The sequence below is a fragment of the Malus domestica genome, chromosome 16 (genome assembly GCF_042453785.1).
Source record: "Malus domestica chromosome 16, GDT2T_hap1".
In the NCBI taxonomy this organism is placed as follows: domain Eukaryota; kingdom Viridiplantae; phylum Streptophyta; class Magnoliopsida; order Rosales; family Rosaceae; genus Malus; species Malus domestica.
In genome coordinates, this window is record NC_091676.1 from 16,500,862 (window position 1) to 16,572,185 (window position 71,324).

At 36.4% G+C, this 71,324-nt stretch overlaps 6 protein-coding genes and 1 long non-coding RNA gene across 7 annotated transcripts; 4 read left to right on the plus strand and 3 right to left on the minus strand.

The window, feature by feature from the left end:
- The first annotated feature begins 2,780 nt into the window (after positions 1-2,780).
- On the plus strand, positions 2,781-5,100 carry LOC103416850 (protein CDC73 homolog). Its single transcript, XM_008355063.4, has 3 exons — positions 2,781-3,999; positions 4,157-4,239; positions 4,398-5,100. The coding sequence occupies exons 1-3, from the start codon at positions 2,937-2,939 to the stop codon at positions 4,488-4,490; spliced, it is 1,239 nt and encodes a 412-aa protein (XP_008353285.2). The 5' UTR covers positions 2,781-2,936; the 3' UTR covers positions 4,491-5,100.
- A 21-nt stretch (positions 5,101-5,121) lies between these two features.
- LOC103416849 (non-specific lipid transfer protein GPI-anchored 5-like) lies at positions 5,122-6,273 on the minus strand. Its single transcript, XM_008355062.4, has 3 exons — positions 5,854-6,273; positions 5,605-5,664; positions 5,122-5,486 (listed from the first exon to the last, which is right to left on the minus strand). Exons 1-3 carry the CDS (start codon positions 6,167-6,169, stop codon positions 5,359-5,361), a joined length of 504 nt encoding a protein of 167 aa, XP_008353284.1. The 5' UTR covers positions 6,170-6,273; the 3' UTR covers positions 5,122-5,358.
- A 2,420-nt stretch (positions 6,274-8,693) lies between these two features.
- On the plus strand, positions 8,694-10,022 carry LOC139192891 (uncharacterized). Its single transcript, XR_011577430.1, has 2 exons — positions 8,694-9,242; positions 9,966-10,022. It is a non-coding gene; the product is annotated as an uncharacterized lncRNA (long non-coding RNA).
- A 1,352-nt stretch (positions 10,023-11,374) lies between these two features.
- On the plus strand, positions 11,375-12,770 carry LOC103425696 (non-specific lipid transfer protein GPI-anchored 20). The gene is made up of 4 exons (XM_008363785.4): positions 11,375-11,912; positions 12,024-12,050; positions 12,243-12,293; positions 12,405-12,770. The coding sequence occupies exons 1-4, from the start codon at positions 11,576-11,578 to the stop codon at positions 12,614-12,616; spliced, it is 627 nt and encodes a 208-aa protein (XP_008362007.2). The 5' UTR covers positions 11,375-11,575; the 3' UTR covers positions 12,617-12,770.
- Positions 12,771-13,373: 603 nt separating this feature from the next.
- Positions 13,374-14,602, plus strand: LOC103403940 (non-specific lipid transfer protein GPI-anchored 25-like). Its single transcript, XM_008342782.4, has 3 exons — positions 13,374-13,830; positions 13,990-14,055; positions 14,179-14,602. Exons 1-3 carry the CDS (start codon positions 13,446-13,448, stop codon positions 14,391-14,393), a joined length of 666 nt encoding a protein of 221 aa, XP_008341004.4. The 5' UTR covers positions 13,374-13,445; the 3' UTR covers positions 14,394-14,602.
- A 272-nt stretch (positions 14,603-14,874) lies between these two features.
- LOC103403933 (proteasome subunit beta type-2-B) lies at positions 14,875-17,888 on the minus strand. Its single transcript, XM_008342776.4, has 3 exons — positions 17,580-17,888; positions 17,346-17,469; positions 14,875-15,476 (listed from the first exon to the last, which is right to left on the minus strand). The coding sequence occupies exons 1-3, from the start codon at positions 17,735-17,737 to the stop codon at positions 15,144-15,146; spliced, it is 615 nt and encodes a 204-aa protein (XP_008340998.1). The 5' UTR covers positions 17,738-17,888; the 3' UTR covers positions 14,875-15,143.
- A 3,051-nt stretch (positions 17,889-20,939) lies between these two features.
- On the minus strand, positions 20,940-26,322 carry LOC139193021 (vicilin Car i 2.0101-like). Its single transcript, XM_070815980.1, has 7 exons — positions 26,098-26,322; positions 24,615-24,993; positions 23,038-23,213; positions 22,777-22,854; positions 22,320-22,604; positions 21,647-21,977; positions 20,940-21,124 (listed from the first exon to the last, which is right to left on the minus strand). The coding sequence occupies exons 1-7, from the start codon at positions 26,320-26,322 to the stop codon at positions 20,940-20,942; spliced, it is 1,659 nt and encodes a 552-aa protein (XP_070672081.1).
- Between the last annotated feature and the right edge of the window lie 45,002 nt (positions 26,323-71,324).

Here is a 71,324-nt window from a genome sequence, read left to right on the forward strand (position 1 = left end):
TTTGGAGTTTTAAAACATAAATTATAGTAAAAATTTGATATGTGATTTTGAATTTGCAGTGCTCTCTCTGCTTTGAGGAACAAGAAGAAGGACATGCAGGTCTTTCGGTCCAAATCAGGAGCAAAATGCACAAATCCTCTTTTGAGGAAGAAAACTGGGAGAAAACGAGGGAGAGGAGGGAGATGGTCGGCCAGAGAAAAAAAGGAAGAAAATGAAGGAGAGGGGAGTGAGAGAGTGGGAAGAAAGAAGAAAACGATGGGCTGGAGAAAAAAAAGGGAAGAAAATGAGGGAGAGAGGAGTGAGAAAGTGGGAAGGAAGAAGAAAAAAATGGTGGAAGTTTCGAGATAGGGAGAGATTTCCAAAAAGAAAAAAATAAATTAATAATATAATATAATTTTTATGAATTAAACAAATATAATATTAAAATATATTAATTATTTTGCTTCTTAATCCGACACTGCACCAAACGTTTCACTAAATCAGTCCAGATTAGTCTGGTCTAAGCCAGTCCAACTTAATCCTTGAAACTTGTCCAGTCCGAGATAGTTTGGTGCAACAAATGCACCCTAAAGGGCTAAATTTTTTTGCTAAGGTAGATTTCAAGTGGTAAATAAATATTTATTAATTAAAATATTAAGTAACATAAAAAATAAAAATAAAAAAAAGGTAAATTACATAAAACTACCTTAACTATTGGGTCATTAATAGTTTTATACCTCGTCTTTAAAAAGTTTCAATGTCATACATTATCTTCGAATTTTGTTGCAATGTCATACCTTCCGTCAGTTGTCTGTCAATTCTTCTGTTAAATGCTGATGTGGCACACTTTATATTAAAAAACTAATAAAATATTATTAAAAACTAAAAAAAAATCATTTAATATTTTTTAAATATTAAAATAATAATTAATTAAAGAAAAGTTATTTATTTATTAAAAAAAAAAACAACAACAACCAAGTTCGTCTCCCCCCACCCTTGCAACACAGAAAGAAATAAGAAGAAGAAGAAAAAAAAACCAATTTCATCTTCCCCGACCCCTCTTCCCTGCAACCTACCCCTTTCTTCCCTCTCCCGTCTTCCCATTCCCTCCTCCTCCACACCCACCCTCTTCCCTCCTTTACACACCCCATTCCTTAAGGTATCGTTTGGTACGTGGGACGTGACGGAGCGGAATGGGACGAGACGTTCCGTCCTAAGTTTGGTATGCCTAAAACGGGTGGGATGTGCTGTTTCACGGGACGAATTTTCGTTCCGCCTCACTCCCTGGAACGACTCGTTCCACATCTGTGGAACACAAAATTATAACCTCTCCGTCTCATTCTTCTTCCTCCTTGTTTCCATCTGAGGGTATCTTTGCTCCCTCTCCGTTCTATCATGTCCAGTCCCGTCTGCATATCAATCGATACCTAAATCCACACCCATTCCCCCCATTTTCTACGTGCCCAATTTCTCCACCCGGGGAATCGGCGGAAAACAGGATCTGGGTTGCAGGGAAAGGGAGGTCGGGGTTCAGGAAAGATGAAGATGGGGTTTTTTTTTTTTTTGGGTTGCAGGTAGTGGGTGCAGATGAGGAGGGAAGGAGAATACGAGAGGGGGAAGAAAGGGATGGGTTGTAGGGAAGGGGGGTTGGGGAAGATGAAGATGGGTTTTTTTGTTTTTTTCCTCTTCTTCTTCTTCTTCTTCCTTTCTGGGTTCCAGGGGGCGAACTTAGGGGTGTTTTTTTCATCTTTTTCTTCTTCTCATTCTTCTTCCTTTCTGGGTTGAAGGGCGTGTGGGGGGGTTTTTGGAGTGAAGGGGGAGATGGGTGGGAAGGAAGAAGGTGGGTGGGTCCCACCTTCTTTTTATAAAAATATTTAAATAATTGTATTTTAGTTTTTAATAATATTTTATTAGTTTTTTTAATATAAAGTGTACCACGTCACAAGCCATGTCAGCATTTAACGGAGGAATTGACAGATAACTGACGGAAGATATATCATTGCAACAAAATTCGAAGATAAGGTATGACATTGAAACATTTTAAAGATGAGTTATGAAGCTGTTAATGATCCAATAATTGGGGTAGTTTTATGTAATTTACCCAAAATTCTTGATATCTTTCCTTCATCAATCAGTAACCAGTACGTCAACCAACCTTCTCCCTACGACTCCATTTTCCTACTTCATCTATATGAAACTAACAATTTGTGGAGAAACCACCTACAAACTTGACCGAGTCTCAGTTGATCCACAATTTCTAGATCTCCAATCTATAACCTACAAATTTGAATCCAAGGAGAGAGAGAGAGAGAGAGAGAGAGATGTGTATGTGTGTGTGTGTGTTTTTTAGGGGGATGATGTGGCTTAGTTGAAGACTGTGGGGTGGTGGGGTGGGAAGCTGGTGGGAGGAGACCAGAGGGGGAAGGGGTAAGTGCAAGAGCTGCTATTATTATTAGGGTTCTTATTTGTTTATTTTGTTATTCAATGTAAAAAAATAAATTAATTTGATGTAGATTTTATGTTGTCCACATCATCAATTAATGAAAAATTTAACGGTATGTGATACATTGCAACATAGTGCATAATAAAAAGTTTAAAAATTCCAATATTATTAATATTTGAGGGAACTTCTTTTATAAAAAAATAAAATAAAATAGAAAATCATTATTAAAACTCTGATAAAGTATACGGATCAAAAAAGAAAAAGCAAAAGGGGAATGAATTGGTTATTTATGGCCATATTTCCCAATCCATTCCATAATAGGATATAATCCAAGGCCCAATACATAAAATCTCACTCTACACAGAAGCCCCATATACGCGAAGGGAAGCCCAAAACCTCAAAATCCCAAACCAGACAACTAATCGTTTACTCTCCGCAATCGTCAGAGAGTGTTTCAGTGATCACTCATATCACTTTCCACTACAGCTGCAGCAAACAAACTGCATCATCCTCTATGGACCCGCTCTCGGCCCTCCGCGACTTCACAGTCCGCGGTGACCTCGACAAGATCGTCCGGGTCAACGACGAGTTCCGGTTCGGCTCCGACTACAGCTTCCCCTGCCACGCAGAGACCGCCTACCGCTCCAAGCAAGGCAACCTCTACACCCTCGAAACCCTCCTTTATTACGTCAACAACCACCATATCAAGCACACCGACTACATCCAGTGCGCCCGCACCCAGGGAATCCCCTCCGTCACTTTCCCCGACCGCAAGCCCCTCCTCGACTACCTCACCGGAAAGATCTCCTCCTCCGACTCCATAGAGTTCCTCCTCCCTCCCCAAAACGACGCCGTCCACCTCACCAAAATCTCTACCACCCTCGATGCCGCCAGCAACGCCAACCTCATCAGCAGCGACAACGGCCATTACGACGCTTCGGATTCTCGGGTTTTTACTCAAATCGAGACGCCGGTGGACTACATGTCGTTGATTTGCTCCAGCGAGCGCCCGTTGAAGGACCGGGAGGGATTGCTGGAGTGTAAAGGTAGGAACTTTTACGCCGTTTTGACCTCGGCGACGAAGCGAGAAGAGGAACGACAGCGTATTGAGTCCCAGCAGAGGAAGGATGGACTGGTGGCGAAGAGTAGGCTAATGGGTTCCGACGAGAGGGGCATGACCGGGTTCGGAGACGAATCGGGTTACGACCCGAACCCGAAGCCTAAATTGCACCTCAAGGGGGGTAAAATTGGGGAAGGTGTGCCCATAATTTTGGTGCCCAGTGCTTTTCAGACGCTGATCACGATTTACAATGTGAAGGAGTTTTTGGAAGATGGGGTTTATATACCCACTGATGTGAAGGTGAAGCAGATGAAAGGGGCGAAGCCGGACTGCGTGACGGTGCAGAAGAAGTTTAGCAGGGATAGGGATCGGGTGGTGACAGCTTATGAGGTTAGGGATAAGCCCTCGGCGTTGAAGGCGGAGGATTGGGACCGGGTTGTGGCGGTTTTCGTGTTGGGGAAGGAGTGGCAGTTCAAGGATTGGCCCTTCAAGGACCATGTTGAGATTTTCAATAAGAGTAAGTCAAAACTTTCAGTTCTCAGGTTTTAAATGCATTGAGAAATTGTTATCTGGGTCATTGAGATTTTAGCTTTCTGAATTTGTTTTATGTGACTTTTGAAAGTGCATTGTAGCTGATTTCATGTGTTGCTTGTGTATGTTGTGTTGTGATGCAGTTATGGGGTTTTTCATGCGGTTCGAAGATGATAGCGTGGAGTCGGCAAAGATTGTGAAGCAGTGGAATGTGAAGATCATCTCGGTGAGCTATTTTTGCCATCTTGAGCTTCCTTGCTTCTTTGTTTTTAGATAGTTATGCTAGTTAGGGTCTTGCTTTTGTCATTAGAATCGGTGTTCCACCTTCATTCTTGTTTTTGGTTCTGTTGTCGGTCAATATTGAACTGTGTTCTAAATGTGCAGATTAGCAAGAATAAACGACATCAAGATAGAGCTGCGGCATTGGAGGTGTGGGACAGATTAGAAGAATTTGTGCGGTCAAGAGCACATTCTTGATGTGCATCAAGTTGCGGAAGAAAGAGATTATAGCAGTCCTGTTGGTGCAGGTTGCGCTTTTGTGCTCCTTCAACTTTTAAGTTTTGCTATCAAAATTTTGAGGATTTTTTAGGATATGTAACGTTGCATTTTTTTCTGAGGAGTGATGAGACTATATCAATCTAAGAGTACATGGAGATGCTTGACTGAATATCCAGGGTTGGCAAGGAGAATGGCTGAGGATGGATACTTGAAGATGGACTTGTCGTTTAACATATTTGCAATGTTAAGCAAACCTTTGCCCGACCATTGCAGATATGCAGAGGGTTTCCCAGTCCATCTAAAACTGATTGAGAAACAGTGGTCCGGGCCGTTGAACCATCTTTTCCTGAGGTTCTGCAAGACTCTGCGTGACATTCATCGAATGCGGTATCTTCACATATTTGCAAACAAGTCGGAAGGTATACAGGTCCAACATCTCCAGCCATCTAGGGGGACAAACTGCGTTATACAGCAAACGCTCGTAGTGGAAGTGATGTGTGTATCCGCGAGGACGGAGATCGAAAAGCCTATTTGTATATTGTGATTGATGTTTATGATCATAATTCTAATTCAGTTGATTGTGGCAGAAGATCGTCGATGGTGTTACAGGTTTTGTTTTTCACTCAGAAGCCAGAAAACATTTATTATCAAAGAAGGGAAGATCCACCAGTACAAATACCATATCAGCCTCTCTGAGGTTACAATGAATGTATATGGATCTAACAACTGAATTCAAAATAATAATCCAATACGTTAACAATCACAAACAATATTATAACTCAAAAAGTTTGGCCAACAGAAACAAATTATGTGGATAACTCGAAAAGTTTGGCCAACAGAAAGAAAATCAGCACATTGTGAAGGTAGCATATGCTGTAGCCAGGAGAAGAAAGAGTTGAGTCGGAGTGGACATCTTGATGGAGTTTCCGTCTGACGAGCTGCCTTGAGTCGATGGTACAGTTTTTGAACCGGTTCCTGCACGATATCAATACCAATACAAAAATTTAGCGTCAACCTTACAGATGGAGCAGAGGATTAAAATTTCAACAGATTCATTCGCAACTAAAAGAATCATATGAACTGTTTTTTGTACCTGAAGGACCTTCATTAGGAGAGTCTGCTGCTCCTGTTGGAGAGCCAGCCGGAGAAGCAGCTGCGCAAATATAGTGGTATTCAAGTTATTAGAAGAAGATTAAAACCAATCATTAGAATGTGAGCATCCAACCGAAATTAATAGGGTGAGAGGCCCAAGATCATTTATGCTATTAGGGAAAGCTTCAGTTCTCTGACGTGGGATTCACTCTAAACACCGACATAAGACATTGAGCATATGCAGGCTTACCATTGCACTGGCTGAGTGGTGGAGTCTGGACATTGCAAGCACCAGGCAATGCCAGAGCCTGAGTCCGGTTCACATTGATCCCTAGCGACGATCCACCGCCATTAAGGACCTCACACAAACACTGTGGGGAGGAAGAGACAACGCTGGCGAGCTGCGAGCAGCACCCGGAAGAAGGGGTGGAGGAGTTGCCAGTAATGTAACTGAGGCAGGGTGACATGCTGATGATCACGTTTGTGCAACTAGACTGGGCTGCTGCCCTTGCCAAGAACATGGTCACTAGGACAAGGACTAGAGACATCTCAAACTTTTGTGCCATTGGAATATAAGTTTTTTTGGGTTTGTGTGGGAAGTGATTGGGAAGCTGTGGTATATCTGAACTGGGATTTGAGTGTTTTGATTTGTTTGGTGGTTAAGGGGAGAAGTATTGGGGCTTTTTGTAAGAGCGCCGGGGGGGGGGGGGGGGGGGGGGGGGGGGGGGATGGGGGGGGGTGTGGGGTGGGGTGGGGGAGATGAAGAAAGAGGACAAAAATGTTGGCTTAATTGGTAACCTAACTTTTCCTACTTATACTATGTCACAAAGGGTTCTTCATTTAGTTATGAAGCTTTAGATTTAATAATTTGATTCAATTGTTGTATGGCTTAGCTGGCTATGGAATATTATGAAGGTCGGTTATTGGGTTACCAACTTCTACCGTTTTTGGCATAGATTAGATCCCAACTTACAACTTCTAGATATTCAAAGACGAGTCATTTTGTATTTATTGGATAATTCACTGTATTGGTAAAATATGTCGAATTACACATGAAAGAAACTTATACCTCTCATGCAACCAAATTTTAGTTTCAGTGACGTTATCTCCAATAAATACTTACCACGTGTTTGAAAAAATTATATTACCCGTCCAATGAACCATTGACACGTTGTGAGTTGGTGACATGAGAAAACTTTTCCTTCCAATCCTCACAAATGGCACGCTCATAATTTTAGAAGAATAAGTTTATTTTGTGTCTAATCCATTTTGATCCCTTCAAAATAAAAAAAAATATTCATTTACTTCTACGTTCAAATAGATCTTAAATTATAAGTTATTGAATCCAAGTAATAGGCACCAAACGAGCCTCGTAGAAGAACATACCACAAGAGAGATGGCAAACAGCGGAACTCGAAGCCATACTTTATTCTATCTAAGAGAACAATCTTTACCAACTCAATCAATCATTGTTGGCTAAAGTACTTTTATCTTTTATTTTCTCTATACGAGTAATATTAGGAGAGTGAATCGCACAATACATCAAACTTAAAAACTGATATATACTCTTAAGTTAAGATGACAAGCCCATCAAACAAATACTTGTTAACATAATTACTTCGCCCTTGAAAGAGAAACTTGTTAAGATAATTACTCCTTAAATTGCCCAGATGCTATGTTTGAAAGAGATTTTGGAGATAATGGTAATTACATTTATTTTTCTTTTTAGAATATCGCGCATGATTTGTTTGACAATGACGATATTTTTGGTAACTTGTAGAACAAGGAAAGTTGACTTGAGCTTATGATTGTGAACAATGAAGAAAGTTTAACACCTATGCATGAGATGAGGTATGGTGAACTACTCTTATCCTGTATTTGCTCCTGTCCACGAGATGAGGTATGGTGAATTACTCTTATCCTGTATTTGCATGCTTCCCACAACATATCTATGCTCGCATGCTGGTCAGCAAAACGTTACTTGTCATATGATTATTTAGCAAATGTGGAACGAGTTCCCTATTATTGTGGTCTCGTGATACAATAATACATATAAAAGGAAACGTCTTATTGAATGAGGACACTACATTTTGGTGAACCATAAATCATTCTCCTATAACAAGAAAATAATTGTTGAAGTCAATTCTACTCAATTTTTTTTTGTATTTCGTATTTCGGAAAGTTATTATTATTTTTCAATAATTATAGAGTTTCAATTACTTAGTCACAAAGTTTGAATTTTCATGAATAGTCGATAAAAATTTGTAGATCTCTCGGGGTCATTCTTAGTATTTTTGGATAGAGCTCGATCGTACAAATACATATGCGAAAACCATTCGTGAAACGGAGTTGTAACGATAAATTTACAAACGACTAAAGCTAGGGGCAAAAATGGTCATTGAGACCTCTATAAATGGAATTATAGAAGTCCCTGTTGTGAAATCGACTGTGGGTGCAGTGGAATAAATGAAACAAGACACAAAATTTACGAGGTTCCTCTACAGTCAGTGTGACTGGAGTACGTCCTCGGGGCAGCAGTGGTGCTTTCATTATAATTTGAAATAATAGGAGTACAAAGATAACTCTCTTTATATCTCCCCCTCATCTTCCTCTTCTTCCTCTCTTCCTCTTCTTTCCTCTCTCTCTCTCTTCCTTTCTTCCTTTTCCTTCTTTTCTCCCGTGAACCCCTTAATCACTTCATCTCCTCTTCTTCCTTTATATAAACAAAAGAAAGCATTATTCACTTTACAAATTTTCCACAAATGAATAGTGAAAATACTGTGTATAAATAGTAACAAACTATTCATGTGGACCATCCACATAATATTTACAACACTCCCCCTTGGATGGCCACAAGTCTTCGATTGACTCGTTAAAATCTTGATCTGTCTTGGATGCTCCCCCTGATGAGTATCTCCCCCTGATTTCAAATCATTTAGGTTGATCGTTGATCGTTCTGCTTTAGTCTCTTAGTAAGAAGAGTTGCTGAAAGAGTTGCTTTACTTGTTGTTAACTTTCCACAGGCTTTTTCTTGAACTGGGCTGGAGGACCTTCTACTAGACTTGATCCAAAGGTCTATTTGTGGATAATTTTCCTCTTAGTTAGGCTGACTATTTTTGTTTGGGTTCTATTTGTGGATTATTGTCGCCTCTTCAGCTATTGAGGACACCATTTTTGAGGTATTTTTCTAATCTCTCATTTGTTTACCCAATTCTACTTTTGGATTTGATTCTTGACTGACGGGATGTTGTGATGATGTGTAATAATGTTTAGTATTCTTTATTTTTTTTATGAATTTGGGAAATCAAATTATCCAAAGGAAATAAACGGTTACTTTATAGTATGTCATCAAGTTTAGAATGATAACTATGAATGCCCAAGTTATGATTAATGCCTCTATTAGTTCATTTGAATTTGATGTTCTCATTTGGTCAAGAAGTATATACAGTTGTCTTTATACTTAAGAGAAATTAAGTACATTGGACAACATCATTGGTCCTCTTTGTTTTTTTAATTACTTTTTTTCCCCCTCATTTTTTTTGCCATGCCCTTTCATTTGTATTTTTTTTTTAATTTTCCTACAGGTTTTCATTTGAAAGGAAAATATTGCATTCGTATGAATTCTACGTCGCTGCTCAGGTCTATGATTTTTTTCCCCTTGCTCAGGCATTATTGTCTTTTCACTGCATATTGATATTAACTTTCTGTTTGGAAATGCCTCTGTTTTTCTTTCACTTGCTGAAAATGTCCAATTATAAAGCAGTTCTTTGTTTTTGTTGCTATAAAGACCTTTTTTTTGGCCAATTATGCCTAACCCAACTCTTTCTAATTTAAATGCACTCCTTTTGTCGCACATTGTATTTGATGGAGCAAATGAAAAATGGATTATATATGCTCCTTCATTATTATATATAAAAAAACCTCCATCTTACCTTCGGTTGTGTGTCCCCCATTTGTATACTTATATGTTCTATTGTTTCTTCGTCAAATTAATCACAGCAGATTATTACATCATCATCGTAACGGTTATATACCTTCTTTACTATTTTAATTTCTACATACACATTTGTTTTTTTACTGTTTTTGTTGCTATAAGTAATTTATTTGAACTTCTGACTCTGTCTAATTAGTATCGCTGAGATATATTTGATATATGACTGAAGTTCAAAAAATGGGTTGGTTTGAATACACTTATTTTAGTTTTATTGCATCTGATAGAACAGATGAAAATAGAGGGAAACAAAAATTTCATTTGCACCTTCAGGATCACAAATGAACCCTATCTCAGTTTTACTTATATGTCCCCTTTTTGTTTTCTTATATGTCCCGCAATAACAACTCCTTTTTTTTCAAAATTTGTAGGAACTAGCTGAAACTGTAAATCTCAACATAATGAAGATGAAGATGAGCATTTTATCTTTTGATCACTGTAATGTGTTCTTAAAACCCGCAGCGAAGCGCGGGCATTCATGCTTCTTGTTTCCACTAAAACAGAATCTGGAGCCTTCCAGATTCATGGAAAAATGACTATTTTGCCCCTACTTTCGTTCGTTTCTATTTCATTCGTTAATACTCCGTTTGGCGAACGATTTTCGCCTACATTCTCTTGGAATTGAGCTTTATCAAAAAATGTCAAGAAATACGATAAAATATATGAGAATAAAACACGTCATCGTATAATTACGTTAAGCCAACTAGGGGCATTTTCGTCTTTTTCACTTAACGATAATTTATAATAATTTCCTGAAACAAAACTTTAAAAGTTCTCAATTCAATTTTTCATAACTACACATCGATCTATTTTCGATTTGTTTTTTCTCCACATATTCATAATTATGAATATATAATTCATATATTTAAATTTTCAGGATATTACACTAAAGGTTAGTTGTAGCGATGCAATAAAAGGAATTTATTAGTACCACACAATCTAGTTCATAAATTTAGTCACGTCTCGAGATTAAAATTTCGAAATATGACAATTATTTGTTGTATCGCTACGATTATTGTCATTCCATCACGTATCAATCTTTGACTTATATTGGAATCGGGGCGTGAAAAATGATTTCTTTTGCATATCCTTTTTTATAATTAAATGATTCTTCTTTTTTCATGAAAATTTAAAAATCTGCTAAACGAAATAGCAACATGTTCATAGGTAATTCTTTTGCTAATTCCTAATTGTGTACAAGTAGCATAATTGGCTTAGTTTTGGCTCTCAATTTTCGGGAGTCCTTGTATTAATGAGAAGTCAGATAATAACAATGACTGAAATTGAGGCAAATTTTTTTATGTAACTTGTTTATCATTACGTGTCAATCTCTCACACACTACATGATTGAAATTGGAGCAAAATAATTACCATTAATTTAATACCTTATTATGTTCTATCTTCCAAATCACATGATCAGGCTATATAATACGTGAAATAAACACATATTGATAACCGTCTATTACATGAGAGAATCTCTCTTAAAGTGGAAGGTTTGGAATGATTGTTTTGGATGGATCCAATGCACACCTCTTTTCACTTGTTGTTACTTAATTTTGTTCACACTTTCTTTCTTTATGTTCCTATTAGTATGATTCTATTTCTTACAGTTTGAGCTATGAACCAACCATATGAAGCCACATAATAAAACCCGGGCTTGGACGTTTCTTAGTCACCAAGTCTCTGCCCAAATGCAAGTCAAAATATGCTTCATAAATATGCCACATAATACTAATCCCACCTACTAAAAAACCCCATTTTTCCCATATAGTTCGTTAAGGTAGTTGATCTCCAAAAACCAACTCCAAATATTCACGTTTCCTTCTTCCCTCCACTTCTCCTCAATCCCTTATAAATTCTCTCACCCTTCTCACTTACAAACACAACTCACGATTCACAATTCACCATAAAGTTGTACACATTTCCAGCTCCTACGGAACCACAAATTTCCCTCCGATTTCGACACAAAATATCAGATAAAATGGAGATTTTCGTGCGGTTCCCCGGTCTAGTTATGGCAATGGCAGTGGCTCTGGTCCTGGCTCTGCCAGTCTCCGCCCAAGTCAGTTCCCCTTGCACCGCCAACATGATTTCTAGCTTGTCCCCTTGTATGAGTTATCTCACTAATAGCAGCGCCAATGGTACATCACCAACCGCAGCCTGCTGCAATTCGCTAAAATCCGTCACAAGTACTAGCAGGGACTGTGTGTGCCTCCTTGTGACTGGAAGCGTTCCCTTCCAGTTGCCAATCAACCGGACTCTAGCCCTCTCTCTTCCTCGTGCCTGCAACATCCCCGGTGTCCCTCTCCAATGCCAAGGTTAATTTAAAACTCTTGTAATTTTGACATGCTTTTTCAGTATTATCAACATGATTAATTATGTGTAATTTTCTATATGAATGCTAACATGAACATACGATGATTGTGCAGCCGCTGGTGCACCTAGTCCTGCTCCAGGTACCATTTAGTCTGACGGTTTGTAATTTTAGGTTAATATATTGCCTTGTCAGTCAGTCGGACATGTTACGATATTGTTTGAGATTGACAATCTAATATCATAACAATGTTGGACTGTCTGACGAGTGAATATTTTTGTATATTGTATGGTTGTTAGTAGGTGAACTAATGCTGTCTAATTGAATTTGGCAGGCTCCCTGTCGCCAACTCTTTCTCCTGGAGCTTCACCATCTGCTCCAACAGGTAATTTCTTAAACGAGTACATTTTCGAAGAAGCTTTGTAATGTTAAAGCGCTCAAATTGGTGACGGTTCTTAATATTGATATGCCTTGCAACATGCTTTCTGTTGAGCAGCTTCCTCTGTCCCAGAACCCACCTCATCAGCTGAGTCACCGGAATCCGACAACACACAAGGTTTGACTCCACCATCTACAACAGGGGGCTCTGCAGCTCCAACTGCAACTACTGGGAGCCGCCCGGTTCTGACTCCATCGGCTGCCACGCCCTCTTACTCGCCTTCTCTTCTGCTATTGGCATCCGGCGTTCTAGCTTTCAAGTTTTTCTAGGCTGATTATGTTATGTTCATCTCTATACATATTCTTTCGTACATTGTTGTACGAGTGTGAGTGTGATTCTTGTTTTTTGCTACTTCAGATCATTGTAAGCCATGTATTGGTGATTATTTGTTGTATTAGTGAAATAAATATTTGTTTCGTTTTATTTGGGATCCCTTCAAAAATTCAGTTCAAGTAAATTACTTCGAGACTCATCAACGGATGACATAATTTTTTCTGTTTTCGTGTGAGACGTTGCATCGATCACTCAGTACTCGCTCCGCCCTTAATGTAAGAATGTTGGGGTCAAAATTGCAACTCCACTCAATTTTGCACGGAGATGCAATTGATTCCAACATTCTTGAAGTTGTGTGGGGAGATGGAGTGAAGTGTTTGATGAAATGACTCCGTAAAGAAAAAATATTTCGGTTTCTTTCCGTTGAACTTTAAGCAGATGGATTCGAAGTTCGGATCTGTAACCATGTGGTTATCTGCAAATATGAGAATTTGTAAGCATTTATAAAAAAGCTGGGGAGTAACAAACTCATCTCAAGCTTGTAAAGCATTGTATTAAGCTTTAATGAATTCTCCATTTCCTTGGCTACAAGAAATTGGTGAATATTGTAATTTTTCGAATAATGGAGTAGTTTAGCTACACAGTTTGTTAAAAGAAAAATTCTAACTGCCGCCAAAAGGCTAAGCTTGGGCAGTTATAGATCACGCTCTCTTCGTTATTAACTGCCTACTCACTCAATCCCAATTCACGCAAACCAGCAAAGGGCACTTCTGGAATTATCAGAATTCCTCTGTTTCCCGCCATTTCTCTCTCAAACTCTCAAGCATGATGACCACCACTACTGCTCCTCCTCCTCTCATGGCCATCCTCCTAGCCTTGGCGCTCGTTATTCTCCGCTTGGGATCAGCAGAACCACCGCCGTCTCCACCACCTAGTTGCGCCGACGAGCTCGTGAGATTCTCGCCGTGCCTGCCTTACGTGTCGTCTCCGCCAAACAACATCTCCGACTCACCCCCACCCAAGTGCTGCGACGCGTTCTCGCAGTCGATGGAGTCCGGCGGCGCGCTCTGCCTCTGCTACCTGGTCCAGGATCCTCCGATGCTGGGGTTTCCGTTGAACGGGAGTCGCGTTCTGTCTCTGTCTTCCACTTGCCCTCTCAGAGACATTTCCACAAACGCAAGTGCACAATCTTTGGAGTCTCTCTGCTCAGGTTCTTGAATTTTCTTGAACATTTTCTTCTGCCCAATTTAGGGTTCTATATATCGATTCAGAAATTACAGAACTTATTTTTTAATTCTTGACGCCATGAATGTGAATTTTAAAGAAATTTTGGTTCTCAAATTCCAATTTTGTTGCGTAACTGCAACAGGATCACCAGAACTCCCTCCTCTCCGCAGCTCAACAATTTCAGAGATTTCAAGTCCTCCTCCTTCAGGTAGTTTTAGTCCCGCTCAACCCATGATTTTCTTGGATTTTTTTTTTTGGGTCAAAGATGCAATGCAGAAACCTTTGATTTAGCAAGAACCCTAAAAATCCCATTTTTACTATTATTTTGCAGGTTTTGATTCTGTGGACAATGCTTCATCTCCTCTCATGAGCTTAGCACCAGAACCAGCATACAATTCAAGCATCCCGCGGGGAAACAGATCGCCAACTCCGCCAAGCTCAGCGGTAGAACCAGCAAGGATTTCAGCTGCAATGAAGCGAGTGTACTTGAGCAACTCTTGGATTCTACCTGCCATTGTGAGCTTCCTTGTTCAGATATTCATCTGATGCTTCCTACATTCATTAAGATTTTACATGAAAACTTCACCGCCCCTTCGGCATTTCGTGTACTGACTTGATCAGGAAACTTGTGCAGTTACCCTGTCACATTGGCTTTCATGAAAAATTGTACGTTCACATATAAATTTTGAGATGACAACCTGTGTTAGTTGAGCGATGAGGTGTACCGAAATTCACCCACTCTCATTTAAGTTTCATCCGCACAACTTATAAAATCAACTTTTGTCTTTGCCGCATAAACAACGAATAAATTGTAGTTCTACTTGAAATTGGCGTCGCAAATCCTGCTCGAATAGTTCTAGCTAGCGTCTAGGAATTCATAGTAAGGGGCGACCCAAAGCCAACAAAATTCTCTGCTTTCCAAGGGTCGGGAGAATGTCCATCGTACATGGTCTTATCCTTGCTTTGCAAAGAGTTTGTTTTCACTGAGTAGTAAATAATTTGTAGCCAGACGGCCCGGAACCGGTCATTTTGTCAAAAGGAACAGTAAATAAATGATAACAAATAACTAGTCATTACAAATGAAACTCTCACTTTTAAAAGACCATTTCTCCTTCCAAAATACAAGTATTCCAGCAGCATTCACATCACAAGTTCAAGGAAGAAGAGAGCTATTGTGAGCATTTCGATAGGTTCTGGAGGGGCATCAGATTCACTTACAAGAGCAAAGGAAAATTTAGCCAACAAAAGTTTAAAAGTAAAATAAACACAAGTCTGGTGATGCTTTTAAATGATCGATCATGCTGCAGCAACACCGGCATCCCTGATGGACTCTCGCCATGCATATTCCCTTGCCCCGTCCTTGTCAACAATCTTGATCACAAAGTTTGGGGGAGCCACCACCAACCTTGACCGGATCTCAATGATGCACTTGTCGACCAAGTCAATTGCTTCCTCCACAGACATGCCACTGTGGTAGTGCCTGTCCATCAGTGAGAGTGCGAAGTACGACCCATATCCAAAGGCTCCTTTCTCAACCTTGTGAAGAGAGGCAATGTAATCGATGTAGTAAAGGGATGCCCCAGCCTCCTTGTCAAAACCAGCCATCAAGATGTTCACCATGTATGGATTCTGCAAAATCAAATTTTTAAAAACCAGAAAAGAAAGAAAATATCAGCTATCAACTATGTAACTCTATCTACTAATACAATCTCATCCCAGCATCTATCACTCATTCATAACAACTGAATTCTCTCTGAAGGTAAAGTTAAAAACATCCCTCTAAGGATAAACTTAGCCGTTTTCTTCTTGATGAACAACAAAATAAATTAATTGTACATGAAAATTCAAAGTGGACTTTGAACCAGACAAAGAAAATGGATAACTATGAATTGTTACAAGTCACAAAATCAATAAAGCAAAAGCTTGCAACTCAATAAGGAAAATCATAGCACGATGTAATCCCCCTTGAGATTTTAAGCACAACCCCCCTTATTTATGAGGTTAGAGCCATGTCACTTTCAACCATACCCATAAGAAGTGAACTGGTAGTGCTTATAACACCAGTAAAGCCTGCTTGAGGAACACAAGTTGACTACATAACTTTAGGAATATTATGTAAGCATATTCACTTTTTCCTGAATAATACTTTCGCCTAGGAACAGCCTAAAAAAATAAGAAGCACACATAAATTACTGGTGACTTCCAGATTTGCCCTTAACATTCCAAGCATTTGATGAAAAGGTACGAACATCCATGAGATAATGTTCTAGAATGTAGATGCAATATTGTTTGAACTCATACGTAAGCAGTAATTCAAAAGGAGGTTTAATGTATAAAACATATGGGAAGAAGGATTGGTAGGATATTCTGCAGACTACTAGGGTTGGACTTGAAGGCAAGAAGTCACTAGAATTTTAGTATTCATTCTGGAATTTGGGGCAGCAACTACTCCATAATTTTTTTTGTGTCGTGGCAATTAAGCCAAAGGCTATCAACAAAATCTGAGGAGTAAACATAGGCTATCAGAATATTTGAGTGAATGGTTTTTGGTTTGAAGATTGAACAATATCTGGAGGTATCTAATCTGATCGCACAAGAAAGAAGCCCATAAATGCCTCAAAAGGCACAACTGTGACTGAAAATTTTGCATCCAATGTTAAAACACATGCTATGTTAGAAATTATGTTATACAATGGTGTCATAAACATATTCTAATAAGACAAAGACTTCAATAAAAATGAAAACTGAAATAAAAAGAGTTAGACAAGCTAGATTGCAAACTTTCAGACGAACACTTCGAAGCTCAAGTAAGTGTCTAGGAAACTTCCCAAGCGGTCTCATTTCAATGAAAATGCTTGAATATATAACTAACTTTCAAATTTATATTCTCAGATACAACCTGGAAGTTTGGATTTTTGGAGAAACATTATACACAAGTAATACACATCTAAAACAAAATTTAGATCAAAATTAGATTTTTTTAGTATGCCTAATTAGATTCATAACTCTTGTCAACCCAGATTGTATAATCATATAACTAGCATCTACAGAACCTACATGCATCACTACCAGATTATTTGATACACTTCAGTCTCTGATCACTTAACTTGGCAATATAACTTTAACTCAGTAAATTACCTCTTATGTGACTTTAACTCGGTCAATTAAAGCATACCATTGCGAGATTTACTCAAGTTATAACTGCATATGTTCAAACCAAAACAATGTGCACAAAATAAAACATTTACCTATTCACATATTTAATCTTTTTTCGGCTTGCACCGGCATCATGTAGTTAATTTCCACATTGTTTCATTCTAACTAAACCCCAATTACCATTACTCAACAAAAACCCTAAACTAGCAGGAGGAGAAAACCCCTAAAAAAAATATAAGATTACTAACCTAAACACCAGATCCCTAATACTGGTAAAAAATCCAATCAACCAAACCATATACCCCAAAAGTTTATTTAACGTATCCCAGAAAAAGCCCATACCTTTCGCAAGGCAGTGGCGAGCTCGCCGCGGGTGAAATTGGCAGCAGCAGCGGTGGTCAACGGAATCCCATTCCGGAACTGGTACAATGCCACGTTCTTCTGTATGTATTCCGTGAACTGAACCCTAATTTCCCCAAAATATTCAAAAAAAAATCTCAATCAGATTACAGAACACGATAATCGACAATCAAACCGAAACCCAGAAACGAAAATTAAAAAAGAAATATTTTGAACCTGTCGCCGGGCTCGCCGCTAGCAGCGACGAGCTTGTGGGAGTCGAGCACCATGATCTTGTCTTCGTTGGACTTGTGGACCAGTATGCTGTGCACGGCTGAAGTGTCCGCTGCCACGACGGCGAAGCCATCGCCTACCAAACCGAAGATGGACTCCATTGCTTGTTGATCTGCTGGCTTGTCGAGTTTCGATCTCTCTCTCTCTCTGGGTTTTCTGATTTCTTTGGAGCTGGGGAACACTGTGTTCTGCTTTTGGGTTAAGAAATTTGGAGGTAATAACAGAGGAGGCAACTTGAGGAACAAGTTCACTCATTCAGAGGCCGTTATTGGGCCGGTTCGCTGGGCCGGGCCTAAGTTTTACGAGAGTTTTAACGAAAAACTCACGGTATTGTTCAATTTAACGAAAATCCACATTTTTACACTAAAAAGTCAAACCTGGTACTATTCATTTTACCCTTTATTTTGTCCTTATCATTAAAACTCAAAGTTTTCAAATCTTTTTCATTAGTTTTTCTAAGTTTTAATCTATGTGTCCAATTACGCTTATATGGCCCGGTATGTGGGCTAGCAAGGTTAGGAGTGTTAATTATCATCCCACGTTCATCTCACGTCATCTCTAATGAAGGTTAAGAGCTAAATGGCTCAAAAAATCAAACCCTCCGACTCTCTCTCTCTCTCTCTCTCTCTCTCTCTCTCTCTCTCATAATTCTCTTAGTTTCCCCACTATTCCACAAAACCAAAACTCTTTGTCTCTGTTGCTTCGTATCTCTTTCACCTCTTTCAAGCAAAACACCACACAATCACCCTCTCTCTCTCTCTCTCTCTCTCTCTCTCTCTCTCTCTCTATATATATATATATATATATATGTTTATGCATACACAGTCGCTGTTGTAGCTGCTGTTGTATTGTATCTTATTCATTAGAAGAAATAGATAGGGAGAGCACCTACACATAGATTAGATATGAAACATGTAAACCTATGAATACAAATCATGTGATTTTACTGGATCAATAGTTCTTACTGATAGTGTAACATGAGAGAACTATATATGATAGCAGAACATTTTATAAGGTCGACTAATTATGATCTATATGGTTAATGATGATCCATTGATAATACAAATTATGTTGTCTCATTCATCTATAATCATGTTTATTACCTATAAACGTATAACAAAAAAGTACACAATTAGCTGAGGTGAATAGAAAAAGGGCCACAAGCAAGTAAAAGACAGCACAGAACTTGGCCGTTTCTAAATGCTTGGCGACAGTACAGCAACTAGAAAGAGGATTGGAAGAAGAACGAAGGCGGTGCTTTTCAATTACATTGGTGCTACTTTGGTGTGTTTGTATAAGTAAAACACCAATGATAAGATCTGCCCTATATTAATGTAAAGTAGGCAATTTTAAACACTAATCGATGAAGATATATATTGTCTGATTCGCTCATCAACTAGAATTTATCTAGCATGCTACCAACACTCTATTTTCAAATGGCTTTTTAGCCAAAATGGTCCATAAGATTGGAATAACTCCTTACTTTAGTTCTAAGGTTTGAAATTGATAGAAGTGATTCCTAAGTTTGTCCACCATTAATCATTTTTGTCATTCCATGAAAAATCTCCATTAAATAAGAGTCAAAATGACAAAAATACTCTTAATTTTTTACAAATCATTTTAGCCCATTATTTATTAAATTGAGAGTATTTTTGTCATTTGATTCTTATTTAATAGAAATTTTCACGGAATAAGATTGTTGGTGGTGGACAAACTCATGACCACTTTTATTGATTTCAAATTTAAGAAACCAAAGTGAGGATTTATACAAATTTCATGGACCAATTTTGCGAAAAAGCCTTTTCAAATTTAATTTTTTTCACCCTCTATTTCCCAAACTGCCCTTAAACCTCGGAGTAGCTATAAACCAATTCTACAAGGAGGACCCCTGATGGCTCTCCAATCCAACATCCCATGTTATATGGGAAATCTTATTTGGACCCTGTTAACTTATCTCTACACTCATTAAATTTTTTATAAATTTTATATTTCAATTATGCCCTAAAGAAAAGATGGGTGTAGAAAGATATTATCAACTAGCAAATGGGTGGGTCGAAGTGGCCCTGAGAGCCCCAATTGGCAGTTGGGTGGGTTGCCGGAAATCGAAAAGAGGGATTAACGGAGGGTGGAGAAGAACGGTAAAATGATAGTGGAGGAGGGTTGTTGCCTTCGACGACATCGGGAGAACATGTTGCCAGAGCTGGGTTGGGTTCGTAAAAGAAATATAGGGGTTCTGATGTTGATATCGATTACTCTCTCTCTCTCTCTCTCTCAAATTTTGGTCTCTCATCAATTCCCTCTTCACTCAATTTCAAATGACTACCAGCTTTGTCATCCTTGAAAGCATATATAGCTTTTTAACTTGTCCACATTTGGGACTGCATCCTTATTCCACGATTTGCAAGATCACACCGGTCTTTTGAGCTACAATTTGCTAGTTTTTATTTTATTTTTATTTTTATTTTTTATTTATTTTTAATTGGTTCATTAAGTTTTAAGGAAAATTGGACCAAAATCTAGCCCCATAGAGTAGCATGAAGAATTGAACATTGACGAGATAAAGAGTAGGTCGGCAACGACAATTTTAGAATGACGACTGGAATCAAGTCCGATTACTCCCATAGTAGGTGGTTGAGTGGGTTTATGTGTTTGTGTCCTTTTTGTTTTTTAAAATTTTTTTTTTTTATAAGTTTGCCAATTTTGTATTTGAGGGTAAAAAAGTAAGTTTGCAAGACAAAATTTGCAAGTTGAGTGTGAAAAGAGGATTATTGGGTATAAATAAAATTTCCCGCGTTATATTTCATTCGTAAAAGAGGCTAATACAAGGTTTAATACAAATGAAGAACACAAGGTTAATACCAATGAAGAACATGACCATAGAAAGATACTTGCAAACAAAAATCTGAAACTATAAAAAATAATTATTCCAGATATCGCATCAAACTGAGAGACCAAGAATATGTAACACGGCTAAGATGTGAGAATCTCTAGGATCCCCAAAAAGTGGATCCGACGATGTACGATAAACGGCTAAGATGTGAAAATCTCTAGGATCCCCAAAAAGTGAATTAGAAGAGGATCCTCTTCCTTTGATGAAAACCAACACTACAGAACATGAGCCGTCACTCTTATTTTTATGGTAGTTTATGAGCTAGTCACATTTATTTATTTAGCTTTTTTTTTTTTAAATAAGAGGCTCACACTTCACTACATGAGCCTAGCTAATTGAAAACCCTAGCTCAGCATACTAGTACTGGTGCTCTATACATCTGGATTGCGTTAAAGTGGATACTTTAATTACTATCACTGCTTAGTGTTGAATTGAAGCCAGTCAGGTGAGGAGTGGTTTCTTCCTTCTTCGCTCTTCTGGGTTGACAGTGGCACGAAATAAGATTGCTTCTGATTGCTCAATAACTGTTCCATCTCTTTCCCAAATGTCAGCTGCTTAGCCTCACTTTCCATCGTCTTCATTATGTTGTCCTCTTGGCCTGCATGTTTAACGTACAAGCAGAGTACGTACAAGGGACTTTTAGAAAAGTTAACCCTTTCTTTAGCACATTATATAAGGCCTTGTTTAATTTGGTGGCACATTGGATTGGACCAAATAAACCACTAAATTCAATATATGTTGATTCAAAACGCAGCTGTCAACTTTTGGAACCTTGTTCAAGATGAAGGTAGAAATGAATTAGATAGAAGGTAGAAAATGAATTAGATAGGACGGAACCTTGGACAAGATTGAAAGTTGACGTCCATTTATCGTTCAACATCCATTGAATCTAGTAAACTATCCAATCTAATCCGATACTACCAGCCAAACGAGGCCTAGAGACTTGTAGCCACTTTTTTCCAATATTTAGATATCACTCGAAGCATCCATCTCTCGGTTAAAATTCTAACAGTTGAAAAAATGGGCCCAAAGTGTTTAAGATTTAAAAACTTTGGCTACTTTTCAAAAAGCATTATATACACACACCCAAGTAATGTTGTGTCTGAATCGACTCGTTTACCTGCAAGGAAGTTCCTAATGTTGTTTGGGGCATTGATTCCGAATCCCACAATTCTCAGATTCTGATTTTGGTTGTTGCCCTCATCATTGTTTCGGGAAACAAAAACAACAGGACGACCTGCTGGAACTACAAAGACATCACCGAGTGATAGTTTTCCACTCACCTTGGTGTACATTCCACTCTGTTCACCCTGGTCTTCTTGGTACTCAATCTCTTCTTCAGTCTCTGGGAGTGTGAACTGTGGGGATGCCATTTCAAACCATCCCGTTCCACTTACCACCATCATCAAATATGTTGCTTTGGAATTGTAGTGTGGCACCATCATAGTTTCCTGCACAAATAATTCATAGAATTTTAATTTCACTACTTCTATTTATACGCACAAACTTGACACATTGGTGTATCTCATATGTCCTCAAGGATAACCAACGAGGACAAATACACAAAATTCCCTGTTAAGATCTGTAAACTGTTCTAACAAAAATTAGAAGTTGTAATTTGGGCACTAAATTTGGACACACTATAATTTAGGTACTGGGTTGGTACACTGCCAGTGTAACACTGGTCGAAGGTACCAAAAAAAAAAAGTCAATAAAAACTCTAAATTAATGATGATATCATATGCGTATATAAAAATAAATTTCTTGTGGGATTTTTTTAAATTTTGCTTTACCGAGTTGATCTCAACGATAACGACTGAGACATTCACGTCCAGAAGCTGCTTGAACTCCTGAGGGGAAGCCTCATAGAACTTGCCATAGTTATTGGAATGCAGAGGCTTCTGGCTTTGCAGGTTGAATTTTAAATCAGTGTCCTCAGACGACCACCAAGGGACTAGTTTGCGCCACCATGATGTATCTTGTTTACTCAATGCCTTGAGTTGCTCTTTTGAGGCTTTTATAATCATTCCCTCCGGCCTCTGCTGTCCTAAGGCCTTCTGTAACTGCTCTCTTGGGGTCTAATCATAGTCAAACATTTATATATTAATTGGAACTAACAAATTAGTATGAATCAAATTTCAAATTCAAATAAAAAGGAAATTAGAAAACAAGAATACGGTCGTGATCACTGTGAGAATTGACCATTCTATATTACATTGAAGGCGCTTCAAGAATGTCATTGCTGAAAACACTGTAGTATGACTCAACATCATCCGAAATACTATAGTCTTCACGATCGCGAATTTTATAACCGCCAGGGAAGAATTCCTGCCGCCAATATACATAGCAGTTAATGTTAACAATTTTTTTTTCCTAAATGAGAATAGAACAAAATTTAAATTTAAATTTCTGTGTAAACTTTAAATTTGATTTGGTTTTCTAACTAGCTAGCTTAGAAATTCAAAAAAGGAATTAAAAAAAAACAAAGAGATGTGCATGATTTGATATTACCTCAAATAGGTCAGGTATGTTGACTGGCCGAATGAGCTGAACGAGGCCTAGATGTTCACTACTATGATCGTTAATTAAGTAGGTGGTAGCCCCACCTGGAACTCTAATCACATCTCCTTCTTCAATCTTGAAGGACTCTTTCTTGTTCTTCACCACAAAAGTGAGAGTACCCTTTCCTAAATGCGATTCCAAAACAATTAAACAAAACAAAAGCTAGACGTATACTTGATAAATTTATTACAATGAATGATATATCAATGTGGTATATATCATCTCTCTAGCATTACTCGTGGATTATTAATTCATATATATGGGCGGACCATGTGTTTAATATTTTATGAGTTCATGCGTAATATTTTATCCTCATATTAGAACCTATTCAAGTTCATAAAAAATAGTTGAACAATGCTTCTCATTCGTAGGCCTTCTGCAGTGGTTTTGGTGAATTTGACATTTATATTGAAATCAGACACGGTGAACTTGATACATATATTTGAGTTTTAAATATTAAATATGAGACCCGTCTACGGTTTCTTTACTTTATTTTATGAGTAGTTACCTCTTTCTCTGTCTTATCTTTTATTGTATAGGTATCATATTTATTATGAGTTAAATATATTGAACTAAAAAATAATAGTAGCTTTTATAGCATTCAGAATGTTCAGCTCACTGTTAGGATTTTGATTCATAGATTATTTGTATACACTCAAATTTTCAGTGCAATGTGAAACGCCATACACCTTCATTTTTCCAGTCCACTGTGAAAGGACTTACACCTTCATGTGGCTCGATAACAAGTACTTTTGACCAAATTCACTGAACTTATTTTATTCACCAAGTATATATTTTCTTCTTGCATATTTTTACTTGTTATCCAAACTACCACTTTAATATTAAAATAATGAAACTGGTAACAGTACTATTAACGGTGAGGGTGGGCAGATATTAACTAGTAGGATTCGGTATCCAAATTATGAAATTTAGTTTAGTTAAATTAGTAATTTCATATTTCGGCATAGATCAATAGCCATTTCATTTTTTTTTATGGCATAAATCATTGATCATATTTCATTTTTTACAGCTATATCAATGATCATTTCATTTTTTTGGATAGGCAAACTGAAACAATTATTCTCTTCAACTGATGAGGTCAATAAAAGTATTTTTCCTCCCAAGGTCAAAACTCCTGCCTTTTATTCGCTTTTAGAGACATCGAGAAAATTCGACCACTAAAAAAAAAAACAAAAAAAACAAAGAGACCTCGAGAAAATGTTAGTTGACTTGATCCTAACGTTAAAAGTATTTTAACCTAAAATTATTTTTTTGACTTAATGCTAGCGATATCACTTATTTAGACTACATTGGTATACCATGCAATTGTGGCAAATCATCCAATGAGATAAACTAAGTAATTGACATGAATAAGCCACTAACCATGTCAAATGAAACACCAATACGATATAAAAACGTGACCTCTCTTGTCATTGCGTATTAATATCGAGCAAATGCCAAAACAATATTATATCACATTATACCACAATAATTATGTAGATCATATGATATATAAAAGAACTCACCGGCGGAAACAACAAAGGCTGATTCAGCATCAATGTGGTAAGGGAGAACAAAAGTTCCAGGCGCAGTCAGAAACAAGGCCAAGCGGTAATTTTTAAGTCTGCCGCGAAGGAAAGGATAGAGCCTGGTAAGGCTGTTAAGGACAACATAGCCACCTTCTTCAGCCCCAAACCGATTCAATAACGTAGATTTAGGGAAGTAGTAAGGGTTGGGATTACTAGTCGGCTTCTCATCCTGATCTTCTCCGCCTTGTTCCTTTTGGGATTGTTTCTCTAATTGCTCGTCTAATCGCTCTCGACACGCCGCTTCACACTCTTCAGTATCCTCACTGGTTTGGCAACTTTGCCAGCAGTAAAAGTATTCCGTTCGAGGATCTTCTTCCTGACATTTAGGTACATTAATTCAATATATTATATTTTACTACATACATTTCGGTACGTACATTTTGGTACATACATTTCGGTATTGACATTTAGGTACAGTAATTCAATATAATACATTTAGGTTCATTTTAATATATTTCGATACAATCATGTAGGTACAAATATTTCGGTACAAAAAAATCAATTTTATATATTTCGGCACAGTCATTTGTATACACTTATGTATTTATATATTTTTGTATCACAAATTTCTTTTAATATTTTCTCATTTATTATTAAAGAACTAAATATGTGCATATTAATAAAATTAAAATTTATTGTGGAGAAATTAAATAAAAATAAACATTAAATAACAAAAATTGAATATAAATTTTGATAAAAGTACACTTTAAGGGATTAAATTGAATATGTAATCCAGCATCAGGTTTATTTTTTATTTTTTTTACTTTAATATTTTGCAAGGACTAATGTTCAAAAGCCCCCCCCTTTTTTTTAACAAATGATATTATTTACACTAAGGGGGAGGGGGTGGGCTTACCCTTACAATGGGTTAGCAATAATGTGGTTCAAACTCGCATTTGATGAGAATCGAACCTAAGACCCCTCACTTACAAATGAAGATGAATACCACTAGACCGCAGTACTAAGTAGCGGTCGTGCAAGAACCATTGGTGCTTCCTATCTGGTAGTTGGGAGTGCGTCGAGGATATTGTGCCTCCGCATTGGGTTCTCACTTCGGTTTAGACAGTAGGTTATGAAGCCTTTTCCTTATGCTTGTCATGTTTTGTGATTTTTTGATGTACTTCTGATTGTTTTTCTTCTTCGTGCAGTTTCCCGAAACACCTACATATATTTGCTGACAAGGTTACAGAGATCAAGAAGGTGTTAGAAGTTCCTGAGAAAGAGAGTCACCTACGTTGATTGTTTTTTTTGTGCAGTGGAGAAGCCAAGCAAGAAAGCGAAGAGTCAAAGACAAGTGCTAGCCTAGCCACGATGACTCTTTGTTCAGTGTCTCCTTCGATGTTCATATAGGGCCGAAGGTAATCAAGAACACGAAGGATCCCAAGCGCAAGTCAAGGGAGTAAATTATCAACATAATTACTTCAAAGCAGTCAGAGGCTGAAGGTATGGGAAGGCGGTTGTTGACTATTCCTTCCCTGCATGTTCCTGTCTTCCCCCAAAAGGCCCAGCTGCCTTGGGTCAAAGTCGTAAACGAATGCAAGAGCGAGATGAGGAGGTTGACAAGACAAAGTAGAGCGACTTGACAGTTGTTATGCACCCTGGGAGCATGGATTTGTGAATGACTGCCTTGCAGATAATAGGGCATTAAGTTCACCAGATGCACGGGTCCTTTGCCATCTTGGCAACTATGGAAGTCTCCCTTTTACCTCTGTTCTTCTCTTTATTTGTCTCGAAACTAACACATCCATTTGGCAGCTCTTGAGTGAAGTAGATGTGGATCTACGAAGAGGTGAGCAGGACAAGGAGAAAATGGAAGAGTCACATAAGGACTTGGCCGTGGCGAAGCATGAGCTGGCCAAAACTAAGAATGAGCTTCAAACGATGGCTGCCAGAAGAGAGGAGTTTCAGGCAGCAGCTGCCACCAAGGATAAGCTTCAGGAAGCAACCAAGGGCATAGATGCTGCGATAAAGAAGGTAGGTAAATGAGATACGCAGATGTCAAAGGTCAAGAAGAAGAGGAAAGTTGATAAGCGTGCCAAATCAACTCCTGTGGAAAAATATCGCCAAGCAGAGAGCACATTCGAGAGCACCTGATGAAGTACAAAGCAATCATCGAGCACTACAACTGTGGGAAGGTGGATTGGGGCTGTTTTGCCAAGTTTTTTGAGCATGTGTGAAAGAATGTAAGGTGAGAGGATAAGGAGTTACTCTAGATTGTGTGGGTAGTGAGGGTGAGGCCGATGATGAGGAGGATATAAAGGCCCGGGGGTGACGACGATCAACATTTTAGCGGTAATGGGCAGCGTGGCGGGGATGAAACTGATGATGGTGCTGATGGTGAGAGTCAGTAGGGAGAGTATGATTGTCCACTTTAGGAAGCAGTGTAAGCCTAGTTGGATTTATTTAAGGCTCTTGGCATATTGTTTGCCTTTCCGACTTGTGTTTTATATGTTCATTGCTTGGAACTATTTTTGTTAATGGATGCTTATGACATTGCACCACTTTTTTTTATGCCAGGTGATAAGTGTTTGCCCTATTGTTTATGAACGCTTGGCAATGCTTGAAGGAATTCTTTGTTTAGACATGACCCATTGTTTGGGCTTATTTATAGAAATATACATCAAACTGTAAACATGCATCATAATGTTTGTTCTTTTTATCTAACCGCATTGGTTGTATCACGTAGTTTTATTTATGGGAGACTTTAGATGTGGCCCTATTTATCAATGATTTACTAAAATCTTGTTAGTTTTCAATTTTTGACTCAAGACCCTAAAATTAATGTAGTATTTCTATGTAGGTTATTATAATTTTTAAATTAAAAATTGAAACTTGTAGTTATTATTTATATTAATGAAATTTTAAATAAAACTCATGATTTGTGAGATTGAAAATATTAAAAGATAAATTATACTCTCCAATATATTATACACACATATAATATATATAAACATGGGTACATTCTTCAAAACCAAAATAATAGATACAAGGCGTAATATTGTAACATCCCACATCGACCACCGAAGAGGGGGTGATGTGCTTTATATGTACATGCCCACCTCCATATAGCACGAGGCCTTTTGGGAACTCATTGGCTTCGAGTTACATCGTTAAGCGAGTTCGGGCGAAAGCAATCCTAGGATGGATGACCTACTGGGAAGTTGTTCGTGAGTTTCCAAAAACAAAACCGTGAGGGCGTGGCCCAAAGCGGACAATATCGTGCTACAGCGAAGCTGGTTTGGGATGTGACAAATAACATTAGTAAAATTCTTTGATTAAACTTGACATGGATACATTCTCAAATTAACAAAAAAAAATGTACCCATATAAATTTAAAATATGGATTACAAAAAAATTGAATGGATTTTGTATAGAAAACAGGTACATTTTTTTTTTTTTTTAAAAAGGTTCATTTTACATACAACAAATTGGTATATTTAAGAATGGGTACATCTAATATTAAAAATTTGAAATATTATATGAACGGGTACATTTAAGATTAAAAAAATTGAAAAATATTTTTATAAAAAGTAACGACTATAAACTTATTTTAATTCAATTTAATTTTTTTATTTTGGAAAGTTTTGAATTGAAAATTAATTAGGAGTTTAATAAAAGTGTGAGCATTAAAGCCCTAAACCAATTAGTAATTTTTATCTTTAAAATTATGTAACTAGCTCATTAATACATTAATGATAGGGACTTGGATCAAAATTTGAAAACTAATAAGGTCTCAGTCAATGAACATTAGTAAATATAGGGATCAAATACTAATTTTTCCTTTATTTACTTTGTGTTAAAGTATGCATGCAGAAGCTCTAAGTTAGAGTGTGTTGCGAGGTATGAATGTTGAAGCTCTGAGTTAGAGTATGTCGTTAGGTTGGATTAGACCAACTATTCCATGGTTAGGAAAGTAAAAAAGTTAGACAAGGTTTGTCTAAACTGCCTCTTCATTAAGTATGTGTCATATGGTTTGTATTACAACAAGGTGAACATGGTTGAAGGTCAAAACATTTGTGATATGTATGTTCACTCGTAATAGTATTTCAAGTGATCAGCATTCTATGAGGGTTGTGCCATTGGAATCCTGGAGCTTGCAGGTGCCATTGGAATCCTGGAGCTCGACTGGTGCCAATGATCACATATGGCCTGTCCCAATTTGGACCAAGTGTGCCCTCACTAGAGCCTTTTATCTTCAATACCCAGTCCCTCACTTTAAAAGAATGAGATTTGGCCCTTGAGTCAGTGTCAATAAATGAACATTTACATGGCCTGATGTATAGTAGTTGTAGACCAGTGTCAATACATGAACATTTATATAGCTTGAACATTTACAGGGTCAATTCTCGCTGTTTCAAAGTGAGGAAATAGTCATAGTCAGTGTATACAATCGCATAGCTTATGCATACATGCATGTACTTACATTTGGCTATGAACATTTACATTCAAGGTGACTAGTGTCAATACATGTCAAAATCATATTGACGTGCCCTTTGAATTGGATATATCCAGATTGGGGACATTTTGTCTAACTCTCGATCTAATGCATGGTTGGTAGGATAGGAGACTAAGGACGGATCCATACGGTAACGTGCTGAATGACGTGTTAAAATGAGAGGGTTAATTGGAACTTAGATTCTCCAGATTTGAGGCGATTTTTAATTTAGAAGTTTTATTTTTTTCACATTGAATCCTGATGTTTACTAGGCCTGGTAAACGGGTCGTGTCAGTCGTGTTCGTGTCGTTTTCGTGTAACACCTGTTATCTTAACGGGTCGTGTCGTGTTACACCCGTTATCTTAACGGGTCCTTAACAGGTTGTGTCACTTTACCCAACGGGTAAAGTGACCCAACCCGTTATGACCTGTTAAGAAAAATATATATTTTTTCTTAAATTTGCACATACCACACATTGCCACATAAATATTACTTCAAAACATTAAAACACATTTGTCGTTTAAGTACTACATCTACACTCGAAAATAAGAGCCTAATAAAAAAATAATACATACACTACTAATCTATTACAAAGTTTAAATGTGCAAGGAAATGCAAAATGAAACAGTTTTTGTTTTCAAGGTTGTGAAATCTTTCTCAAAAGTTTAAACCTCAATTTACAAAATCCTCGATTTACATCGATTATCATTAAATTGCATTGGAACTTTGGCTTGATCTATTGCCTTCAAGAGTTATGTTGATGATGTTTTCAGTAAAGTTTTCCACGTCATAACTATATTCTGCATAAACTAAGCATAGAAAAACCAAACATTAAAAATCATTCAAATTATGAGAAGTTTACCAAAATAATTATGAAAAAAAATAAAACAATAGTACTATACCATACTTTTATTAAGTATAAACATAAGATTTTGTGGTATCCACTGGTGTAAATATTTTAAATTGAAGATCGAATTCAATCATTGTATTCATAAAAGGTCAAGGAGTGTAGTTGTAAAAAATCATCAAAATCGGAGTTAAATTAACCGTTAAATCATGATTTTTCGTTTATAACCGTCGAAAAGTTTTGTCCCGTTACGTGCTCTCTGAATGTTTTTTTTTTGCAATTTTTGGCGTATGCGATCTCGAAAAATATACAAACATGTTTGAAGGTTGGATCATTGAAACTAGTTTCGTAGAATGAGTATCCCATCAAAACAATATATTCACTAATACTTAAGAGTTTATTCATACTTTTATTAAGTATAACATAAGATTTTGTGGTATCCACTAGTGTAAATATATTAAATTGAAGATCGAATTCAATCATTGTATTCATATAAGGTCAAGGAGTGTAGTTGTAAAAAATCATCAAAATCGGAGTTAAATTAACCGTTAAATCGTGATTTTTCGTTTATAACCGTCGAAAAGTTTTGTCTTGTTACTTGCTCTCTGAATGTTTGTTTTTTGCAATTTTTGGCGTATGCGATCTCGAAATATATAAAAATATGTTTGACGGTTAGTTTCGTAGAATGAGTATCCCATCAAAACAATAGATTCACTAATACTTAAGAGTTTATTCATACTTTTATTAAGTATAACATAAGATTTTGTGGTATGCACTAGTGTAAATATTTGAAATTGAAGATCGAATTCAATCATTGTATTCATATAGGGTCAAGGAGTGTAGTTGTAAAAAATCATCAAAATCGGAGTTAAATTAACCGTTAAATCGTGATTTTTCGTTTATAACCGTCAAAATGTTTTGTCCCGTTACTTGATCTCTGAATGTTTGTTTTTTGCAATTTTTGGCGTATGCGATCTCGAAGTATATATAAACATGTTTGACGGTTGGATCATTGAAACTAGTTTCGTAGAATGAGTATCCCATCAAAACAATAGATTCACTAATATTTAATAGTTTATTTATACTTTTATTAAGTATAATATAAGATTTTGTGGTATCCACTAGTGTAAATATTTTAAATTGAAGATCGAATTCAATCATTGTATTCATATAAGGTCAAGGAGTGTAGCTGCAAAAAATCATCAAAATCAAAGTTAAAATGACCGTTAAATCGTGATTTTTCTTTTTATAACCGTCGAAAAGTTTTGTCCCGTTACTTGATCTCTGAATGTTTGTTTTTTGTAATTTTTGACATATACGATCTCGAAGTATATACAAACATGTTTGACGGTTGGATCTTTGAAACTAGTTTCGTAGAATGAGTATCCCATCAAAACAATAGATTCACTAATACTTAATAGTTTATTCATACTTTTATTAAGTATAACATAAGATTTTGTGGTATGCACTAGTGTAAATATTTGAAATTGAAGATCGAATTCAATCATTGTATTCATATAGGGTCAAGGAGTGTAGTTGTAAAAAATCATCAAAATCGGAGTTAAATTAACCGTTAAATCGTGATTTTTCGTTTATAACCGTCAAAATGTTTTGTCCCGTTACTTGATCTCTGAATGTTTGTTTTTTGCAATTTTTGGCGTATGCGATCTCGAAGTATATATAAACATGTTTGACGGTTGGATCATTGAAACTAGTTTCGTAGAATGAGTATCCCATCAAAACAATAGATTCACTAATATTTAATAGTTTATTTATACTTTTATTAAGTATAATATAAGATTTTGTGGTATCCACTAGTGTAAATATTTTAAATTGAAGATCGAATTCAATCATTGTATTCATATAGGGTCAAGGAGTGTGTTTGTAAAAAATCATCAAAATCGGAGTTAAAATGACCGTTAAATCGTGATTTTTCGTTTATAACCGTCGAAAAGTGTTGTCCCGTTACTTGGTCTCTGAATGTTTGTTTTTTGCAATTTTTGACGTACGCGATCTCGAAGTATATACAAACATGTTTGACGGTTGGATCGTTGAAATTTGTTTCATATAATTCGTATCCCATGAAGTTCAATGGTGTGTGTGTGTATATATATATATTTATTTATTAAGTAGATTTAAATCTATTTATTTTGTATGTATAATTATTATAGTTTTTAGGGGTATAAAATTTAATATATATATATATATAATTATTATAGTTAATATTTTGGGTATAATTATTATAGTATATATAATTATTATAATTATTATAGTTAATTTAATCTATATATATATATAATTATTATAGTTTTTAGGGGTATAAAATTGTTAAATTAATATATATATATATATATATAATTATTATAGTATTTTTTTAGGGTTATAAATTATTAAATTAATATTCTACTTATTGTGTATCGTGTTACCCACGTGTATACCCGAACAAACCCGTTATCTTAACAGGTGCTTATCGGGTTACCCGATAACGACCCGTTTCGTTATCGTGTCGACCCGAACATCTGTTAATTTCGTGTCGTGTCGTGTCAGGAATTGCCAGGCCTAATGTTTACTAATTGTATCAAGGTATACATGTTGTTTCTTTAAAAATTTAGTCTTGTATTAAATTGATCATTTTTTTTTGTTTGTCAATATGGTGAAACGTGGCTTATACATTAGGCCATATAAAGATCTCATGCTCATATTGTCATCAATTTAATGAAAGACTAAACAATCAAATCGGATTCAAAGTGATACAATTTCAATATTTTAGAGTGCAAATAAGAATATTAGAATTGCATAACCCATTTTAAAAATCACCACAATTTCAAAGATTGAAATTGACACGCCCGACCCCGATATCCAAAACACTAGGGTAGACACGTGCTAACCGACACCCGAAGGTGACGAAGCCATACTTACATGCATGAGAACAATGAAGAACGAACGAACATAGATAAAACTCATAAATTTAATTCTAATGAATATGCAATTGTGGAACATGTTCAGAGCATACCATTAAACCAGAACATTGAAAGATGAATATTATAAAGAATATACGAACAAAGAAATGGGTCCTACATCGAGAGGACTCGAAGATCCGCTGTGAGAGTGCCTTGAAGCCGGGATTGTACACCTCAATTCTAAGTCCTGAGGGGGGTGTAAAACAAAACATGAGTGGACCAAGTTTATATATAGGTAATACTAAAACAATTTTTCATCAACGTAGTAAGCCCCCCAAAGTTTATGAAAACTCAATAGCATAATATGTAATAGGTTTTCTGAAAACCCTAGTATGCCATAAAACTTCATAAAGCATATATCATATATAGTGTGCTTAGTAGTGGTATCAAAATCGCCCGAAGGAAGCATCATTCACCCTTAGGCCCTACATCACTCGACTGAAGCCAATGATATCATTTGCCTGTAGGCAGGACTAAATCTTCATTCGCCCGTAGGCAGATCGTATGAGTAACCACTAAATAAACATATAAAAACATGAACATAATATTTCCAAAATATATGTATATATATCAACAGAGCTCAATAGCTCAAACATCATATCTTAAATCATATTCATGAATATCTCAATAAGCATAAATCCAGTGAAGCATGATATTTCGTAAAGCGTAAAGCCAATTTACTCATAAAACGTAGCCATTAAATCATGTTTTTCATGTATGCATTTCTAATAGTAAAATCATGCATTTTGGAAGGGGGCCACTCACCTTACTTTGTTGCCGAAAAGCCGTGCAAACAAGAGAAGACAGAAACGCCACAAACAAACGCACCTAAGCATATAAAGGGACCAATTAATAAAACTATACTATAACGATTCAATTTGGGAAAACGGACGTCATAAACGGATTCAAGACGTCGAAAAACCGAAGGAGGAACCTTAGGTACCCTCACGCGCCAAATTAAGTCGCTGAAAAGTTGGTTGGCAAAATTGTCGGCGCCGCTGTGGACAGTGGCGAAGCATAATAGCTTCTGTGGAAACGCGTGGCTCTATGCGCAGGCCCATGGCAACACCCACGCGCCAACCATGGAACTGGGTATCCAACTTGGGTCGAGTCTAGTTCAAATCTGGGTTCTAAGTTGCTAGGTTGGGCTTGGTAGCTAGGGTGGCCCAGATAGTTGGGTTAGGCCCGATTAATGGGTTGGGCCCAGTTTGTTGGGTTGGGTTGTGTAGTACGGTCCAAGGGTTTGTGCTGGGTATCAAGGTTGGGTTTGGATCCGGTTTCAGGCCGGGTTGGTTGGTTTCCACGAGGAAGAAAGCCAGAACTTTCCAATCTTCGTTCAACCCCAAAACTTAACCAAAACAAGTTATACAATATACAAAATTAAATCCCAAGGAACAAGGAAGAATATTATACCTTTCACGTGGCCAGTCGTGGCTGGAGTTAGCCGGAAAATGGCCTGCAAGTTTCAGGTTCTCGCCAGAATCTAGGGAAGTATCCCCGAGCTGGTTTTCCGTTGTTTCGACGTCCAAAACATGCATGAAGGAGTTAGTCTTTAACAAGGGATGAGGGAAAGACGATTTCAAGGGGTTTAAAACCTTACCATCATGTCAGGAAGTTGATAAACTTGTTGAAGATGACAGCTTTCCCATAATGATGTTGTTGCAGGTTAAGAAGGAAGTTTAAATGGTGTAAAGATGATGATGGTTAATGGTTAGAGCTCGTCGAAACACAACGGTGGGTACAGTGCTATCCTCTGCGTTTGTAGAGAGAGAAGAAAAACGAGAGGGAGTTGAGGGAAAGAAGTGAGAGAGAAAACCTTACGGGGATAGAGGAAATAAGAGAGGGAAAATGGGCCGGGGACAAAACTAAAATGGTGGGACCCCCTTGGGCACACCATTTAAGACCAAAAGCAAACATTTCAAAATATCTAATCGAACCATAGTGAAATTACAAAATTGCCCTTCAGTTCCCTAAATTCCGGGACGGGTCGTTACAATCAACCCCCGTTAAGAAAATTTCATCCTCGAAATTTGAAATAACTTACTATACAAAATTACTCGAGGATAGGAAGAAAAATATATATATAGAGGAGAAATCAAGTCAGAGCGGTTGCACAAAAGAGAATATGCCACACCGTCGCGATCGGGTTGCAATGATTCCTTTTTCATGCCTCCAAGCTCATACCCTATTCCTCCGTGAGTATAAAAGCAGTAACATACTTTATAAAGATATAAAGTAAAATATACATAATGATGTAAGGTCAAGAATATGTACGAATAATACGATAACGTCAAAATAGATATGTACTAACATAGAGGTCGAAAATTCGTATTGAACTTAACACTGAAAGTGGAAAAGACTCAACCAAATATTTGTAACGTCGAAAATACAAATGTAGCTATAATAAAGTACGCTAAAATACTTTCATTGAGAATTAAAAATGAAAATGAAAGTGGGTCTCGCCCAAGTATTCGTAACGTCAAGTACTCCGAGAACAGGTGTGTGTCTTTGGGTCAAGCCCCAACAATAACTAAATAGTAACAACTATCGTAGATGGGTCTACCTGCCCACTTGCTTAATGAATCCAACAAATAAGCTATCAATATTACAGTCTGCAGCCCGTAATATCAACAACACATTGTTGTATCGCTAAACAAGTAACGATTATCAAAGGTGCAAAATTACCATTTGTCCAACTCCAAGTCGACAACATCAGAAGGACATAGTTTCCCATAATGAAAATTCAAACATATGAAAACTAATTTGCAAAACTCTATTGCCTAACCAATGCTGCCTGTAGAAACCCTTATGCCATGTCTCAAAAAATGTGCCATACTTAAACCCAAAAAAAAAAAAAAAAAAATCATCGCAACTACTCCAAAAGAGATTGGTGCAAACTCTAATCAGTTAGAAACCACAAATCGAAAAAACACAACACATCTTCCAAGGTCTAGATAGTTCATTCGGACTGTCCAATAGTTTACGGGAAAAAATGCCGTATTGGACAAATAACTTAGTACTCAAGGCTGTCAAGAAAACTTCACAAGACATAGAAAAGAAACACGCATCACAATGAGGTACAAATAGTGACGGCACGCCGTAAGCCAGAACAATGTGATCCACCACGCCTAAGCGAGCTGATTCATTGAAAATTTCTCTCGGATTTAGCGAACAGCTATGCCGAGAAGGCTAAGAGAACACTTAAGAATTTAAGGGTCAAACAAATCCATCAAGGCTAGAAAACAAGATAACTGGAATGAATGTGTAGCTTTGATGCAAGAATACGTGTAAGTACCTAACTCAAATCTATAGGGGTAAGTCGAGATGGTTGAGTGGGGATTCGACTCGGTTGGTAGTTTACAGTAATCTAAATAAATATGGAACTTAGACTTTTCCTAATCCAATACTCACAACAATTGTTACAACGATGATCTCAAGGATAATCAATCACCATTGGTAATGATTCACTCGATAGGGTGATAGCAGGTGATTGAAGGACTGGCGGTTCCAGCTAAAACTTTCGAATCAGAGTGGTTTTCTTAAATAGTCTGTTTGTTTTAGAAATGACACGAATTGTCGTAGGGTAAGCACGAACCCAAAGTCGACTAGAATGCCTTCCAATACCAAGAGGTGAATATGGGATTTCGATCGAAACTGATGTTAATCAAGACGTCAATCTAACAAAGTTTAGAATAAAGAATTCTGCTAAGTGGTCAAAAGTATAGTATGCTAAGTGAGTTGATAACAATTACCGAAATGTCATCATAGTCTCCACGTGTACAAGGTGGTTTGTACAGGAAATCTATGGTGACATTCACCCATTTCCATATGCTTCCCCAGTGGCTCCCTGACAACTTAAGAAGGACAGTCATGGGAATTTCTTCACACCTCCAAACAAGAGTAGAAGAAATTAAGATAAGCCTGATGGCTTCCATCTCACCGCTTTCACTTACAAGTAAATCAGACATTTACTCACATATTCAGCGACATCCCATTCATACAATACCAGTGATAAAACGGAAAAAAATAGTGGTACAATTTAGTACTGCCAGCATGCATGGCATACGTTGAAATATGAGCCTCATCAAGAATTTTCCTTTTTCACAGTTTCCTTACCCTTAGGCAAGAACAAATCGTTTCTTATCAACAGAGTTTCAATTCCTCGAATTTTCAAATTCCAAATCAACCGATAAAGGTTTGACTAAGAAGTGAGCTGACAATACTCACTGTAGATCAGACGCCAACGAAAAGCCAATTCCTAGAAGAGAAAACGATAGTGGGACATGGATACCTCAGATAGAGGCAAGTTGTCCATGTGATTTCTAACTGGGAGCATCAGCTACGACAATTGCCTAACCAAAATGGTACTCAAAAGTTCAATCAAAATCACCGATGAGTTCCATCCACCTCTTATTTCTCAAAATTAAGCATTTTTTTGTCACGATACACTACAACTTCTTTGGTCAGAAAGGATGCAAAACCAACGACTTAAAACTCACCAACAACGTCAAGAAAAATAAGGGCGACAACATGAGTAAGACGATGTTCAAAACACCAAAAAAGTCTTGTTCCCAACCTTCGTTCCGCATATGTTTCTACTAAGAAAGGGTGTCATTAGGTTTTCAAGTAAGATTGTAACTGTTGGCTCAAGGTTGTAGATAGAATGGTTCACCTCATGCGGCTCCAACTGTCAAGAGGCACGCGTATCACACAATCATGCTGCATCAGCATGCAGCCAAACATACCATAGAATTCGAAATTTGTCGATGTCATAAAAAAGTGCAAGAATAATGGTTAAGTGAGACAATATTTCAGTTGTTAGAAACTTCGTTCACCTTTAACATCGCAAAAAAATTAACTAGTTTCTTAGCTAAGAAGGAAATAGGGCCATGCTCAAAGAATCATTAAGCACGGTAGATAGAAAGTGAAGAGACCGAGGACATTTCAGATTTCACAACACTTTGTAAGGATTTTCAATTTCCAACAGTCGTAACCCTTTTGGAAATTGACGAGAATAGTGTCTGCTATAATAGAGTTTCCTAAGAAACGTATCTACTCTAAACAACAACAACGTTCGAAGAGTTTGGTGTACAACTGACTGTCGACGTTTAGCAAACTTGACCTCGTTGTTGGAGTAAGCAAAAAGGTTACCAATGGAACAATCGCCGAGAATTGTTCTGAGGGTCCACATGAATTTCCTCAGGGAACGAGTCCGAGAACATTGATTTGTTCCCACAAACTAACACTTGTTAAACTTCGCAATAACTAGCACTTACTTGCTTCTTCCCACATGAACTTCAGATATTTTGAGTAATATCTACATAGATGTGACCCTGCCAGCCATTCCTAGGGAACACATGTTGCAGAGTAACATCACCATATCAGATCTCTAACTTGTCTTATCCAACTTTAACCGTCTAAGATTTTTCATAACACTGCTATGTAAATTTGACTCTGCTCGCTATTCCTAAGGAATGCATGTCCCAAAGTAACAACACCATTTTGGATCTTCATATGGTCTCAACTAGACTTCCTCTCACTGAGATCTTCTATTTCATGTCATTTCAATGTAAAACCGACTCTACCCGCCATTCCTAGGGAACGCGTATCGTAGAGTATCGATCCACTAATGAAAGTTGTCCATCGTTCCATTTTGTCATCGATGAGGCACAATCCTAACACGAATTCTTGTATTTCAAATAGAATGTGACAATTCAGATGGAAAAAGGTTTGCACAACTGCACCGAATGGCACCAAATTCAGAAACCGTGACATCTAAATGATGTCAAGGCTGACACATTACTACAGTAATAGAAGATCCTAAGTATGCTCTGAACAAACCACGCTCTGATACCAAATTGACACGCTCGACCTCGATATCCTCCAAAACACCAGGGTAGGCACGTGCTGGCCGACACCTAAAGGTGACAAAGCCATACTTACATGCATGAGAACAATGAAGAAAGAATGAACATAAATAAAACTCGTAAATTTAATTATAATGAATATGCAATTGTGGAACGTGTTCAGAGCATACCATTAAACTAGAACATTGAAAAAGGAATATTATAAAGAATGTACAAACAAAGAAATGGGTCCCACATTGAGAGAACTTGAAGATACGTTGCGAGAGTACCTTGATGCCAGAATTGTACGCCTCAATTCTAAGTCCTGAGTGAGGCGTAAAACAAAACGTGAGTGGACCAAGTTTATATATAGGTGATACTAAAATAGTTGTTCATCAACTCACTAACCCTCACAGTTTATGAAAACTCAATAGCATAATATGTAATAGGTTTTCTAAAAACCCTAGCATGCCATAAAACTTCATAAAGCATATATCATATATAATGTGCTTTGTAGTGGTATCAAAATCACCGGAAGGCGGTATCATTCACCCGTATGCCCTACATCACCCGACTGAAGCCATATAATGATATCATTCACCTGTAGGCAGGACTAAATCTTCATTCGGGACTCACGTGCGACCCACGTGCCAACCATGGAACTGGGTATCCGACTCAGGTCGGGTTCAGTTCAGATTTGGGTTCTAGGTTGCTGGGTTGGGCCTGGTAGTTAGGTTGGCCTAGATAGCTGGGTTAGGCCCAGTTTGTTGGGTTGGGCTGGGTAGCATGGTTCAAGGGTTTGAGCCTGGTATCAAGGTTGGGTTTTGATCCGATTTTTGGGCTTGCGGGTCGGGTTAATCCAGTTTTAAGACAAGTTGGTCGGTTTCCATGAGAAAGAAAGCCGGAGCTTTCCAAGCTCCGTTTAACTCCAAAAATTAACCAAAACAAGTCATACAATATACCAAATTGAAGTCCAAGGAACAAGGACGAATATTATACCTTTCACGTGGCTGAAGTTGGCCGGAAAACAGCTTGCAAGTTTCGGGTTCTCACCGGAATCTAGGGAAGTATCCCCTAGCTGGTTTTCTTTTATTTCGACATCCAAAACACGCACGAAGGAGTTAGTCTGCAACAAGGGATGACGGAAAGACTATTTCAAAGGGTTTAGAACCTTACCATCGTGTCGGGAAGTCGAGAAACTCGTTGAAGATGACGGCTCTGCCGCAGTGGTGATGTTGCAAGGTTGAGAGGGAAGTTTAAGGGGCGTAAAGATGATGGTGGTTAATGGTTGGAGCTCGTCGAAACACGACGATGGGTATGGTGCTATCCTCTACGTTTGTAGAGAGATGGAAGAGAAATGAGAATGAGTTGAGGGAAAGAAGTGGGAGATAGAACCTTACGGCAAAAGAGGAGAGAATAGAGGAAAAATGGTCTGGGGGACAAAACTAAAAGGGTGGGGCCTCCTTGGGCACACCAATTCAGACCAAAAGCAAGCATTTCAAAATATCTAACCGAACCATAGTGAAATTACAAAATTGCCCTTCCGTTCATTCTCAATGTAGTTAATATGGTATCAGAATTGCCAGGCTCACGCCATGGATCCTGGTGATGGTTTCTTTCTTATTATGCCTTCATTAGTTTCTAGTTTCTTCTGTTTTTTCTCAAAATAAATACCCGAATTGGTTCAATTTCTCCGCATCGTCATCCACCAAATTAAAGCTCACAAAATCTTGTGCTGCTTAGTTGAAATCAGAATTGTCCTCAGGAATTGGTGTTTTGTCGTAATCTTGCGTCGATGGCTTGACGTCTTCAATCTAGGTTTTGACAGCAACAGCGTGCTTAGACTTCTGTTCGTCGTCAGAGTCTAACAAAGATTAGGACTATTGGTTGTAGATCTTCTCCATTAACAAGGCAGTTAATATTGGTTCTGACTCTGCTATGGGTTCTTAGATCGATGAAAGACTTCTGGTTTTCTCTCTTAGTGTTCTTAGGTCAAGATTGAAGTTCTTATCAGGTTTTTCATTTTTGGTTTTCATAATGTACATAATCCGTTTGATTAAATGTTTCAGTAAGAAAATGTTCTCTATTTTGTCATTTAGTAAGGTTAATAGCCAAAGAGTACTGGTATATTGAATTTACACTTCGTTTGTTCATCTCTCTTATGAGTTTGTTCTGGCTTCTTCAAGTTGTGTGTGGTATTTGGTTTCAAGATTGTTGCTCTAGATTGCTACTAAAATTCTGCTCAATCTCTTTATTAGGTTTGATTTTTCTGCAAATCTTAATATGATTGGAGAAATGGGTGGGAACTCTTGAGTTCTGTCATATACTAGTTTATGGTTATTCAGATTATGGTGTGTGCCAAACTGGGAAATGTGATGTCTGAGAAGATTGTTCAGGAGCTTATTGAGGAGTTTGTGCAATATTTTCCCTTATCACAACCTATAATTTCAGAGTCTAACTAGCTCAATTGTTAGCATGTATCTACTGTAAGTCCGGTTATATGTGTCTCAAAAGATGAAGCTTGAAGATGTTGTTAACGGTAAATCCCATGAAGAGTAATACCGTGTTATGAATAGGTAGTGTTGTGAATTGGTAAAATCCACAAAAGGCGATCCTGTGGACATTAGTGTAGTGTTGTGTAGTATTGGCACGAAGCCATCAGAAATTAGCTTTTTGATTGTGGGCATGAAGCCATTAGTGCTTGAAGATTGTTGGCACGAAGCCATTAGAAGTTGAAATTTGTTGGCATGAAGCCGCTAGTAATTAGTTTTGATTGTTGGCATGAAGCCATTGTTAAATGAAATTATTGACGGTAAATTCCATGAAGGGTAATCCTGCCATAAATGGCTATAACTAGCATGAGGGTGTGTTACAACTTTATAGGAGGCTATTCTTTAATTGAAGCTCCTGTGAGAGGTAGAGGATTATTGGACTTTTGGATTTGTGCAGCATAGTTTTTTTCTAAGATCTTGGTCTGTACGTTGTAGTAAGGCAATGAATATATTTGGAGAAAAAAGGGAATCACATTTGAAGTAAACAATCGCTTTCACAGGTTAATATACAATATTGGAAGACAATCTGTCTTTGGGAAGATTGTATGTGCAAAAGTAATATGTGATTCAAAGGATGATACAAGGTTCTATTTTGCACCAGTTGGATATGTACACTTTTTTTATGGTTTGAAATGCCTTCAAGCTAGCTGTGCAAATTTATATTTGGTTTGCAGTAGCTATAGAGGTGTAGACATCACTTTGAGGGGCTGAACGTCATTGGGAAGGTGATCGACGAGTATGAAATTGCATCGTTCTTGAGTATTTTTCAATGCTTGCAGCTATAGAGGATTGATTAATTGATGAGAGGTAGCAGGGCTAGGAGTATATGGACAATAAGGACTTCAACATCATACATTGATTTTTATATAGAGACAAGAAGACAAAAATGAGAGTGTGAGACAATAAGACAAAAATGAGAGTGTGAGAGGAGAAGATGGAAATATGAAGGAAGAGAATCCTACTCCTTGAGATTGAGGGGGGTTGTTGAGTATCACTAAATGACAGCTCATCATTGGTTAGTTAGTGAGGCTATCATGTCATACTAAAGCGGTTAAGGTGTTGCAAAGATTTTAGTCTGTTAGAAGTGCAACAAAGAAGCTTTAAGCTAGATATATGTGTGTATAAAAACTCTGTAATTGTAAGGATCCAATTCATTAAGTCTGAAATACAATTCATACAATTTACTCTTTCTTTCTTTCTTTCTCTCTCTCTCTCAATTGTTTCTCTCTCAAGTTCTTCATTTTCCTACATTCCTTCTTGCTTTGATTCTTTCTCAGTGTAGTTAATACCTATAAGGGTCTCATACTTGTATTGTCATCAATTTAATGAAAGATTAAACAATCAAATCTAGTTCAAAGTGATACAATTTCAATATCTTAGAGTGCAAAATAAGAAAATTAGAATTGCATAACCATTTTAAAAAGGGGAAAACTAATGGAAATACCCCTAAACAACTTTCATTTAACCGTAAGGACAAATAATTTAAAAAATGGCAAGGTTGCCTTTGAAAACCTTCTGACAAAAAAAGGCATAAGTATCCCAATCTCCAACATCCATCAGAAGTCACATGCTCTTCATCAAAGCAAATACAAAAAAAAAAAAAAAAAAACAAAAAACAAAAAAAAGACAAAGTTATGGGCTCTAGGAGACAAGCCATGCTGCAAGTTGAAATGCATTCATCAAAACAAGGCAAAAGAAGACAAATAAGTCAGACCACGTTTCAGAAATAGTGCTGACAATTTTAGCAACAGTAGAAGCAAAGTGACAAATGACAAGTACCAAGGATACGTCTACACCATTTATTTGTAAAGATTTTTAATACCATAGTATTCTCATTCAATGTATATAAAAGGAGTTCCATTCATTGTAAACACACCATACTTCAATCCTCATACACTCAAGCATCTGAAACCTTCCTAGCATCCTTTGTAAACACTTCTCTTTGTAAACATTTTATATATCAATAAAAGTTCAAGTGTACATATTCAAGCAATCTCCAAGTCTTAAGTAAGTTTTGTTTTCTTTCTTTAGTGTGTTTGTTTAATTAAACTTCTAGTCCAAAATAGGGAAACATTATTGTAGTTATATTATTAACCTGCTAAACTGACAATCATACTTTGTTCGAGTACTCTATTATAGTCGAATGCTTGCCATACAAATAACTGGACATTAACTAGGGTATCTCTGAGTTCTTCGTACCTTTGAGTTCAACTGTAAAGGCCTTATACTTGTACTATGAATGGCCGTCATGTTAAAACATGTCGAGTTCCATGTGCAAGGTTTTATGTCTAATTGTTATAATGACCATCCAACTATTTAACCGGGCTTTTGCTGTGCGAATTTTGTATCATAGCCAAGTTTAGCATATTAATAGTATAATTATGATAGTAAAGTACCTTGAGGACGGAAGTTATTAACACAACTGATATCACACACTTGTTTAATTTTGTATAAACAATAGATATTATTGTCCTTGTAGACCTTGTTAACCATAACCACCAGGTATTTATTGTCCTAGACACCCAACTATAACTAGCATAAAGAGAATATTAGCATATATATCCAAAAGAATTAGCAGTACTTTGAAGAAGCAGAAGTTTTATCGTGGTTATCTTGAACACCCTTCATTTATTAGTAAATATAATAACACAGAAGTGCATCATAGAGTTTTAGAAGCAAAAAGAGCAACATATCAAACTTTAGAGAACTTGAGAGAAGAAAGAGAGTTTGCATAAGAACAAAAAATTATAATATGAAAGGATAGTATAAAAATTTGTGTATTAGTTTAATGTATATTGGAAAAGTGTCTGATAAATATAATCATAAGTTTGATTTATAATTTCAAAATTTAGTTCAAACATTTGGTAGTAAGCATGTAAATATGATCGAAGCAAAACCCGTAGATAATAGTTTTTTAGAAGGAATTTGGTGGACATTACCTAATTTACAAGTAGCAAAAAATAGATAACCAGATAGAGTACAAATATATGAAACTAGTATAGGTAAAGAAACAATTAGGTTTAATAATTATAAGCAATTAGAAAATATAGAAGAGGATGAGAGTGAGATAAAAAACGAGAGTATTCATATGACTATTGATAATTTAGATATTAATTTAGTTGAGCAAAATTTTGATCATATTGTAGATAAGCTTATAGAAGATATTGATCATTTAGATGAAGAACAATACTTAGAAAAATATAAGACATATGATTGAGGACTACATAGAATTTCAGATGAAGAGATGAAAAAATTAATTTTAGAAATAGGAGTAGAACATATTTTATGATTAAAAGAATATAATAATTATTAGAATTGAAAACAGAATGTAATCCAATAGAAGAAAGTTGTACATCAGGAGTAGAAAATCCAAATCCAGGATATGTAGGTAGAGCTGATCAACAATTTTTGAGACAAACGAATGAACAATATAATGAACAAACAGAAGTAGATAATGTAGATCCACAAGATTGGAAAAGAACGATTGAGAGATGGGAGAAATGTTGCATACATGCAGCATTAATGTTAGATTTTAGTAATTCACAAAATATGTTAGATTACTTTGAGCATACTTTAGATGGTTTAGTTTTTTATTATTTTTAGTCATGGAAAGTTCAAAATCTAGAACAGCATCAGGTAGCTAAAACAAATTTTAATATTGATGGTTTTGTTACTTTGATTAAACAAGAATTTTTAGATCATAATAGGTTAGATGGCAGAAGCGAAAAAGAACAAATAAGAGCAATTAGAAAATTAGAACAAATACAAATTTGTGATCTACAGTATATCACTAAGTATACTACAAATTTCTTTAAATATTTAGGAAGAACAGGTAGAATTAGTGATATTAATTTATTAGATACTTATATGACAAAAATAAAAGGACCAATAGGTTAAAAGATATGGAATGAATGGAAAAAACATCCAAAGAAAAATGATATTGCAATACGACCTAGAATTCAACATGTATATGATATACTTAGACAAGAGTGTAGTTAAATAAAAGCTAAGAGACAGATCAGAAAGCAATTTTACATGAGTTGTAAAAATATAGATTTACCACAACAGTATGGTTGTCATAAGAAAAATAAGCATAAGAATTTTAGCATAAGACTTTCAAGAACATATAGGAAGAGAAAATATATTCCAATACAACTTAGGAAAAGAAGTGGCAGACCTTGGATTAGAAAATATAAAGCACCAAAAGATAACAGTAGTTGTAAATGTTATTTATGTGGAAAAGTTGGACACATTAAACCTAAATGTCCAAAATTAGGTAAACAACCGAGAGAAAAAGTACATTTGGTAGAGTTGTTTAAGTTAGAAGAAGATGAGGATATACAGTCAATATATAGTTTAGATGATTTAAGTGATAATGAGAGTATTTATAGTATAAAAAGTATAAATATGATAGATTCAAACTTGGAAGATTCAAGTAGTTCTGTTGACCCTAAAAACTACCAAGCCTACGTGGTGCGGAGGCCGAGTAATTAATAAGCTAACTACGTCATTCGGTTGTGTACGGGGCATGCCAACTCGACGGCCGAGCTCGGCCGATGAGTAAAATGAGTTGATGTTGTGTTGAGCGCGATGTTGACTTCTTGATCTTGCGACTGCGGCCGAGAAAGGAACACGTCTCGGTCTTCGGGTTCTAAAGCTTGAAGACAAGGCTACTAGTTCTGTGAAGTTCACAAATCATCGGTGCCAGATTCGGTCACAGTGATTATATTCGTAAGAGTATAAGCACACTGAATTGACACCAAAGTATAAGGGCACAAATACTCAAAACAGATATATGTCTTGATAGTAAACGTGGTTCGGCCGTCAGAATGCCGAACTCTGAAACCTACTTGTGAGTATCCAATCATAAGATAACTCAACGTTCAATGTGCCAAGCCATAGTAACACCTCACTTCACTGAGAAAGCTGATGAGATGACCTCTGCTAATAAGGATCCGAAAATTCTTCTCAACCGAGACTTGGATAGATAACTAGTCGACCCTGTTGCAGTGCTATTTATCCAAACTGAAGGTGCTTCATGGTCGGTTGATTCTACGGCAACAGTGTTGTTTATCCAAACTGAAGATGTTCGCCGGTTGTCTCTACAGTGCTGTTTATCCAAACTGAAGGTATGTTGGCGGAAAAAGGAAAACAAAAATCTCAAGGTTGTTGAGAGGTTTCGCGTAGAGCGAGGGTTTGCATAGCGCAATTTGTGTGTTGAATTGGAGGGGCCTGTTCGATGTCCTCCCTCCCTTATTTATAGTAGCAAACCTGTGTTGAATCCCAATCATTCTTGGATTAAAACTCCTTTCCCCGATACAACCTTATCTCGGCCAATCTTACTCTTACTAGGACTTTGAACTTACCTCGTTATCAGGCCATATTCAATCTCAAACTCCAACATCCTTATCCTGTCGAAACTCTTTCTCGTAATAGGACTCACTCATATCCCACAGGTTCCCGATGGGACACGGCCAGCTTCGACTACGCGGCCCATGGGCTGAATAACCCCCAACAACACCTAAACACGGCCTCTGGGCTGAGAACAATTCTAAACTCGGCCCAAACCAATATTTTTGGGCCCAAACAAGTTCAAATAGTGATTTAGAAGAGTATATGTGTGCATTCATAGAAGAACAACATGAAGAAGAGTATAAATATATAAATTTAGGTTGGCTAGAAAAATGTCGTAAGTGTAGCAATAAATATTATAGTGTGAAAGATGTTATAGAAATAGGTTATTATAAATTAATTTAGTAGAATCACAAGAAAATACTTAAATATTAGGAAATATGTTTATAGTATAGAAAAGCCAAAAAATAATTATTTAATTACCATAAATTGTGAAATAGAAATAGCAAAAGAACACAAAATACAAACAACAACTATGATAGATACATGAAGTACAAAGAGTGTAATAAAAGAAGAGTTAGTACCAGAAAAATATAAACAAAAATTAGCTAAACTAGTGAGAATAACACAATTTGATGAGATACCAGTTTACTTAACACATTACATTAATAATGAGTCTATTAAAGTAGAAAAATAACAATTTAATTTACCATTAACATTTGTTTCACCAATAGGATCATACCCATTCATTTTAGGTTTAAATTTTTTGAAAAGTTTGAAACGTTTTTTATTTAGGAATCCTAACATAACATTTTTCAAAATAGGCATTACAATAACTGATCAAAGTAATATTGTAGAAGCATACAAAAACATAAGTATAGAAAAGCCTAGTGGCCAAGATAGTTATTATATAGAAGAGTTTGATGAAGAAATATTTGAACATGAGTATCCGATTTTAGAAGAAGGAACCCGTATAGAAATATTACAATTAGATAGACCAAAGAGTTTAGAAGAATTATTACAATTAGCAAAACAAACTAGAATCATAGGAGAAGACCCACAATTACATTGGAGTAAAAATAAAACATTAGCAAATTAGATATAATTAATCCAAATTTAACCATTAAGACAGCTGATATGCCTTGTAGTTTATTAGATAAACAAGAGTTTGAGCAACAAATAAAAGAGTTGTTAAATTTAAAAGTAATTAGACCCTCCAAGTCTAGACATAAATCAGCAACATTTGTTGTGAGAAAAAAGGTAAGGCTAGAATAGTTTATAATTACAAGAGATTAAATGATAATACATATGTAGATAGTTATAAGTTGTAAAATAAGGATGAGCTTATAAATAAAATTCAAGAGAGTAAATATTTTAGTAAATTTGATTGTAAATCAGGATTTTGGCAAATACGATTAGCAGAAGAATCAATTGAGTGGACAACTTTTACTTGTCCAGAATGACATTTTGAGTGGCTTGTTATGCCATTTGGACTTAAAAATGCTCCATTGATCTTTCAAAGAAAGATGGACCAAATTTTCAAGAAATATGATAAATTTTGTAGTGTTTATGTAGATGATATTTTAGTACATAGTAAAAATAGAAATGAACATAGAAAGCACATAGAGATAGTTTTACAAGAATTTATCAATAATGGAATTGTGATTAGCAAAAATAAAATAGCATTCGAAAAGCAAGATATAGAATTTTTAGGAATGTATGTCAAGTTAGGTACAATACAATTACAAGATCATATAGCTAAAAAGGTCTTAAAATTTCCAGATAAGTTAGAAGACAAAAAAAAAAAAAAAAAAACAGTTACAAGTATTTTTAGGATTGTTAAATTATGCAAGAAATTTTATCCTAGATTTAGGAAGAAAAAATGCAATATTACATAGTAAAACTAGCAAAAAAGGACAAAAATATTTTAATAGTGAAGATATTAAATTAGTTCAAAATATAAAGGAAGAAATTATTCAACTTAAGCCATTAACATTATCATTAGATGATAGTTACAAAATAGTTGAAACAGATGCTTCATCATTAGGATGGGCATGTATACTATTCCAGAAAAAGCTTAAGGAGTCGCCAAAGTATGACGAACAAGTTTGTAGATATTCATTAGGAAAATTTAGTGATGTAGAGTCAAGATTACCATCAACATATTTAGAAATTTTAGGAATAATTAACTCACTTGAAGCATTCTCTTTATTTTTACATAATGAAGTATTTACGATTAGAACAGATTGTCAAAATATAGTTTCTCATTATAACAAGATACATGTTAATAAACAGGTAGCCTGAAGATGGGTTAATTTTATTGATTCAATTACAGGAAATGGTTTTAAAACAATGTTTGAACATATAAAAGGTATTGACAATACATTAGCTGATATCTTATCAAGATTAATTCGTTGAACAGGAATAAAATATCGTGGACCATCATCCTCAAATAGCAAAAGACCATAAGGCATAAAAGCACATTTCAATAGCATAATGATGTATCATGGACCTTCATCATTCAATGGATTCCAAAATAGCATAAGCAGACTAGCATCACCACCAGTACCCACTTTGAACTTTAATGGCATTCTTATTAAAGGAATCGGAAATCCAACTCTGAGGTATAGGCTAAGGGTACCAAAACTCTTTGATAGGCAATAGGTTCTCTTAGATAACTTTTGGAATATCCAAATCAAACAGCTAAGCATGTGGTTAGGTCATGAAAATCTAATCAGAGCCTAAGAATAAGAGTTTGATAGTTTTAATTTTAATTTCGATCAAAGCCAGCATTATATTCATTCTCTTGAACACAACCTTCAAGTCATTTCTAGAGACTATGAGTCATTACTTAGTAAGTTTACCAAAATGAACCAAGAACTCCAATCTCTTAGAATGCAGTAAAATGCAAGTGACACCTCAAAAAGAGAATTGAAAATAGGTTTAGAAACTGATTAGTATAAGAATAAAGAAAAAGAGGTTATTGAACACATAGAACAAGAGGCTAATGAGCCCATATAAGAGATTAAGATTGAGCTAGAGGAAGACATTGAAATGGAGCAACATCAAAATAATGAGCAGCATCAGTGTATGAGTGACAAAGAAAAGCAAGAAAGATACTAAAGTTTTTGTAGGAATATATCTTTAGACTTAATAATAGATGATATCCTATTAGAAGAAATTTCAAAAGAAAAATTAAGAATAATGCCACCAACTATGCAAAATGAGATCCTGAGCAGAGCATCACAGTCCATGCAAGAGTTAAAATTACAATTACAATATGCTTTGTATCAATCCATCTTTGATCCAAAACCAGGGATGGATATTATTACAAAGATGTATCCACCATGTCTTTGTGATAGTACAGAGAATTGTATTTGTAAACCAAAGGTTAGCATAGCTATGACCAAGATTAACATGAGAGATTTTAGACCATGACATTTTAGTTATGAGCATAAGAAAAAACATAATGTAGTAAAAGTTACCCTAGCCTTACTATTAGAGTTTGGCTATCTTGATAAAATATTCATTAATCATATTTCCCAACTATAATCATTTCCTAGAAAGCTTATAAAAGTAGTAGAAGATTATCTAGAATAGTGGAAACAAATTTGCATAAGTTTTATTAGCAGTCCTCCAGATTGGTATGAACATATGCATAAGGAGAAAGCTAGGCATATAGCCATGATTAATAAAGAGTCCTTTAGAATATCCTCTATCTCCCCACATAAGTGGACTCCTTCATACAAAACTATTCTAAGATTTCGAGGGATCCAAATGCTAGATTTAGATGAGTTTGAAGATTTTAGGTATGATATGATACTAGTAGCAGAAGAAGAAGAAATGCATATTTACAGTAAGACAAAACTCAGTCATTAGCCTTACTAAAAGCCTCAAATTTTCAAAGGAGAAACAACAAATATGCATTACAATGTGAAAGAAGACAGAGAAAGAGATGCAAAGCTAGTAGAAGGCGATGAACAGTACTGGTACAATTTGACAGAAGAAGAGCTACATAACATCAACAACATGATGGAAGCATAAAAAGCTAACAGCAAATTAGCATAAATTAAATAGCATCATGCAAAATAATGTATTTTAATCAGACAGAAATGTCAACATCATTGTGGACTCTGCTACAACAATAAAATAATGGCATAAGAATAAATAAAGAAAAGAGCTTGACTCATTATAGACTTTTCATACATATAATATCGTTTTGATTAAGAATGAATAGTGGAAAGCCCCTTTTATTAAGACTTCCTTTTAAAAATCACCACAAATTCAAAGAGTAAAATATAGTTAGTCCTAAAATTAATGTTTAACGAATGCATGCATTATGCTTATGACAGTATGATACTAATATTAATGTCCGATATCACTAGGAAAGGGTAAAGATTGTTCATATATATTGTCAGAATTAGGCCTATGGATAGCCTGCTATGTTATACGTACCATATATATCATGATGCAAGTATTCAACCTAAAATTAATTATCATGGGTGAAGAAAAGAGACCCTAAATGGCTGGTTCATTTGTGCGATTTAATCAAATTTATTAAATAGTTATCGCATTTAGTTTGTTGTGTGATTTAACTTAAATTTTATCAGATATGGTGTGATTTAACTTAAATTCCACCAAATACCAAATAAGAAAAATATAACGTTACATTTAACAATAAAAAATTGAGTTATGTCGGACTAAACAAATACTTAAGTTAACATGTTCGATAAATCTTCTTTTTCTAAAAGGGGAAAAACTGATGACAAGTCACGCTAGATCTTCCGAAGGATGATGTATTTGCAATTTTCACAAAGAGTATAATCTTTATAAAAACACTACATATGCACACATAAACTTTTCTTGGTCGATTAATCATGTCTTTTAGAAGAGGTTATCTCCAAGTCTAAGGTTCGACATGAGGAACGTACGGTTAGTGTTACAGAGTAGTTCTGCATTAATAAACACTAACGGAAATATAAACTTCCTCATTTTTATATAAACGTACCAAATATATACCGGATGATATATGTCACAGCCCGTCCCAAAATATTTAGTTTCGACGTTGTGAAATGACGGTTTTACCCTTGAATGTATGTGGGATGGTGTGGTTTAAGCTTTGGTTGTCGACAAATTATGTATTTTCCTAAGTTTTGGGACCCAATTAGAACTTAGATTTTTTTTTGGTTTTGATTGGGGACCAAATCTAGACCACAAACACACTCTCTCTCTATCTCTCCCGTGTACACTCTCTCTTCCCTCAGTTTTTCTTCCTTCGTCCGTACAATTGTACGGTCACTCTCTCTAAACTCCAACCAGTCACGGATTGAGCTTGTAGGTACCATCATCATCTTCATCTCATCGTCACGAACCCATCTATACCATTTTTGGACATGAAAGCTTCGAAAAAACCCGAGAAACCTTAACCTCCGATTTGAATATTGTTCATGCAGTCGTAAATGCATGATTTTTAGAGGATTTCAAACTTATAGGAAGCTTAAGGACCTCTCCACGAAGCTCAGAGAAGAAAAATGACATGATTTGGACGTCGGGAAGTCGAGATCGATGCATTTGAAGTTTGGGCGGATTATCGAAGGTTCTCTGGCAAATTTCCATGGATTTTAGGTCCCAAAACAGGTATAGTTGTGTTCTACTCGTCCTAAGCTTCAAATTGGTGCAAGTTTTACTGATTTTGGTTAAGAATTGGATGAGATATGAAGGTTTTTACATTTTCCAATTTTCCGGCGACGGCGGCGACCAACGAGGTTCATTGGAGAAGAAAGAAGAATATTCCGTCAAAGTTGGCGGAATATTCCTAACGGAGGGTAACAACATCAGGTAATTTGGATGGAATATTCCTTTATTTTAACAAAATATTCCTAACGGCAGTTAGGGTTTCCGTTAGGCTTCCCTACGCGTGGCCGCGCGTGTTGCCGTGCACTTGCCGGCCCGTGGGACGTCGGAAATTTTTTCTTAAAATATGGGGATGTTCGTGAGGTTGTGTAGATCACGTTGGTATATTTAAACATCCCATTTGAGCATTGTATGATAAGTTATTAGTTAGTATTGGTTATGTGCTTTAAATTAACGTTTTTATAGTTGTTTCGCATATAGGGGAGATTTATCTCAAGGACGAGTGCAGTCAAGGACGACTCGGGTGCTACGACCCTTCGACATACTAGTGAGTGGGCTTTTGGTTTTAAGTATATATGTATATGCTTGGTATCTTTCCCAGAAAATGCATTTAAATGAGTTATGACTTAAATTGCCATGCCAATTGTTTTACATTTAGAATATACATATGATGTTTGCATATATATATATATATATATATACATATATAATTGTGGTGCTGTGGACGCTCAGGTAAGTCCCAGGTGAGTTTATGAATTGTGAATGTGAATAGCAGTTGTGATTAATTGAGAACATTGAGCTCATAAACCTGCACCCCGGTGTTAGTGATTTAGCCAGAGATATGGCACATGCCTGTATATAATGTCACCTCCCGCACCATATGCTCACATTGGATCCAATTTAGGTGCACAATCTTGTCGTACAGACCATTATATGTAGTTTCAACTCATAGGTGACTAGCGATTTATCGTAGAGTTATAATGAGAATGTAGTAAGGAGCATAGTTATATTACACCCAGTCCTGTCGTACAAACCATTACAGTGGTTCCGACTAGTGTGAAGTGTAGTGCCGTATAGGTCACTTGCAGTGACTCTGGCTAGATTGACTAATGAGCTATAAATTCAGCCGTATAGACATCTGCAGGGATTCTGGCTAATATGTTATTTTCCTTGAATTTATTTTCACTTGAGTTACTTATTCTGTTTTATATTTTGGCATGGCATACTTATGAAAATGGATATGTGAAGCATGAATTGAAATATATGCATATATATACTTATATATTTATATTCCACTTCTGGGAAAATTATACATGTTTTACGGCGAGGGGTTAGAGCATTTGATAATGAAATGGTTTTGAAAAGCTTTGTTTTTGCCCACTCACACTTTCTGTTTTGCACCCCTCCAGGTTTTTGATAAGCTTGTTCGTTGGTGGCTCACGAGGATTAACTGGAGGTTCTGACAGATTATCACAAATGTAGGGCATCTTTGGGTGTCGTTTCATTAGTACTTATTTTATGGACTGAACTTAGGCTACTTATACTCTGATTGTGTATTCACACATTTTCTAGCACTTACCTTAGCTAGTACTCTTATGAATTGGTTTTTAATTCTTCGTATTCTCTATTATCATTATTGCTTCGGCACTATGCACATGGCTACGTCACCCTCACGTGACGGCCAACATGCCCTGATTCGGGTCGGGGTGTGTCAATATATGTAATGTACCAAATATATATATATATATATATATATATATATATATATATATATATATATATATATATATATAGACGTACCAAACGCGGAGTTTATTAACTAGGTAATTTTGATTTCACAAATCAACCATTGCAACGTGGTGAAAATATTAGGTTGTTTCTTGGAGACGGAAGTGACCTTACTAGTTTACGATTCCATCACAAACGGGACTCTTGCAAGACATATCCGCATTAATAAATGTAATCAGTGGACTTCACTTAGATTTTCATGGGAAAAGAAATACGAACATACCAAATACTTATCAAAAAAGTGTTAAAGTAACGTACCAAATATGTACCAAGAAGAAATATACGATTAATCAAAAGCACTAAACAAAGAACAAATATAAAAGCATACAAACGAAATAAATGGACAATTTCTTCTACTAATAAACATGATTGAATTCAAATGCACATATCTGAAATAAACATTGAAAAAACGCTAAATCACTAGCAAAATAGAAGGAAAATTATGTTGAATTATGATGGAAATTTCAATATGGTACGATAGAAATTCCGTTTGAAAGCATTGGTGTAAGGAAGAGCATGCATCACGTTTTATGTGGTAATTTGAAATTTTTTTTATTGAAATTGAATACTACAATATTTATCTACAAGATTTTAGGAGTTTGATATAATATCTAGGAAAGCATTGTTGTAAGGAAGAGCATGCATCACGTTTCATGTGGTAATTTGAAAGACTTTTTATTGAAATTGAATACTACAATATTTATCTACAAGATTTTAGGAGTTTGATATAATATCTAGGAATTAAAACGTAAATTAAATAATAGTAAGTTGGGTAATTTTTCATTATAAAAAGGCTACTTCTAATACATGTGGCACCTAAATTGTAGGAAAATGTTTAATCAAAACTCTAAAAAGCATGAATGTTTAATCTCAAAATTTAAAAAACTAAGCGTCTGTATGTATCAAAACGATACAGCAGAACTTGACTTAAGTTAAAGTTTACTTTACATAAGCAACATACTACTAGACTATTAGTAGTACTACTACTACTTTTTAAACTCTAGCAAAGGATAACTACTGCATGCTGCATCTACACATGCAATTTTAGATGACTAGTTGACCTCCATTTTTATTCCTTGCCCTTGTTCAAGCTGCTGCCAACACATCTGTTGGCATTGCTCTTGCGGTTGCCCCTGATCCTAGCACTGATCTAGCTGCCTCATCTTCTCTTGGCACTGCTCCTGGCACTGCTGTCCCTGGCCCTGGCAAAGCTGCTGGCACTGCTGCCGCCCCTGCCCCTGATATTGATAAACTCCCTGCAGCCTGAACTGTGTTTTTACATTGATCCTTCTGCCAAGTATCACTCATTTTCATCTCGCATTGCTGCATGCAGTTATCACTTCCTTGAGATCGGAAGTAGGGACAGCCATACCTGGCTCTGCAATACTCCGCGCTCGAGGTAAGCGCGCACACTTCACAGGTGGGCGACGGCGGCGAAGGCTGCCAAATATAAGCAAGAGTGGAAGACAAAGAGGTAGAGAGGAAAAGAGTGGAGAGGAACAAAAACAACAAAGGATGCTTAGGCTTGGTGATGAACACCATGGTTGCTTTCTCAGTTACTATATATTGAACTGCATCAAAAGGAATTCTCTTTTCTTTTTTTTTCTTTTTTTTTTGTTTTTTTTTGTTTTTTGTTTTTTTTTGCTGTGGGCAGAAAGAGCAGAGGGTTTTGAGGTATTTATAGAAGTTAGGGCAAAGCATGCCTGCGTATACCTGGCTGTGCACATTACATGAAAGGTGACTGGTGTTAAAGGTGACAAAATGGACGTGTCTTGTAAACATATTTAAGAAGGTCATTACGTACGTGGTGGAATCCGGAGAATATGGACGAAAATTGTTTGCAGAGGTTAATTTGAAGGGAATTGTGATTTCCTCACGGATAATACTTCTCATTTTTCATGGGAATGTCCATATCTTATCTTTTGCAATTTTATAATCGAAATCACTCAATTTCTTAATCTTTATTTAAAAATCATCCCTACATTAGAATTGGAGATCGTAGTCATTCAAATGTTCAAATAAATGGACGGTAATATGTTACATAGTACTTATACCGTTGATTTGTTCCTCACATTTGGATAATTAAACGATCTCCAATTCGAATGATTTTTCTTTAAGGATGATCTTAAATGAAAATTAAGAAATTAAACGATTCCAATTATGAAATCTATATGGCTAAGATATGTTATTCGCAAGAGATGTTGTATGAGGATTTCCCCATGGAGGGATGCAAGTACTATCTTTCACAACTGATATTCTTTTTTTTTTTTTAATTAAATAAATTAATGGACAAGAATAAATAGAAGTGTACAAAAGAAGAACAAAAGTGTGCATGCGGAAGCTCTAAGTTAGAGTGTGTAGCGAAGTACGAACGTTGAAGCCTTGAGTTAGAGCATGTAGTTAGATTAGAAATAGACCGACTGTTCCATAGTGAAAGTAAAAGAGTTAGACAAAGTTTTTCTAAATTACTGCCTCTTCATTAAGAAGGTGACCATGGCTGAAGGGCAGAACATTTGTGAAATGTATGTTCGCTTGTAATTGTACTTCAAGTGATCAACATTCTATGGATGGACGAGGGTTGTGCCATTGGAGTCTCAGAGTTTGTAGGTGTCAGGACGACTGATGCCAATGATCTTGCATGGCCCGTCCCACTTTGCACCGAGTGTGCCCTCACTTATGACTTTGCAACATATAGGAGCCTCTTTTTTTCAGTATCCAACCCTCACTTTAAAAGAACGAGGTTTGACCCTTGAATCATAATAGTTGGAGACCAATGTCAAAACATAAACATTTACATGGGTTGAGTCATATAGTACGTTAGAGACCAGTGTCAATACATGAACATTTATATAGCTTGAACATTTACACATTTGGCTATGAAAATTTACATGCAAGGTGGCCAGTGTCGATTCATGACAAAAATATATTGACGTGCCTTTTGAATTGGATATATTGAGAATGGACACAATTGTCTGACTCTTGATCACATGCATGGTAACGTGCTGAATGACATTAAAATGGGAGGGCTAATGCAACTTACGTTCTCCAGGTTCGAGACAATTTTTAATATGAGTCATGAAGTTCTAAATTTTTTACGTTGCATCCTGATGCTAAAAATGGTATCAATTTATTCATTTGTCTCTTTACACAGGTAATCTTTTATTAAATTGATCAATTTTTTTTGTTAATATGGTGAAACGTGGCTTATACATTAGATCATATAAGAGTTTTATGCTCATATTGTCATCAATTTAATGAAAGACAATAACTCTGAGTGAGGGCATAAAGGGATACAATTTCAATACCTTAGAGTGCAAAATGAGAAAATTAAACATGTTAAAAATCATGACAAATTTAAAGAGTGAAATAAAGTTAGTCCTAAAATTAATGTTTCATGGATGCATGTTGAATGATATTGACTCAAGGAAATGCCACATAATCTGCCATGTCATCAATATTACTGTTGAAAGTTAATTAGGATGGTTATTAGTAGCTTACACAGTAAGAAAGGTGGTTAGGCCACTAGAGAGATATAAAATGCTGATTGCGGCTTAATGTTTGTACTAAGTCATCATTCTATCAATACAATATCTCTCATCTTCTCTCTAATTTTCTCTCTAATCTTTCAACATTCTCTGTACTGCTTCCTTCTTCTTCTTCTTTTTGCAACTCTGGTTACCTATGTTAAAATGGTATCAATCGCCTGGACGATCCTTGATGCTATCTCTTCCGCTGACGAGTTCGTTGAAGTTCTTGGAGGTTCATTGCAATTCTTGTAGACTTGCTGATTGGTTTTCTTCAATTCTTGGGTTGCTGAACAAAGTATCAGGTTGATTACTTTCCTCCATTAGTTTCAAAAATCAAGTGTTTGTGTTTTTGCATCAGTGAAGAATTATGGCAATTTTGGGTGTTTGTTTAGTTGCTTGTATCTGGGTTCTTTTCTGTATATGATCAAGGCCTTATCAAGGTAATCGACAGAAAGGAGGAAACAATTATCATGGATCCAGGAACTCTTGGAATGGAAATACTAATTTCAAATCTGGTGTAGCAGTTGAGTGTCAAATATGTTCTCGAATGGGGCATACTGCTCCAAATTGCTTAAACAGGAGTGATAATGGTTCAAATGGATACCAAGTTACTATATGCCAACTTTGTGATTGATACTGAAACTGGAGTAACTAAAGAAATTACCGAGGCGTATAAATCTTGGGTTCAAAAAGATATGGCACTGTTGCGTTTGCTAATTGCCACTCTTTTCGATGATGCAATGGAGTATGTGATTGGTTGCAAAACTTCTCATGAAGCCTGGATAAACTTACAACAAAGATATGCTTCTGTATCCCAGGCTAGAATAAATCAACTTAAGACTAAATTTCATACAATTCAAAAGGGTGGTGATTCTATAGACAAATATATGCTCAAATTGAAGGCAATTCGAGATCAGCTTATTGATGCAGGGGAAATAGTGACAGATAATGATTTAGTGATTACTGCATTGTCTGGTTTGCCACCTAAGTTTGATGTAGTTAAAACAGTGATTTTAGCAAGGGAAACTTCGATTCCATTGAAAGATTTCAGGGCACAATTGATTGGTGCTGAACTAACTATAGAAGCAAGAATCAACACATTGACAAGTGGAATGGCTACGATGTATGTTCAAGGGAGTCAGTCTAAAAGTGGGAATCAAACTGATGGTTACTCACAAGGAGAGAGTTCAAGTACTATTTCCAGGGTTGTTGATGGTCAAAGGTATCAAAGAAACAACAGGTCCTATAAAAACATAAATGGTTATAGTTCTTCACAGAATTATAACATGAATAGCTATGGGGGGATATGGTTCATTCAATAACTCAAGGCCTTATCAGGGTAATCGACAAAGAGGAGGACACAACTATCATGGATCTAGGAACTCTAGGAATGGAAATTCTTGGAATGGAAATACTAATTTCAAATCTGGTGTAGCAATTGAGTGTTAAATATGTTCTCGAATGGGGCATACTACTCCAAATTGCTTAAACATGAGTGATAATGGTTCAAATGGATACCAAGTTACTATATGCCAAATTTGTGGGAAAAATGGGCATAATGCTTTAGAGTGTAGGCATAGAAACAATTATTCCTATCAAGGTGCACCTCTACTTCCTTCTCTCATTGCATTTTCTACTCAAGCTCCATCTCACATGATTGCAGCAGAATTTGGTTAGAATGCTCAACATTTCTTTGCTGCTGATACATGGGTGCTAGACACTGGTGCATCACACCATATGATACCTAATCTTGGGAATCTAAATCAACATGTGCAGTACAATGGTGATGAGAAAATCACTATTAAATCAATATTGGTAATGGGGAAGGTTTGACTGTTAATCATATTGGTTTTGCAACACTTTCAACTCCACAACATTTATTATTTCTCAAGAATATCTTACATGTTCCAACAATTACTGTTAATCTCTTATTTGTTAAGAAATTGTGTGAAGATAATGATTGTTGGTTCATATATGATGAGATTGTATTTTTTATACAGGACAAGGCAACATGAATGATATTGTACCAAGGCAAAAGTAGAGGAGAGCTATATGAGATCCCTGTGAATGTGTTTTCAAGAAGATTGGTTGTTGGTTCAAATAAAGCAGTTGCACTACTTGGGAAAGCTGTAAAGGCTTCAGTTTGGCATAAAAGGCTCGGGCACCCATCTGAAGAAGTACTTGTTGTTATGCTCATAAATGTTAGACAGTCTATTAGTGAGGATTCCTCATCTTCTGTTTGTTCTTCATGTCTTTCTGGGAAAATGTGTAGACAACCCTTTCCTGTAAAGGAAACTAAGGCTAGCTTTATATTTGAAAAAGTACATTATAATATTTGGGGGCCTACTCCAATTAAGTCTCTAGAAGGGTTTAGGTACTATGTAAGTTTTGTAGATGAGTTCTCAAGATTTGTATCGATCATCCCTATTATCAATAAATAAGATATTTTCCAAGTATTTGTCAAGTTTCCTGCATTTGTTACAACTCAGTTCAATTATGTAATTAAGTGCTTACAAACAGATGGTGGTTCTGAATATATGAGTAACTAGTTTAAGTCTTTCTTGGCAACTAAAAGAACTACACATTCTATATCATATCCTTATACTCAGCAAAATGGTCTTGCTGAGAGGAAACATAGGCATTTAGTAGATACTATAATTACACTTTTAACTGAGGCTGAGGTCCCATTACAATTTTGGAATTATGCTTGCAAGCATGCTGCATTTCTGATGAGGTCCCATTACAATTTTGGAATTATGCTTGCAAGCATGCTGCATTTCTGATTAATAGAATGCCATGTAAGGTTTTAGGGATGAAGTCCCCATATCAGCTACTGTTTAAACAAGAACCTGTGTTGCATACATTGAAGATATTTGGATCTGCAGTTTATCCATTCTTAAGGCCATATACTCAAAATAAATTGCAACCTAGATCCAAGCAATGTGTTTTTCTTGGTTTTGCGGCTGGATATAAATGGATAGTATGCTATGATTTAAGTAGCGATAAACTAGCACTGTTAAGACATGTAATTCATGATGAGACTACATTTCCATTAAAAAAGAAACTGCAGTTATCTTCTGGGAAGTCAAACAAGGTATAGAGTACAAAAATGCCTCCAATCATTGTTTAATTGCCATGTTTTGCCTTTGATACAACTACAACAACATCTCTAACACATGGAAAGCCATATGCAAATCCAGAAATTGCTGAAGAACGATCAAGAGATAGCTTGCAGGTTCTAAGTTCATCCAGTCAAGATTCACAGGATCTCAATGCCCATACCCATAGCTCTCCTACTCTCTTAACATCAACTCAAAGTACAATATCATTGTTGCATGTTATTGATGCACAAAACCGGAGGTCTTGGTACAACGTAAATCCGACCGTGAATCTGCATGAAATGTAAATAACACAAGATGTATCGTGGTTCACCCCAAGGTTTGGGCTACGTCCATACTAATTGTATTATATTTCTCTAAGAAGTGAGGGAGAGAGAGAGCTCTGAGAGTGAGAGCGTTCAAAGCTTCACTTGCAAAGCTTCGCCTACAAAGCTTCAATGCAGGGTATACAAATACAGCCTCCGAACAACCGCCACTTCGGCCCATACATGGATTCAATTTGAAGTCTCCAGCCAACTGACTCTATTGACCGAAGACTTAGGGGACTACATTATGTACCATATATTGGGCCTCAACTGGGCCTCACGAAAAATACTTGGGGGACTTAGCCCATTATTCATGTATTAAGGAGCGAACCCTTATTCTATAAAAGGGACTCCCTCACTTTCATTAGAGAGCACCCATTATTCATGTACTGAGGAGCGAGCCCTTATTCTATAAAAGGGACTCCCTCACTTTCATTAGAGAGCAACGCCGCCAGCTGAGCAACCGTCTCACTGTGAGCATCACTCCTAAACCATCACTTATGTATTGAGGAGCGAACCCTTATTCTATAAAAGGGACTCCCTTACCTTCATTAGAGAGCAACGCCGCCAGCTGAGCAACCGCCTCACCTTGAGCATCACTCATAAACCATCACTTATGTATTGAGGAGCGAGCCCTTATTCTATAAAAGGGACTCCTTCACCTTCATTAGAGAGCAACGCCGCCAGCTGAGCAATCGCCTCGCCGAGAGTATAACTCCTAGTCCATCACTTATGTATTGAAAAGTGAGCCCTTATTCTAAAAAATTGACTCCCTCACCTTCATTAGAGAGCAACGCCGCCAGCTGAGCAACCACCTCACCGCGAGCATCACTCTTATCCCATCATTCATGTAGTGAAGAGCGAGCCCTTATTCTATAAAATGGACTCCCTCACCATCATTAGAGAGCGTCGCCGAGCAACCGCCCCACTACGAGCATCGACTCTAGCCCATTATTTATGTATTGAGAAGCGAGCCCTTATTCTATAAAAGGGACTCCCTCGCTTCCAACGCCACAAGCCGAGCCAACCAAGGCAACATAAGCCACAAGCAGAGCAGCCTCGCAACATGTGCTACTTCTGGTTAAGCATCATTTCGGATTGGGCACCACCTCATACCGAGTATCAGTTCTAGACAAACATCTAGTTACTTCGGCCCACACATGGACTGAATTTCAAGTCTCCAGCCAAAAGACTCTCTTGACTGAAGACTTAGGGGACTACTGTTTATACCATATTTAAGGCCTCGTATTTAGACCTCATATAAATACTCGGGGGACTTAAATGTAATTATGTAATAAAAGAATGGGCAAATATGTAATTAGGGGATGAGCCCTTATTCTATAAAAGGGCCTTCTCACCCTCACAAACCCTAGGTCTCTCCTATCTAGAGCAGAGCTCTCTCTCTCCCTCACTTCTCAGAGAAATATAATACAATCAGTGTGGACTTAGCCTAAACCTTGGGGTGAACCGCAATACATCAGTTCACAATATGGTAATACTACCAATCTCTTCTCCTTTGGTTGAAACTAATGAAGAATCAGTTCACAATATGGTCACAAGGTTGAAGTCAGGTGCAATTCCAAGAAGTTCTTACACAGGGTACATTGGTTCATTTCCAAAATTACAAACACTACAGATAGATGATAAGTGTGAATTTACTGGGGTTTTTCTTTAATTGCTGCAATAAAAGATTTGGATGAACCATCAACATTCAGAAAAGCTTCTACAATCCCACAGTGGCAAAATGCAATGCAAGAAGAGTTTAGTGCACTCAAAGCTCAAGGAACATGGCAGTTGGTTCTTTCTCCACATAACAGAACAATTATTGGAAGTAAGTGGGTCTATAAAGTTTAGAAAAATCTTGATGGAAGTGTATCCAGGTATAAGGCCAGACTTGTGGCTCAAGGTTTTTCCCAAGAGCAAGGCATTAACTACTTCAAAACCTTTAGTCCAGTGGTACGACACACTACTGTGAGACTATAGTTAGATATCAAAAATGCATTTCTGCATGGTGACTTATAAGAAGAGGTGTTTATGCAATAGTCTTAAGGGTTTGTTGATCAAACTAAACCCAATTATGTCTGTAAGTTAGTTAAATCGTTGTATAGGTTGAAACATGCACCTCGAGCATGGAAATCAAAGTTCACAAGCTATTTACTAGCTTTGGGATTTGTTGCATCTTCATCTGACACAAGTCTATTTGTGAAAAGTGATGACAAGGATGTGGTGGTTCTTTTACTATATGTGGATGTCATCATTTTGACAGGATCAGATGCTAATAAAGTTTAACAAGTCATTGAAGATTTGGCAGGTGTTTTTGACTTGAAAGATATGGGAAGACTTACCTATTTCTTGGGACTCCATATTCATTACAAGGAGAATGGAGACATATCTGTGAATCAATCAAAGTATGTTAAAAATCTTATTCATAAACTTGGAATGGAGTCTTGCAAACCTGCAAATACTCCATGCAAGCCACACAATCAAATGCTATTGAATGAGGGAAAACCATTGCAGGATTCGTCATTGTACATAAGTTTGGTTGGTTCACTGCAATACCTCACCTTTACACGCCTGAATATAGCTTATGCTGTGAATTCAGTGTGTCAATTTGTAACTGCTCCAACAGATGTACATCTCACACTACTACAAAATCATTTATTAGTGTCGCTATGATAACCGACAAAAAACATATATTACTGTCGGAAATCAGAACTTGTGTCGGATATATGCGACAACAAATACTAAACTATCGTCGGATATTATCAATTAATGTTGTTCCTGACCGCCAAGAAATTAAAAATATTGTTGGGTTCACAGCAACTTCCTGTCGGTCCTAATCGACAGAAAAATTTAAAAATAAAATAAAATCTACTATTGTCTGTCGGTCACAACTGACAGAAAAATATTAATAATTAAAAAAAATAGAAAACATTCTTTTTTTTTTAATTTTACATAATGAATAAAAAAATTAATGAGTGAATAAAATAAACAAAGCTCGCATCAAATATAATATGCATTCAAACATAAATTAATCTACAATAATGTCTTTTGAATCTGCCATAACACATAAAGTAGACATTAAATATAAATTAACCTATATGAATCCACCATAATACATAACTAGACAAAAAACATTTGGTCGAAGTAGATAAAGTGTTAGACATAGCCGTAAGGAAAACCAACAAACTATTCAATAAAACCCGAGCCTTCTACCAAACCTCCATGTGCTCTAGAGCCTTCTACCTATCCTCCATGTGATCCAAAGCCTTCTGCCAATCCTCCATGTGCTCCCAAATTCCTCATCACATCCCTATCAAAACTACCCGACAACAATTCGGAAAACAAACCCGGGGATAATCTACCATTGAAAACACCTGCAGAAATATGTTAGTCATCGGGAGAAGCCATCTGAGGTCGATATATTGGCATTGGATATTGCGGCTGAAAAGGCATATACTGCATGGGATATGCAAGCACAGGTTGCTAACAGGGGGCTAAATGTTGTGATGCCTGAGGGCTGAGTGGTGGCCATTGCAGATGTTGTGGAAGAAACAACATCACATCAATATTTGATGTTGCTGCATCATCATCTACTGGTTCATCGCCTGCTGTTGCTGGTTAACCTGCTGCTACGAGGTTTTTGATTTCTCAAGCTCAACCGTTACCGCTACCAACTTTCTAGAGGCTTTTTCCTCCCTCCTCCTTAATTCGTTATTCTTAGCTACCACCATGGCCAATGCATCCCTAGATGATTTCCTGGAAGACCTAGCACTTGAAGAGCTTGTATATGACACCATCTCTGGTATCACCCCATGATCGTAACCTCGAACCCTATTTCTAGTCTCAGAACCCATTTGCTATACATAAATCTGTGTTTTAACCTCAGAGGTGCCCTCTTCTCCAGACCCTACAATTGACTGAATTTGACTCTCCATAGATGTCTTGCAATATAATATTTAAACAAAATAATAAAAGATTATTAAGAGTTGAAATATAGAAAAATAAATAAGATTCATAAAAACATATTCATCAATCCAAACAGAAAGATAAATAATGGTCATAAAAACATAGATTATGTGTTTAAACAAATGCAATATTATTGTTTAAATAATGTGTTAGAACGCAGATTCATCAATCCAAACAGAAATAGTCATAATCTGAATAGAGTCATAATCCAAATAGAAATTGTTCAAATAAGAATTAAATAGAAATAGTCATAATCTGAATAGAGTTATAAATCATTTACCCATCTTTATTGTGACGAGTCATCAATCCAAAAGTCATATTTCTGGGTATGGGTAGCTCGAAAAAAAAGAGATGGGATCCGGCTCCTTCCCATGCTTGATCTTCTTTAAATATGTTAAAAGAAAACAAAAAATACATATTAACCCTAGATTAATAATACAAAAATAAAAAACACTACATATATTACAAATTAGCAACACATACAAGTTCCTCGCGAACCCGAGCAAACGTTTTTGAACCAGTTGTATGGTTCATCGTTTTTAGCTCCCGATTATACTTGTTTTTCTCTGCCACCTCCTGAAAAAAAAAAAAAAAAAAAAAACCTTATAAGACAAACATATTTCAATACCAAATATCAAATCATTAATTTTTTACCTTCATTTTAGGATTATCCCAATATGCTAACATCTCGACTCACTCACCACCATCCACACCAGGGGGAGGTTCTAAGCGCTCATGCTCTTGTCTTTCAGTGTAATACTCCGCTTTTAAACAATTATGGTATTCCTTGTATGCATGATCCACAACATGGAGAGTCATGTTACGAATCAATGGCATTCTGTCACAATCTTCATCAAGAAAAATGATATTCCCCTATATTCATAAAAACAAACATGTTAGTATAGATCTGAAATATAGTCTTGAATATAGAAGTACAAAACGAAAATATATACTTTAATTCTTCCCCACAAAACTTCCTAATCATTTTTAGGAACCAAGTGCTAATCCCTCTTCAATGGATTATGTCTGGGATCCTTAACCTCCGAGGCTATCAATTTTGAAAATTCAGCAGCATTTTCACTAACACATTTCCCTGTCTAATCAAATAGACAAAGTTGTCTCTCTTTCCACTTCGGAATAGTAGCTCCGCGGGTCCTACGTTCATTTTGTTTTGTTTCTCCATAGTAAAGGGAAGAGGAGTAAAAATGGGTAGAAGTGAAAATGGGTAGGAGTAAAAATGGCTGGAAGTGAGAATGGGAAGGAGTGAAAATGGGAAGGACGAGAACGTCTGAAGTGAAAATGGGAAAGAAAAGAGGAACGGCTAAAGTAAAAATGGGAAGTAGTTGAGGGTAATAAATGTTGTCGGTCATATCCACCAAAAAATTAAAATTTGACAAAGCTTTTATGTTTCTGTCAATACAGTGCATTTATATATGTCAGAACGGTACATTTATAAATGTCAGAATAGTGTCGATTATTACCGACAATAAAGTAAATGGTGTCGATTATATTCGACAACCTGACTAAAAAGCACCCACCTATTTAATATGCATGTCAAGTTTGTGTCGGTTATAACCGACAAAAATATCCAAAAACTGCCACAAAATTTTCCTCCGTCGGTTTTTGTTTGCCTTTATTTTTTTATTTATTTTTAATCAAAGTCGCGGGAAATATCCCGCCCAAAATTTTGTTCTGTTCATGTCAGTTATATCAGACAGGGCAGTGAGTGAAAAAAAAATATTAAACTATGTGTTTTTAAATAACATTTTAAATAAAAGTCACCGCATAAATTGAAATCTAGTCTAATTAATACTTAAAAAGCATAAAGTAAATAATAAAACTATTCCATTTCTTCTTCTGTTAGGTCATCGTCGGCATTGACAAAATCAGGGAACTAGGTAAGCAACGGTAATACTTCGTGAAAATGAGTCTCTTCCACGCCAACCCTTGTATACAAATTTTCATTGTCAAGTACACAATCATCCAAATCAGGTATGGCATAATCATCAAGTGCATAATTATCCTCCAATACGTCAAACAAATCTCTCGGCTACGTTCAAACAATAACATGCCAATCTTTTTCAATTGTGTCCTCCACGTAAAATTCTTGTAATGCTTGTGAAGCTAATATGAAGGGATCCTTTTTAAATCCCAATCGATTGAATTTACTAAAGTAAATCCATATTTATCGGTCTTCATACCTCTTGGACTTTCACTATTAACCCATTCGCACTTAAACAACATCACAGCTCGACCCCTGTCTCCTGCTTTGGTAGGGCCACAATATCTAACCTCAAACATGTCTATGACTCTGCCATAATAATTCACTTGCCCAATTGCACCAGGGACATTTGCAGGTACAAAGACACCACAATTTTGATTCTTATGCTTATCGTCCACAGATTTTGAACGAAATCTAAACCCATGAATAATGTGACTTTTATATTTTGTCACACCCCTACTAGGATAATTGGCTAGCCAACACAAGTCTTCAGATATCAAGATGTCATTAGCATGACATCTTGAATTAATCCGCAATAAGTAAAAGGATAAAATTTGACACGACAAATATAAACACGTCATAATTAAAATGTAAAAAAAAAAAAGTAATAATGTGACTATTATATTTACTCACATGTTGCTTAAACCATTCTAGAAATTCCTTCTTGATTTGTCGCACAGTCAGCCTTGCTCGACAATGTTGATTTTTCAAGAATTCCTCATGTTGCCTAGCCAATCAGGTCCAAATATGTTTAACTAATTTTTCAAAGTCAAGAAAATTGATAAAACATTAAAACGTTATGACTAGATGTTCTTACCTTCTAAATGGGTTGACCTCATCACAATTATTTAGAATGTATATGTGGCACTAATCAATAACATTTAACTCGAGCTCCACATTTTCTCCTGAACCCATATAACATCCTTTAAAGTAAAAAATTGATAACCCACCGGATACTCCACGTCCAATACCATTTTCATTTCGACCTTTACGAGTGCGACGAGACTTGACATCTCTAAGATACATGGAACAAAAGGACAGGCACTCATCCACCAAATATGCTTCAGCAATAAAACCTTCAGGATGACCCTTATTACGAACATAGTGCTTCAGTGTTTACAAATACCTATAATTATAATACAAAACACAAATTATTATAATTACTAATAAAAATTATCATTCTAAATTAAAATTTTTTATAAAGATTTGTTAATTACAGTTCAATTGGATACATTTATCTATATTAAACAGGCCCAGCAATAACTGCTTCATCTGCCAAGTGAACTGGGAGGTGCACCATTACATCAAAAAATGCAGGTGGGAATATCTTCTCCAATTGACATAATGTCAAGGCAATTCTTTAATTCAATTGTTTGAAACCTTCCTCGAACTCCTTCTTGCTACACAATTATCTGAAAATTGCACTCAACTCTAATAACATCATAGTAACAGATTTAGGCAAAACCGCACGTATTGCAAGCAGGAGTAACGTTGCATTAAAACATGGCAATCATGGTTTTTCAATCCATGTATTTTTCATTCATTCACATGCACACATCGCAACAAATTTGATGAATATCCATTGGGAACCCGAATAGTAGGCAACACTTCACAAAATGCAGTTTTTTCTTCTCTTTTCAACGTGAACAATGTTGGAGGTTGAAATATTCTATTTCCTTCCCTACGTGGATGTTGTCCATGTCTTATGTTCAAGATTTCAAGATATGCACGTGCAACCAATCCATCCTTAGACTTTTTATCTATATCTAACAATGTTCCCACTATATTGTCACATATACTTTTTCAATATGCATAACATCAAGATTGTGTCTGATCAACAGATGCCTCCAATAAGGTAGTTCATAAAAATAGATTTTTTCTTCCACTGACTCTTACTACCTGTACTGCTCTCGGTTCATTTTCTGCGTTGCCCAACCAAAGCATCTTATTTGGTTTTCCAAAAGTAAATCTCAAAGTACAAAGTTCTTGAAGACGTTGCAAACCAGTACACTGCCTTGGTGCACTACGATGCTCTCACCGACCATTAAAAGATGTGGTTTGCCTTTGAAACCTATAATTAACAAGAAGAAAGTGTCGATGGCCCAAAATAGCAAATCTTACGACTCGCCGACAAGTAAATAGATTGTTTATCATGCATGCAATGTGGACATGCTTTTTATCCATGTGTACTCCATCCTGATAACATTCCATAAGCCAGAAAATCACTTACAGTCCATAAGACGGAAGCCTTCATTGTAAAATTTTGGTTGGAATACGCATCATAAGTAGGAGTGCCCACCTCCCACAACTCATCAATCAATGGACGTATGTACACATCAATCTCTTTACTGGGATTGCGCGGTCCTACCATTAACAGAGACAACAACAAATTCGGTTGCTTTATACACATCCAGGGTGGTAAATTGTAAACTGAGAGCACCATAGGCCATGTGCTATGGTCTTGCCTCATTTTTCCAAAAGGGTTAAATCTATCACTGGCCAACCTTAATCGGACATTTCGAATTCTGATCCAAACTCCAGATATAAATTATCTAAATGCTTCCATGCTGGAGAATCTGAAAGATGTCTCATAAACCCATCCTTAGGACATTCATTTGCGTGCCACCTCATATGTTTAGCCGTATGCTTCGACATATACAACCGCTACAATCGTGGTTTTAAAGGAAAATACCACATAACCTTAGCTACGATTTTTTTTCTAGAGTCATCCTCTTCATTAACATTTTTATATCTTGATTCACCACAAACTGAGCATGCGGTCAACTCTGCAATGTCTTTCCAATAGATCATGCAATTACGGGGACACACATCAATCTTCATATACGTCAAACCCAAGTCATTTCTAAGAATTTTTGCCTTATAACAAGATTCAGGCAAACAATCTCCATCAGACAACATTTTTTTAATTAACTCAAGTAACGTGGTGAAGATCCCTTCCGGCATTCTTGCTAAACACTTGATCTAATACAATCTTACAACCGCCTCCAATTTTTTAAATTCCTTACAACCTGGTCACAAATCTTGATCCGCCTCATTACTACAAAATTATCTATAACTGGCGGTCCAAAAATGTATATTACTGTCGGATTTTAAGCAAAATCCAACAGAAAATAGCTGCAGTGATGAATATAATAAGTGACAAAATTGTCTGCGTCAGGAAATGAATTTTCCGACAGAAAATACTCTAGAACCGATAGAAATTGTGTCGGATATAACTGATAGAGAATTTATTAATAATGAATAAATAAGAGCATTTATGTCGGCTAAAACCGACAGAAAATACTAAAACCGACAAAACTTCTGTCGGATATAACCAATAGAGAATTTACTAATAAGAATAAATAAAAGTATTATTGTCAGATAAAACCGACAAAAAATATATTAATAATAAAAAATATATAAACAACCACTTTCTGCATTTTCCATATCCCTACATTCACTGCATTTTCCATATTCACAGCAAGATCAGATATAACTTCATTAGGAAGCGGCTTAGCACGCGTCATGCTAGCCACTATTACAGCATTGTTTGTTTCTACTTGCACACATTCACATTTCATTAGAATCACTCAATCACAGCAAGCATTGCTCATTCAAATGAATCTTTCCCCGAAATCGAATGAAAATTGAAATACTTATAGTCTTAATGAGATCTATGATAACGAAGAGCTCCTGGTGTGCCAACTACAAGTTCTCCACCATGCTCTGCCATTGCCACTGCATCGCCGCGCTCTCTTTTGAGCTTTTTTCTGCTTCTTGTTCTTTTATTTCTCCACAACCCAAGCGAAATCGATTCTCCGAATCAAATTCTGCCGTTTCTCGTCGTAGCCTACATCACTTTAATCGAAGAAATAGATAATTAAGGTTTTCGAGAAATCAAAAGTTGATGCCTGTTTGGTTGCCGAGAAAATAAAATCAGACAAAAAAAGGATAAATCGAGGTAGCACAAGAGCTTCAACCTCCCAATTGAATTTGGCAGTGTGACAACTATGCTTGAACTCATGTCTAGCACACGCTTATACGTAAGTGAATGAATTATTTCACCTTGTCCCTTCCCAAATGCTCTCAGTTGTAAGTGTTGAACCCGACAGAAGGAAGGAAGGGGAGAAAAGGGGGAAGAAAGGGAGAAGGAAATGAGGAGAGAGAATAAGAGAAGAGAAGAGATGAACAATCCCACTCACCTTGATAATTCTAGTTTTGACAAGACAACCTATCTAAAAATCTCCAGAACTTAAGCTTACATGCATACTGACTAACTTTTTTGCATGATAACAAATGAGAGCCTTTGC

What these genes read in the sequence shown, in the direction of transcription:
- LOC103416849 (XM_008355062.4), bottom strand. Translation starts at nt 6,169, where the DNA reads ATGGCACAAAAGTTTGAGATGTCTCTAGTCCTTGTCCTAGTGACCATG. An exon ending in ACCACTCAGCCAGTGCAATG is followed by an intron (nt 5,665 to 5,853) that starts GTAAGCCTGCAT and finishes ATATTTGCGCAG; the next exon opens with CTGCTTCTCCGGCTGGCTCT. An exon ending in TCCTAATGAAGGTCCTTCAG is followed by an intron (nt 5,487 to 5,604) that starts GTACAAAAAACA and finishes GATATCGTGCAG; the next exon opens with GAACCGGTTCAAAAACTGTA.
- LOC103425696 (XM_008363785.4), top strand. Translation starts at nt 11,576, where the DNA reads ATGGAGATTTTCGTGCGGTTCCCCGGTCTAGTTATGGCAATGGCAGTG. An exon ending in TGCACCTAGTCCTGCTCCAG is followed by an intron (nt 12,051 to 12,242) that starts GTACCATTTAGT and finishes TGAATTTGGCAG; the next exon opens with GCTCCCTGTCGCCAACTCTT. An exon ending in TTCACCATCTGCTCCAACAG is followed by an intron (nt 12,294 to 12,404) that starts GTAATTTCTTAA and finishes TCTGTTGAGCAG; the next exon opens with CTTCCTCTGTCCCAGAACCC.
- LOC103403933 (XM_008342776.4), bottom strand. Translation starts at nt 17,737, where the DNA reads ATGGAGTCCATCTTCGGTTTGGTAGGCGATGGCTTCGCCGTCGTGGCA. An exon ending in AGCGGCGAGCCCGGCGACAG is followed by an intron (nt 17,470 to 17,579) that starts GTTCAAAATATT and finishes TGGGGAAATTAG; the next exon opens with GGTTCAGTTCACGGAATACA. An exon ending in TCGCCACTGCCTTGCGAAAG is followed by an intron (nt 15,477 to 17,345) that starts GTATGGGCTTTT and finishes TTGATTTTGCAG; the next exon opens with AATCCATACATGGTGAACAT.
- LOC103416850 (XM_008355063.4), top strand. Translation starts at nt 2,937, where the DNA reads ATGGACCCGCTCTCGGCCCTCCGCGACTTCACAGTCCGCGGTGACCTC. An exon ending in TGTTGAGATTTTCAATAAGA is followed by an intron (nt 4,000 to 4,156) that starts GTAAGTCAAAAC and finishes GTTGTGATGCAG; the next exon opens with TTATGGGGTTTTTCATGCGG. An exon ending in GGAATGTGAAGATCATCTCG is followed by an intron (nt 4,240 to 4,397) that starts GTGAGCTATTTT and finishes CTAAATGTGCAG; the next exon opens with ATTAGCAAGAATAAACGACA.
- LOC103403940 (XM_008342782.4), top strand. Translation starts at nt 13,446, where the DNA reads ATGATGACCACCACTACTGCTCCTCCTCCTCTCATGGCCATCCTCCTA. An exon ending in TTTGGAGTCTCTCTGCTCAG is followed by an intron (nt 13,831 to 13,989) that starts GTTCTTGAATTT and finishes TAACTGCAACAG; the next exon opens with GATCACCAGAACTCCCTCCT. An exon ending in TTCAAGTCCTCCTCCTTCAG is followed by an intron (nt 14,056 to 14,178) that starts GTAGTTTTAGTC and finishes ATTATTTTGCAG; the next exon opens with GTTTTGATTCTGTGGACAAT.
- LOC139193021 (XM_070815980.1), bottom strand. Translation starts at nt 26,322, where the DNA reads ATGCCCTATTATCTGCAAGGCAGTCATTCACAAATCCATGCTCCCAGG. An exon ending in AGCCTTTGTTGTTTCCGCCG is followed by an intron (nt 23,214 to 24,614) that starts GTGAGTTCTTTT and finishes AATCGCATTTAG; the next exon opens with GAAAGGGTACTCTCACTTTT. An exon ending in ACATACCTGACCTATTTGAG is followed by an intron (nt 22,855 to 23,037) that starts GTAATATCAAAT and finishes TATTGGCGGCAG; the next exon opens with GAATTCTTCCCTGGCGGTTA.